Below are 72,089 nucleotides of genomic sequence, written 5' to 3' on the forward strand. Positions count from 1 at the left end.
CCCAAAACTTGGGCAACAACATAATATGGTGGGAGGAGTCAATTGGTGAGTTTTGAGTGAAATCCAATCGCTAGAAATATGGAATACACCAACCACTCCAATAAGGAACGAAATTCCGTTGAACTTGAATTGTCCAATTTCTCACACCTATTGATTTTGGATCGAGCCCCAAACTTGGGCAACATCATAATATGGTTGGAGGAATCATTTGGTGAGTTTTGAGTGAAATCCAATCGCAAGAAGTATGGAATACACCAACCACTCCAATTAGGAACGAACTTCCGTTGAACTTGAATTGTCCAATTTCTCACACCTATTGATTTTGGATCGAGCCCAAAACCTGGGCAACATCATAAAATGGTGGGAGGAGTCATTTGGAGAGTTTTGAGTGAAATCCAATCGCTAGAAGTATGGAATACACCAACCACTCCAATTAGGAACGAACTGCCGTTGAACTTGAATTGTCCAATTTCTCACACCTATTGATTTTGGATCGAGCCCCAAACTTGGGCAACATCATAATATGGTGGGAGGACTCATTTGGTGAGTTTTGGGTGAAATCCAATTGCTAGAAGTATGGAATACACCAACCACACCAATTAGGAACGAACTGCCGTTGAACTTGAATTGTGCAATTTGGAACACCTATTGATTTCGGATCGAGAACAAAACTTGGGCAACATCATAATATGGTGGGAGGAGTCATTTTGTGAGTTTTGCGTGAAATCCAATCGCTAGAAGTATGGAATACACCAACCACTCCAATAAGGAACGAAATTCCGTTGAACTTGAATTGTCCAATTTCTCACACCTATTGATTTTGGATCGAGCCCCAAACTTGGGCAACATCATAATATGGTGGGAGGACTCATTTGGTGAGTTTTGGGTGAAATTCAATTGCTAGAAGTATGGAATACACCAACCACACCAATTAGGAACGAACTGCCGTTGAACTTGAATTGTGCAATTTGGAACACCTATTGATTTCGGATCGAGAACAAAACTTGGGCAACATCATAATATGGTGGGAGGAGTCATTTGGTGAGTTTTGAGTGAAATCCAATCGCAAGAAGTATGGAATACACCAACCACTCCAATTAGGAACGAACTTCCGTTGAACTTGAATTGTCCAATTTCTCACACCTATTGATTTCGGATTGAGCCCAAAACTTGGGCAACATCATAATGTGGCGGGAGGAGTCATTTGGTAAGATTTGAGTGAAATCCAATCACTAGAAGTATGGAATACATCAACCACCCCAATTAGGAACGAACTGCCGTTGAACTTGAATCGTCCAATTTGGAACACCTATCGATTTCGTATCGAGCCCAAAACTTGGGCAACATCATAATATGGTGGGAGGAGTCATTTGGTGCGTTTTGAGTGAAATCCAATCGCTAGAAGTATGGAATACACCAACCACTCCAATTAGGAACGAACTGCCGTTGAACTTGAATTGTCCAATTTCTCACACCTATTGATTTCGGATCGAGCCCAAAACTTGGGCAACATCATAATAAGGTGGGAGGAGTCATTTGGTGAGTTTTGAGTGAAATCCAATCGCTAGAAGTATGGAATACACCAACCACCCCAACTAGGAACGAACTGCCGTTGAACTTGAATTGTCCAATTTGGAAGACCTATTGATTTCGGATCGAGCCCAAAACTTGGGCAACATCATAATATGGTGGGAGGAGTCATTTGGTGAGTTTTGAGTGAAATCCAATCGCTAGAAGTATGGAATACACCAACCACCCCAATTAGGAACGAACTGCCGTTGAACTTGAATTGTCCAATTTGGATCACCTATTGATTTCGGATCGAGCCCAAAACTTGGGCAACATCATAATATGGTGGGAGGAGTCATTTGGCGAGTTTTGAGTGAAATCCAATCGCTAGAAGTATGGAATACACCAACCACTCCAATTAGGAACGAACTGCCGTTGAACTTGAATTGTCCAATTTCTCACACCTATTGATTTCGGATCGAGCCCCAAACTTGGGCAACATCATAATATGGTTGGAGGAGTCATTTGGTGAGTTTTGAGTGAAATCCAATCGCAAGAAGTATGGAATACACCAACCACTCCAATTCGGAACGAACTTCCGTTGAACTTGAATTGTCCAATTTGGAACACCTATTGATTTCGGATCGAGCCCAAAACTTGGGCAACATCATAATATGGTGGGAGGAGTCATTTGGTGAGTTTTGAGTGAAATCCAATCGCTAGAAGTGTGGAATACACCAACCACTCCAATTAGGAACGAACTGCCGTTGAACTTGAATTGTCCAATTTGGAACACCTATTGATTTCGTATCGAGCCCAAAACTTGGGCAACATCATAATATGGTGGGAGGAGTCATTTGGTGAGTTTTGAGTGAAATCCAATCGCTAGAAGTATGGAATACACCAACCACTGCAATTAGGAACGAACTGCCGTTGAACTTGAATTGTCCAATTTCTCACACCTATTGATTTCGGATCGAGCCCCAAACTTGGGCAACATCATAATATGGTTGGAGGAGTCATTTGGTGAGTTTTGAGTGAAATCCAATCGCAAGAAGTATGGAATACACCAACCACTCCAATTAGGAACGAACTTCCGTTGAACTTGAATTGTCCAATTTCTCACACCTATTGACTTCGGATCGAGCCCAAAACTTGGGCAACATCATAATATGGTGGGAGGAGTCATTTTGTGAGTTTTGCGTGAAATCCAATCGCTAGAAGTATGGAATACACCAACCACTCCAATTAGGAACGAACTGCCGCTGAACTTGAATTGTCCAATTTCTCACACCTATTGATTTCGGATCGAGCCCAAAACTTGGGCAACATCATAATATGGTGGGAGGAGTCATTTGGTGAGTTTTGAGTGAAATCCAATCGCTAGAAGTGTGGAATACACCAACCACTCCAATTAGGAACGAACTGCAGTTGAACTTGAATTGTCCAATTTGGAACACCTATTGATTTCGGATCGAGCCCAAAACTTGGACAACATCATAATATGGTGGGAGGAGTCATTTGGTTAGTTTTGAGTGAAATCCAATCGCTAGAAGTATGGAATACACCAACCACCCCAATTAGGAACGAACTGCGTTGAACTTGAATTTTCCAATTTCTCACACCTATTGATTTCGTGTCGAGCCCAAAACTTGGGCAACATCATAATGTGGTGGGAGGAGTCATTTGGTGAGATTTGAGTGAAATCCAATCACTAGAAGTATGGAATACACCAACCACTCCAATTAGGAACGAACTGCCGTTGAACTTGAATTGTCCAATTTGGAACACCTATTGATTTCGTATCGAGCCCAAAACTTGGGCAACATCATAATATGGTGGGAGGAGTCATTTGGTGAGTTTTGAGTAAAATCCAATCGCTAGAAGTACGGAATACACCAACCACTCCAATTAGGAACGAACTGCCGTTGAACTTGAATTGTCCAACTTCTCACACCTATTGATTTCGGATCGAGCCCAAAACTTGGGCAACATCATAATATGGTGGGAGGAGTCATTTGGTGAGTTTTGAGTGAAATCCAATCGCTAGAAGTATGGAATACACCAACCATCCCAATTTGGAACGAACTGCCGTTGAACTTGAATTGTCCACTTTGGAACACCTATTGATTTCGGATCGAGCCCAAAACTTGGGCAACATCATAATATGGTGGGAGGAGTCATTTGGTGAGTTTTGAGTGAAATCCAATCGCTAGAAGTATGGAATACACCAACCACTCCAATTAGGAACGAACTGCCGTTGAACTTGAATTGTCCAATTTCTCACACCTATTGATTTCGGATCGAGCCAAAAACTTGGGCAACATCATAATATGGCGGGAGGAGTCATTTGGTTAGTTTTGAGTGAAATCCAATCGCTAGAAGTATGGAATACACCAACCACGCCAATTAGGAACGAACTGCCGTTGAACTTGAATTGTCCAATTTGGAACACCTATTGATTTCGTATCGAGCCCAAAACTTGGGCAACGTCATAATATGGTGGGAGGAGTCATTTGGTGAGTTTTGAGTGAAATCCAATCGCTAGAAGTATGGAATACACCAACCACACCAATTAGGAACGAACTGCCGTTGAACTTGAATTGTCCAATTTCTCACACCTATTGATTTCGGATCGAGCCCAAAACTTGGGCAACGTCATAATATGGTGGGAGGAGTCATGTGGTGAGTTTTGAGTGAAATCCAATCGCTAGAAGTCTGGAATACACCAACTACTCCAATTAGGAACGAACTGCCGTTGAACTTGAATTGTCCAATTTCTCACACCAATTGATTTCGGATCGAGCCCAAAACTTGGGCAACATCATAATATGGTGGGAGGAGTCATTTGGTGAGTTTTGAGTGAAATCCAATCGCTAGAAGTATGGAATACAGCAACCACTCCAATTAGGAACGAACTGCCGTTGAACTTGAATTGTCCAATTTCTCACACCTATTGATTTCGGATCGAGCCCAAAACTTGGGCAACATCATAATATGGCGGGAGGAGTCATTTGGTGAGTTTTGAGTGAAATCCAATCGCTAGAAGTATGGAATACAACAACCCCTCCAATTAGGAACGAACTGCCGTTGAACTCTAATTGTCAAATTTGGAAGACCTATTGATTTTGGATCGATACCAAAACTTGGGCAACATCATAATATGGTGGGAGGAGTCATTTGGAGCGTTTTGAGTGAAATCCAATCGCTAGAAGTATGGAATACACCAACCACTGCCATTAGGAACGAACTACCGTTGAACTTGAATTGTCCAATTTCTCAGACCTATTGATTTCGGATCGAGCCCAAAACCCAACAACATAATATGTTCGGAGGAGTCATTTGGTGAGTTTTGAGTGAAACCCAATCGCTAGAAGTATGGAATACACCAACCACTGCAATTAGGAACGAACTGCCGTTGAAATTGAATTGTCCAATTTCTCACACCTATTGATTTCGGATCAAGCCCAAAACTTGGGCAACATCATAATATGGTGGGAGGAGTCATTTGGTGAGTTTTGAGTGAAATCCAATCGCTAGAACTATGGAATACACCAACCACTCCAATTAGGAACGAACTGCCGTTGAACTTGAATTGTCCAATTTCTCACACATATTGATTTCGGATCGAGCCCCAAACTTGGGCAACATCATAATATGGTGGGAGGAGTCATTTGGTTAGTTTTGAGTGAAATCCAATCGCTAGAAGTATGGAATACACCAACCACTCCAATTAGGAACGAACTGCCGTTGAACTTGAATTGTCCAATTTCTCACACCTATTGATTTCGGATCGAGCCCAAAACTTGGGCAACAACATAATATGGTGGGAGGAGTCATTTGGTTAGTTTTGAGTGAAATCCAATCGCTTGAAGTATGGAATACACCAACCACTCCAATTAGGAACGAACTGCCGTTGAACTTGAATTGTCCAATTTCTCACACCTATTGATTTCGGATCAAGCCCAAAACTTGGGCAACATCAGAATATGGTGGGAGGAGTCATTTAGTAAGTTTTGAGTGAAATCCAATCGCTAGAACTATGGAATACACCAACCACTCCAATTAGGAACGAACTGCCGTTGAACTTGAATTGTCCAATTTCTCACACATATTGATTTCGGATCGAGCCCCAAACTTGGGCAACATCATAATATGGTGGGAGGAGTGATTTGGTTAGTTTTGAGTGAAATCCAATCGCTAGAAGTATGGAATACACCAACCACTCCAATTAGGAACGAACTGCCGTTGAACTTGAATTGTCCAATTTCTCACACCTATTGATTTCGGATCGAGCCCAAAACTTGGGCAACATCATAATATGGTGGGAGGAGTCATTTGGTGAGTTTTGAGTGAAATCCAATCGCTAGAAGTATGGAATACACTAACCACTGCCATTAGGAACGAACTGCCGTTGAACTTGAATTGTCCAATTTGGAACACCTATTGATTTCGGATCGAGCCCAAAACTTGGGCAACATCATAATATGGTGGGAGGAGTCATTTGGTGAGTTTTGAGTGAAATCCAATCGCTAGAAGTATGGAATACACCAACCACTCCAATTAGGAACGAACTACCGTTGAACTTGAATTGTCCAATTTGGAAGACCTGTTGATTTCGGATCGAGCCCCAAACTTGGGCAACATCGTAATATGGTGAGAGGAGTCATTTGGTGAGTTTTGAGTGAAATCCAATCGCTAGAAGTATGGAATACACCAACCACTCCAATTAGGAACGAACTTCCGTTGAACTTGAATTGTCCAATTTCTCACACCTATTGATTTCGTATGAAGCCCAAAACTTGGGCAACATCATAATATGGTGGGAGGAGTCATTTTGTGAGTTTTGAGTGAAATCCAATCGCTAGGAGTATGGAATACACCAACCACTCCGATTAGGAACGAACTGCCGTTGAACTTGAATTGTCCAATTTGGAACACCTATTGATTTCGGATATAGCCCAAAACTTTGGCAACATTGTAATATGGTGGGAGGAGTCATTTGGAGGGTTTTGTGTGAAATCCAATCGCTAGAAGTATGGAATACACCAACCACTCCAATTAGGAATGAACTGCCGTTGAACTTGAATTGTCCAATTTCTCACACCTATTGATTTCGGATCGAACCCCAAACTTGGGCAACATCATAATATGGTGGGAGGAGTCTGATAGGAGCGTATTTATGCGACTTTGCTATCTTATTTCTTTGCATTTACTTAGTTAATTCCCATTTGTTAGAGTGATTTAGCTTATTTTCGTACTATTGTAGGTCCAGATGGCAAGATTGGTAAGAAAGGGCATTTTGGGGCATTTTAGAGCAGTTTTGGACTTGGAATGGATAGCCTATGCATGGGGCAAGATGGATGGACGTGTTTGAAGTTCAAAGAGGCTAGGAATGTGCTAAAAAGATGGGGAAATTAATTCAAGAATCAGCTTCTTAGAAGAAAGCATTGGGGCCGCACCTTTCTCCTAAAAAGGTGGCGCCTGGGCCCTATCCTTGTTCCAGAAGAAATCTGCCAAACAAACCCTAATTTCTAGGGTTTCTGCTGGGCCCTTTTACCCTAGATCTACCACATATTTAAAGGAGGGGGTTGCCGCAGGAAAGAGGAGTTTTTTTGGGGCCGTAGCAAGAGAGGAAAAAGAGAGAAGAACTTGGAGACGCAACCTGCTGCATCCATTGGGGTTTTCAGAGTTCTTCTTCCCTATTTTAGTTAAATGTTTATTCTAGATTGCTTTTCAGTTATTATGAACATGTGTAACTAAATTTCTTCTTAGTTAGGGGTGAATTCGAAGCCATGGACATATGTTTAATATGAATTGATTACTTCCAGTTATGGTTTTATAAAGTATGAATGTGATTTACTTTTCTGTTTTATTGAGAACTTATTCTTGTATGCTTATTAAGGATGCATACTTAGTTTGTATGCAGGGATTTGATGCTAGAATATAAGGGAATTTCACCTAATCGTTATGAACTTATATTCACAAGTGGTAAAAGTCACTAGTCATGATTGAGTTAAGTAAGTTCTTGGCAGGAGTATCATGCTTTTCATAGTTACGAATGCTTTGTCAATGCTTATGATTTTCACAGAATTTAATGATCTTTGATACGTATCTTTATCATGCTGTTCATATAGGGAACTTGATGAGAATAATTTGATTGTGTCGCTGAGTCCAATTCAATGAACTTAGGAAAATCTGAGAGTTAATTAGTGCATTCACAATTAATTTGGGGCATTGTCATTCATACTTTATAGAAAGAGTAACTGGAGATCGATTTGTATGCATATGTTCCATGTGTGGAGAAGGATCCTCTAGCTATCCCTTAATCCATACTTCATTCACAACTTAGTTGTTTGCTGCTGTCATTATTACTTTAGTCTAAACCGTCCAAATTTCCCCCAATCATTGTTTTCCTTAACTTAGTTTTCAGTTTAATAAGTTAATTTGTGTTGATTAGCTTCCCTCCTAATCCACGGAATAGAACGATCCCTACTTACTCGTACTACGATTGCATAATTCATAGGGTTTAATTTGTGTGTTAGTTATTTCTCACGCCAGAGTCATTTGGTGAGTTTTGAGTGAAATCCAATCGCTAGAAGTATGGAATACACCAACCACTCCAATTAGGAACGAACTGCCGTTTAACTTGAATTGTCCAATTTCTCACACCTACTGATTTCAGATCGAGCCCAAAACTTGGGCAACATCATAATATGGTGGGAGGAGTCATTTGGTGAGTTTTGAGTGAAATCCAATCGCTAGAAGTATGGAATACAACAACCACTCCAATTAGGAACGAACTGCCGTTGAACTTGAATTGTCCAATTTCTCACACCTATTGATTTCGGATCGAGCCCAAAACTTGGGAAACATCATAATATGGTGGGAGGAGTCAATTGGTGAGTTTTGAGTGAAATTTAATCGCTAGAAGTATGGAATACACCAACCACTGCAATTAGGAACGAACTGCCGTTGAACTTGAATTGTCCAATTTGGAACACCTATTGATTTCGGATCGAGCCCAAAACTTGGGCAACATCATAATATGGTGGGAGGAGTCATTTGGGGAGTTTTGAGTGAAATCCAATCGCTAGAATTATGGAATACACCAACCACTCCAATTAGGAACGAACTGCCGTTGAACTTGAATTGTCCAATTTCTCACACCTATTGATTTCGGATCGAGCCCAAAACTTGGGCAACATCATAATATGGTGGGAGGAGTCAATTGGTGAGTTTTGAGTGAAATTTAATCGCTAGAAGTATGGAATACACCAACCACTGCAATTAGGAACGAACTGTCGTTGAACTTGAATTGTCCAATTTGGAACACCTATTGATTTCGGATCGAGCCCAAAACTTGGGCAACATCATAATATGGTGGGAGGAGTCATTTGGTGAGTTTTGAGTGAAATCCAATTGCTAGAAGTATGGAATACACCAACCACTGCAATTAGGAACGAACTGCCGTTGAACTTGAATTGTCCAATTTCTCACACCTATTGATTTCGGATCGAGCCCAAAACTTGGGCAACATCATAATTTGGTGAGAGGAGTCGTTTGGTGAGTTTTGAGTGAAATCCAATCGCTAGAAGTATGGAATACAACAACCACTCCAATTAGGAACGAACTGCCGTTGAACTTGAATTGTCCAATTTCTCACACCTATTGATTTCGGATCGAGCCCAAAACTTGGGCAACATCATAATATGGTTGGAGGAGTCATTTGGTTAGTATTGAGTGAAATCCAATTGCTAGAGGTATGGAATACACCAACCACTCCAATTAGGAACGACCTGCCGTTGAACTCTAATTGTCAAATTTGGAAGACCTATTGAATTCGGATCGAGCCCAAAACTTGGGCAACATCATAATATGGTGGGAGGAGTCATTTGGTGAGTTTTGAGTGAAATCTAATCACTAGAAGTATGGAATACACCAACCACTTAGGAACGAACTGCCGTTGAACTTGAATTGTCCAATTTATCACACCTATTGATTTCGGATCGAGCCCAAAACTTGGGCAACATTATAATAGGGTGGGAGGAGTCATTTGGTTAGTTTTGAGTGAAATCCAATCGCTTGAAGTATGGAATACACCAACCACTCCAATTAGGAACGAACTGCCGTTGAACTGAAGATATGTGATCAATCAGTGTGTACAAGTGGAAGCTATAGCTCAAAGGCACACGGTTTCAAAGCAAGCACACTCAAACCTTGAATAGAGAATATGCTTTGACTCTAATTCTCACAGAAAACACTCAATCACTCAGAACCTATGGTTTAATTCTCTCAAGAAAGCATAAGTGAGTGTAAGAAATAGAAGCACAAATTGGGTTAGATCTCATGAAAGGAATCAAATACTAAGAATAGAGATACACACATACTTACCATCACACATGAATACATCCTCAAAGATCAGCTAGGTCTTTCACAAGGTTGTAATGAAAGGCTAAGGTTTAGGGGAAATGGAAGAATTGGAAGGAAAAACAAGTAACTTAAGAACACACCAAGGTTGCATGCTTCATTAATCTGCAAGGTATCATTGATTTATAATGGCATGGCTGCAAACTTCATGGTACCACCTGGCATAGACCTTATATTTCACACTTAGATCAAATCGACACACTTTCTGTTTATCTTTCTTATTTGCTGATTTGATCTGCTACTTCTTTAACTTTATTGCACAGACTCACACCAATTTTCATTTAGGTACACGGCAGCAACTTCCTTGCTTTAAACTTTATCTTGGCACACCTTGGTATATTTCTAAGATATAGGGTATGGCTACAATAGGTCAAGTATCTCAGATTGAGATACAAAGGTAGGGAAATGATGAGGGTGATAGAAGAAAAAAAACTTTGAGTGTTTGGCTTCAAGAGGGCTAATGGAACACACATATGGGTAGGGTGAAAAGAAAGCACATAGAATGGTTATACACACATAGCCTAGCATCACTTCAATGAGTTCATTCATGAATGAGAGCAAGCATATGATATCTGCAAAAGAGAATCATCCTTAGTATTCAATCAAAATGAAATGATGAGATCAATTAGAGTGAATCGAAGAAAATAAGTATGGATGAGAAATAGAACACTTTAAACCCTCTCAAGAAAGCAATTAGGCTCGATATAGCTCACTAGGGTAGTCTCCACTATTTTCCTTCAAGAATTTGAGCATGGTACTTTAGCCACCAGAATTCTAAGAGCAAAAGCTTTGTGAAGTGCAAAATTCTGATATGAAAACTTCAAATAGCAGCTCCATAGTATTGATTGTATGACATTCTTAAAAAAAAAAAAATTAGTGACAAGAGAACGAAAATTGAAAACACAAATTTAAAATTAAAAACCTTCCCCCCAGACCTGAATTGAACATTGTCCTCAATGTTAAAGCATACAAAAGATGATTGAAAACAAGCAAATGATAAAGGGAAAAGTTAAGAAGAAGGTTTAGAGAAAAAAAAAAAAAAAAAAGAATATATAAGCAACTCACGGATGACCAGTTAAGGGCCTCAGAAAACACAGCCAGGGGATCCGGGAAGGTTGGAGGGGTCACAATGGTCCCGCTTAAAACCCAAACTTCTTAGACACCGAAGGTGTCGCCTAAAGAACTCCTAGACACTGTGTTGACGTAGGTGCTCACTGGGGTTACCAAGAGTTAGCTTATATGAAAAAAAATGAGTTAGCTTATATGAAAAAAAAAAAAAAAAAAAAAAAATAATCTTTTTTTTTTATATAAATTTATTTATTTATTTATAAAAAGAAACAGAAACTTAAAATGACTAAAATAAAAACAAAACAAGTAAAGAGAAAGGATTGAAATGCTCCCCCCCTGATGCGATTAGGTCGACCGCTAACAAACACCTTCTTCTTGAACACATGGGTTGCCTCCCAAGAAGCGCCTTAGTTAATGTCTTGGCAAGACATTATGCAATCAGATTATGATGAGTTGGGGGGTTTCGGATCAATCGTCTCAAGATAGTTCACCCAACTTCTTCTCCTCTTCCTTTTCCTTTTCTTTTTCTTCAAGTGTGCAAGGGGTGTAACTTTGAACATGCCATTGGATGGTTCCACTTTCGTAGAGCATGGATCAAGGGGCTCAAGTGGTAACCCAGAAATTGGTGGAAATGGATGGAACACTTCTAGGGCAGCTACCACTTCTTGGAACTTTGGTTCAACTTGTTCTTCCTCTGCTTGTGCAATGACAACTTCTATAGCATCAGTGGGCTGTTTCTGCAAACTCTTAGAAGAAACTTCATCATTCACAACATCAATTGAAAAACAAGTATCAAGAGAGATAGAAGGTTGAGATGGAGGATCAAACACTTTAAATTCAGCAGTTTCACCCAACACAGTCATGGAGAGGGTGCCATCTTTCGTATTGATAATTGTGTTTGTTGTGGCCATGAATGGTCGTCCTAAAAGAATGGGATCAACACGATCTCCATTTGGATTGTCCTCCATATCCATCACTACAAAATCAACAGGGAGAATTAGTGTATTAACTTGAACTAGAATATCTTCTACAATACCTTTTGGATATTTGATAGAATGATCAGCTAGTTCAAGACGAATTGAAGTCTTCTTCATCCCTTCTAAGCCAAGCTCTTGATAAACTGAATATGGCATTACATTGATGCCTGCTCCCAAGTCCAACATGGCTCTTCCAACCTTCTTGTCTCCAATGTTAATTGGAATGTCAAAGCTGCCAGGATCTTTTGATTTTGGTGGAAGCTTCCTTTGCAACACAGCACTTACATTCATGTCGAGCTTTACTTCTTCATTTGGAGCAAAATTGAGCTTGTGAGTCTTCAAGTTCTTGATGAACTTTCCATATGCAGGAATCTGTTCAATAAGATCAAGAAAAGGCAAATTGATATTAACTTTACTCAAAATATCATAAATCTCTTTAAAAGCCTTATCTTGCTTTGCTTTCTTAAGACGCCCTGGAAATGGAATAGATGGAACATATGGAGCGGGTGCCACGTGTCTATCTTTTTGAAGATGTGGTGGCACGAATTTGTCATCCCTTTTATGCAATTGGAATTGTTTGGATTCCCGAGAATCTGATTTGGCCTTAGGAGCAGATTGGGATGTTTTGGGCTGTTCTCCTTCCGAAGTTGTGATCTCCTCCTCTTCATCTTCATTTCCTACAACCACAACATCATTTGAAAGATTAGAATCAACTTGATTATCAATGATCTCACCTGATCTGAGCACATGAATGGCCTTGACTTCATGGTTCTTTGGGTTGATCTCAGTTTGGCTTGGCCATTTCCCAGGCTCTCTTTGAGTTATTTCAGCAGCTATTTGGCCTAATTGGACTTCCAATTTGGAGATGGCAGCTTGTGTGGTTTGCTGAAAATTGGATTGGTTGATTGCCATCTGCTTCAGTATATCCTCCAATGATGATGATGATTGTTGTGGCCTTTGGAATGAAGGGGGATTTGCTTGATTCTGGGTATTTCTCCATGAAAAGTTTGGATGATTCCTCCAACCTGGATTATAACTTTGAGAGTATGGATCATTTCTTGGACCTTGGTTGTAGGAATTTACCAACTTAGCTTGCTCTTGCACAAATTCTGGATATCCAGCCCCAAGTGGACAAGCTGTGGTAGCATGGTCATGAGTTTCACAAATGCTACACACTTCCTTCGGAGGGCTTCTTGAGTTTAATGCAAGAAGAGCATCTAGCTTTTGTTCCAGTTTTGAAATCTGCACATTAGAAGCATCATTAGAACCACTAATAACACGTTTACCTCTTGTATCCGTATGTTGGGTCTCCATTGCTATCTCCTCAAAGAGTTCGTACGTTTCTTCTGGAGTTTTGGTTTTAAAAGAACCACCTGCAAAATTGGTGACTATATTATGACTAGAAGGGGTTAGTCCTTTATAAAACATACGCATTTGAAGCTTCAATGGAATCCCATGATGAGGACATTGGTTGAGCAGCCCATTGAATCTCTCCCATGCTTCACAAAACGATTCATCATCTTGCTGTGCAAATAATAAGATCTTGTCCCTAAGCATGTCGGTCTTTTGTGTGGAGAAGTATTTCTCCAAGAACTTCTTTTGAATGGCAGCCCATGTAGTGAGTGAACCAGGCTTCAAAGAATTCAACCAATACTTCGCCTTATCCTTTAAAGTGTATGGAAACACTCTCATTCGAAGTTGATCTTCCGTCACACCTGTCAAGGGAAAAGAACTCACAACATTAAAATTATCCTTTATATGAGTTAATGGATCTTCATTAGGTAAACCATAAAAGGAAGGCAACATATTAAGATGAGAAGATTTAAGCTCATAATTTCGAGCTACAGTGGGCAGCAAAATGCTTGAAGGAGATGCTGGAATTGTTGGGATATCAAGTTCTCCCATGAACTCAATGGCAGCCATCATTTCTTCTTCTTCTTGGTCTGAACTTGCTTTCGAATTTGAAGGTGAAGAACCAGGAAGTTCAGTGTGGAGAGCAAGACTTGTAAATGTAGCAAGAGCTTGCTCTTTTGCAGTTGACAACTCCCTTTCTAGACGATTCTGAATTTCAGAGGTCACCCAATTGGGTTGCAATGATGGTCCAGCGTTTAAAGATCTCGAACGTTGGAATGAAGACTTCACTTGTTCAAGGAATGGCCTGTTAGACATAAACTACCCGAAACAAAAAATTAGATTGATTAGAAACACTAAAAAGAATAGGGTAACCTTGGGCACATAACCAGGGAAGAACTTTCGTTCAGTCCCCGGCAACGGCGCCAAAAACTTGTTGTTTAATTATGTTAAGTCGCAAGTGTACGTGCCAATCAGTAGTATAGCAAGACAAGTACGAGGTCGTACCCACGAGGACTGAGAAGTTAAAATTAGTTATGTACTTAGGTTACCAAATTCAAGAAGTTAGGAAGTTAAGTCTAAAACAGAATTTAAAGCAAGAGTGAGTTTGTTGGAATGAAAACTACTAAAAGGGAATGCAAAATAACAAGTTACCAAAGCTAAGAAGTTGACCTACGAAAATAAGCTAAAAATGCATTCCTGTAATTGACAATCAGAAAGTTGGTTTTCGCAAACTGTGAATGTAATTGCATGTTGTGTGTGCAATTCCCTAGTTTCTGTTGGCAAATTGAATGTTGTGAAATGTTCTCAAACACTAGGGGTTCAACTTCACCATGACAATCCAATTTCAAGCTACAAGTTAACAATCACCTAAGTTGATTACAATTTCTGGAGTTCGTTCTTTCTTATGTATGATTATCCATATGGTGTTTGGTTTTAATCAAGTACTCAGAAAACACAACTTAGCTAAGGTGTTTAGTCTAAGCTATGAATCTGAATCCATTAAGCTTAAGAAGAACACAAAGGAACCAAGTAAACATTTGAACATGGTGTTTGTCCTAAATGCATTACCCACTCATTCACTAATCGGTTCAAGAGTCATATGGTGTTTATGTAAACTTGAACTAGATAACCAACATGCATGTGTTCATAGTGGCCAGTTATTTAAACATGCATAAAGATTCAACTAAGAACAAGTGAATGAGACCAGAAAATTAAAAGTAATCAACAAAGGTTAATCATTAACTTAAAACATGAAATTATCTTGTCAGGTTACATTGAAACCCTAGCTATGGATTTAGTTACTCATGATGGAAAAGAGACTTGAACAGAAATGAGAAAACATAATGAATGCAATAAGAGTAGAAAAAACCCCTTTTCTGAAGTTCTTGTGGTGTCCAAGACTTCTCCAAGTGCTTCTCCACGTCTAATGCTTCTCCAAGAGATTTCTCACGTCTAGACGGAAGTATGAAGGATATGGAGGTGATTTGGGATGAGTTTGAGTGAGTGGTGATGGCTAAGAAAGATGAAATTCGTAGGAAAATGGAAGATAGGTTTGCTGGAGTTGTTTTGGTGAATTGAGTTTGGGAAAATGATGGAAGTGTTTGAGGATGGCTGGAGTGAATTGTGGGGTTGTGAATCCCAGGATTTGTTGTGTCTTGAATGTGGAATGGATGTGGTATTTATAGGGAGAGGGGAGTGATAAATCTGAATTCAATATGTCTAATGCATACAACACTTGCATTATAAAAGATGAATTGGCTGATGCACTTCACTAATGCATACAACACTTGCATTATAAAATCTGAATTGGTTGATGCACTTCACCAATAAATCCCACCAGCAGCCCTAGCTCATCTTCATGTCACCATGACCAAGCTTCCAACCAGCTACAATAGCTCATGCCTAGCTCACCATGACCAAGCTTCCAACCAGCTCATCCTCATGTCAGCATGACCAGCAACTTCTTGGGCTTACGAATTAGGCTAGGCTGAATCAAATGATGACTTTAAGATGTCTATTGTGAAGTTCAGAATGTGTTTGATCCAACCACACAAGTATTGGCCCAATCCAAGCTTGGATGAAGAAGTTAAGGCCAAAACAAATTGCTAACTCGTTTTGCTCGCTGACAAAATCCATCCTGAGCATGGTTCTGTGTTTGCTAGGTAACGGACTCCAGATTTATCCAATGGGGCTGAATTTTGGATATGTTATAGTACACACCCATTGGAACAACTTTCATGAAGAATTCTGCCTCATCCGAGCTGTGTAGGTTGCTGAAAAAAAGCTTGCAATATGACCTACGGAACTGGACTGGCAGGGGGCTGTAGCCAAAATGAGTTTGTCTTTAAGCTCTTCTTCCATTCATCCAAATCAGGCCTAAACATGCTTGAATTGCATGAATTATGCTCTCTTACTCTATTGGCCTACAAAACACACAAATAGAGGCAAATAACTCAGAATTATAGGAAACTAAGCAAAAGAAGTAAGTAAATTGGGTATGTATATGTATGAAATTATGAGCTTAACACACCCCCAAACCTAGATTTTGCTAGTCCTCGAGCAAAACAAAAGAAAAACAAAGGTAAAAACAAAACAAGAAGTTAACTAGACCACTTTCGTAGGTAACTCAATTGCATTGAGCGTATGCAACAAGCCTTTAAACCTCTAAGCATCCCTAGTAGGAGGAGTTGTGTCTCCTGAGGGTTTAACAGATACGATACCCACAAACGCTTTACTGAGTCTACAAAACAAAGTGGTTAGAAAAATAAACTTTGAAATCAACTAATGAAAATGAAAGAAAACTTTAGTCATACCTCCAACACCATAGAGTTGCCAAGATATGTGATCAATCAGTGTGTACAAGTGGAAGCTATAGCTCAAAGGCACACGGTTTCAAAGCAAGCACACTCAAACCTTGAATAGAGAATATGCTTTGACTCTAATTCTCACAGAAAACACTCAATCACTCAGAACCTATGGTTTAATTCTCTCAAGAAAGCATAAGTGAGTGTAAGAAATAGAAGCACAAATTGGGTTAGATCTCATGAAAGGAATCAAATACTAAGAATAGAGATACACACATACTTACCATCACACATGAATACATCCTCAAAGATCAGCTAGGTCTTTCACAAGGTTGTAATGAAAGGCTAAGGTTTAGGGGAAATGGAAGAATTGGAAGGAAAAACAAGTAACTTAAGAACACACCAAGGTTGCATGCTTCATTAATCTGCAAGGTATCATTGATTTATAATGGCATGGCTGCAAACTTCATGGTACCACCTGGCATAGACCTTATATTTCACACTTAGATCAAATCGACACACTTTCTGTTTATCTTTCTTATTTGCTGATTTGATCTGCTACTTCTTTAACTTTATTGCACAGACTCACACCAATTTTCATTTAGGTACACGGCAGCAACTTCCTTGCTTTAAACTTTATCTTGGCACACCTTGGTATATTTCTAAGATATAGGGTATGGCTACAATAGGCCAAGTATCTCAGATTGAGATACAAAGGTAGGGAAATGATGAGGGTGATAGAAGAAAAAAAACTTTGAGTGTTTGGCTTCAAGAGGGCTAATGGAACACACATATGGGTAGGGTGAAAAGAAAGCACATAGAATGGTTATACACACATAGCCTAGCATCACTTCAATGAGTTCATTCATGAATGAGAGCAAGCATATGATATCTGCAAAAGAGAATCATCCTTAGTATTCAATCAAAATGAAATGATGAGATCAATTAGAGTGAATCGAAGAAAATAAGTATGGATGAGAAATAGAACACTTTAAACCCTCTCAAGAAAGCAATTAGGCTCGATATAGCTCACTAGGGTAGTCTCCACTATTTTCCTTCAAGAATTTGAGCATGGTACTTTAGCCACCAGAATTCTAAGAGCAAAAGCTTTGTGAAGTGCAAAATTCTGATATGAAAACTTCAAGAGGGCTAATGGAATACACCAACCACTCCAATTAGGAACGAACTGCCGTTGAACTTGAATTTTCCAATTTGGAACACCTATTCATTTCGGATCGAGCCCAAAACTTGGGCAACATCATAATATGGTTGGAGGAGTCATTTGGTGAGTTTTGAGTGAAATCCAATCGCCAGAAGTATGGAATACACCAACCACTCCAATTTGGAACGAACTGCCGTTGAACTTGAATTGTCCAATTTCTCACACCTATTGATTTCGGATCGAGCCCAAAACTTGGGCAACATCATAATATGGTGGGAAGTCATTTGGTTAGTTTTGAGTGAAATCCAATAGCTAGAAGTATGGAATACACCAACCACTCCAATTAGGAACGAACGGCCGTTGAACTTGAATTGTCCAATTTCGAACACCTATTGATTTCGGATCGAGCCCAAAACTTGGGCAACATCATAATGTGGTGGGAGGAGTCATTTGGGGAGTTTTGAGTGAAACCAATCGCTGGAAGTATGCAATACACCAACCACTCCAATTAGGAACGAACTGCCGTTGAACTTGAATTGTCCAGTTTCTCACACCTATTGATTTCGGATCGAGCCCAAAACTTGGGCAACATCATAATATGGTGAGAGGAGTCATTTGGTGAGTTTTGAGTGAAATCCAATCGCCAGAAGTATGGAATACACCAACCACTGCAATTTGGAACGAACTGTCGTCGAAATTGAATTTACCAATTTCTCACACCTATTGATTTCGTATCGAGCCCAAAACTTGAGCAACATCATAATATGGTGGGAGGTGTCATTTGGGGAGTTTTGAGTGAAATCCAATCGCTAGAAGTATGGAATACACCAACCACTCCAATTAGGAACGAACTGCCGTTGAACTTGAATTGTCCACTTTCTCACACCTATTGATTTCGGATCGAGCCCAAAACTTGGGCAACATCATAATATGGTGGGAAGTCATTTGGTTAGTTTTGAGTGAAATCCAATAGCTAGAAGTATGGAATACACCAACCACTCCAATTAGGAACGAACGGCCGTTGAACTTGAATTGTCCAATTTCGAACACCTATTGATTTCGGATCGAGCCCAAAACTTGGGCAACATCATAATGTGGTGGGAGGTGTCATTTGGAGAGTTTTGAGTGAAATCCAATCGCTAGAAGTATGGAATACACCAACCACTCCAATTAGGAACGAACTGCCGTTGAACTTGAATTGTCCACTTTCTCACACCTATTGATTTCGGATCGAGCCCAAAACTTGGGCAACATCATAATATGGTGGGAAGTCATTTGGTTAGTTTTGAGTGAAATCCAATAGCTAGAAGTATGGAATACACCAACCACTCCAATTAGGAACGAACGGCCGTTGAACTTGAATTGTCCAATTTCGAACACCTATTGATTTCGGATCGATCCCCAAACTTGGGCAACATCATAATATGGTGGGAGGTGTCATTTGGGGAATTTTGAGTGAAATCCAATCGCTAGAAGTATGGAATACACCAAACACTCCAATTAGGAACGAACTGCCGTTGAACTCGAATTGTCCAATTTTGAACACCTATTGATTTCGGATCGAGCCCAAAACTTGGGCCACATCGTAATATGGTGGGAGGAGTCATTTGGTGAGTTTTGAGTGAAATCCAATCACTAGAAGCCAATACACCAACCACTCCAATTAGGAACGAACTGCCGTTGAACTCGAATTGTCCAATTTTGAACACCTATTGATTTCGGATCGAGCCCAAAACTTGGGCCACATCGTAATATGGTGGGAGGAGTCATTTGGTGAGTTTTGAGTGAAATCCAATCACTAGAAGCCAATACACCAACCACTCCAATTAGGAACGAACTGCCGTTGAACTTGAATTGTCCAATTTCGAACACCTTTTGTTTTCGGATTGAGCCCCAAACTTGGGCAACATCATAATATGGTGGGAGGAGTCATTTGGTGAGTTTTGAGTGAAATAAAATCGCTAGAAGTCTGGAATACACCAACCACTCCAATTAGGAACGAACTGCCGTTGAACTTGAATTGTCCAATTTCACAAACCTACCGATTTCGGATCGAGCCCAAAACTTGGGCAACATCATAATATGGTGGGAAGTCATTTGGTTAGTTTTGAGTGAAATCCAATCACTAGAAGTACGGAATACACCAACCACTCCAATTAGGAACGAACTGCCGTTGAACTTGAATTGTCCAATTTGGAACACCTACTGATTTTGGATCGAGCCCAAAACTTGGGCAACACCATAATATGGTGGGAGGAGTCATTTGGTGAGTTTTGAGTGAAATCCAATCGCTAGAAGTATGGAATACACCAACCACTCCAATTAGGAACGAACTGCCGTTGAACTTGAATTGTCCAATTTGGAACACCTATTGATTTCGGATCGAGCCCAAAACTTGGGCAACATCATAATATGGTGGGAGGAGTCATTTGGTGAGTTTTGAGTGAAATCCAATCCCTAGAAGTATGGAATACACCAACCACTCCAATTAGGAACGAACTGCCGTTGACATTGAATTGTCCAATTTCTCACACCTATTGATTTCGGATTGAGCCCAAAACTTGGGCAACATCATAATATGTTGCGAGGAGTCATTTGGGGAGTTTTGAGTGAAATCCAATCGGTAGAAGTATGGAATACACCAACCACTCCAATTACGAACGAACTGTCGTTGAATTGTCCAATTTCTCACACCTATTGATTTCGGATCGAGCCCCAAACTAGGGCAACATCATAATATGGTGGGAGGAGTCATTTGGTGAGTTTTGAGTGAAATCCAATCGCTAGAAGTATGGAATACACCAACCACTCCAATTAGGAACGAACTGCCGTTGAACTTGAATTGTCCAATTTGGAACACCTATTGATTTCGGATCGAGCCCCAAACTTGGGCATCATCATAATATGGTGGGAGGAGTCATTTGGTGAGTTTTGAGTGAAATCCAATCGCTAGAAGTATGGAATACACCAACCACACCAATTAGGAACGAACTGCCGTTGAACTTGAATGGTCCAATTTCTCACACCTATTGATTTCGGATCGAGCCCCGAACTAGGGCAACATCATAATATGGTGGGAGGAGTCATTTGGTGACTTTTGAGTGAAATCCAATCGCTAGAAGTATGGAATACACCAACCACTCCAATTAGGAACGAACTGCCGTTGAACTTGAATTGTCCAATTTCTCACACCTATTGATTTCGGATTGAGCCCAAAACTTGGGCAACATCATAATATGGTGGGAGGAGTCATTTGGTGAGTTTTGAGTGAAATCCAATCGCTAGAAGTATGGAATACACCAACCACTCCAATTCGGAACGACCTGCCGTTGAACTTGAATTGTCCAATTTCGAAAACCTATTGCTTTCGGATCCAGCCCAAAACTTTGGCAACATCATAATATGGTGGGAGGAGTCATTTGGTGAGTTTTGAGTGAAATCCAATCGCTAGAAGTATGGAATACACCAACCACTCCAATTAGGAACGAACTGCCGTTGAACTTGAATTGTCCACTTTCTCACACCTATTGATTTCGGATCGAGCCCAAAACTTGGGCAACATCATAACATGGTGGGAGGAGTCATTTGGTGAGTTTTGAGTGAAATCCAATCGCTAGAAGTATGGAATACACCAACCACTCCAATTAGGAACGAACTGCCGTTGACATTGAATTGTCCAATTTCTCACACCTATTGATTTCGGATTGAGCCCAAAACTTGGCCAACATCATAATATGTTGCGAGGAGTCATTTGGGGAGTTTTGAGTGAAATCCAATCGGTAGAAGTATGGAATACACCAACCACTCCAATTACGAACGAACTGTCGTTGAATTGTCCAATTTCTCACACCTATTTATTTCGGATCGAGCCCAAAACTTGGGCAAAATCATAATATGTTGGGAGGAGTCATTTGGGGAGTTTTTAGTGAAATCCTATCGCTAGAAGTAGGGAATACACCAACCACTCCAATTACGAACGAACTGTCGTTGAAATTGAATTGACCAATTTCTCACACCTATTGATTTCGGATCGATCCCAAAAGTTGGGCAACATCATAATATGGTGGGAGGAGTCATTCGGTGAGTTTTGAGTGAAATCCAATCGCTAGAAGTATGGAATACACCAACCACTCCAATTAGGAAAGAACTGTCGTTGAAATTAAATTGACCAATTTCTCACACCTATTGAATTCGGATCGAGCCCAAAACTTGGGCAACATCATAATATGGTGGGAGGAGTCATTTGGTGAGTTTTGAGTGAAATCCAATCGCTAGAAGTATGGAATACACCAACCACTCCAATTAGGAAAGAACCGTCGTTGAAATTGAATTGACCAATTTCTCACACCTATTGATTTCGGATCGAGCCCAAAACTTGGGCAACAACATAATACGGTGGGAGGAGTCATTCGGGGAGTTTTGAGTGAAATCCAATCGCTAGAAGTATGGAATACACCAACCACTCCAATTACGAACGAACTGTCGTTGAAATTGAAATGACCAATTTCTCACACCTATTGAATTCGGATCGAGCCCAAAACTTGGGCAACGTCATAATATGGTGGGAGGAGTCATTTGGTGAGTTTTGAGTGAAATCCAATTGGTAGAAGTATGGAATACACCCACCACTCCAATTAGGAAAGAACTGTCGTTGAAATTGAATTGACCAATTTCTCACACCTATTGAATTCGGATCGAGCCCAAAACTTGGGCAACATCATAATATGGTGGGAGGAGTCATTTGGTGAGTTTTGAGTGAAATCCAATCACTAGAAGTATGGAATTCACCAACCACTCCAATTTGGAACGAACTGCCATTGAACTTGAATTGTCAAATTTGGAACACCTATTGATTTCGGATCGAGCCCAAAACTTGGGAAACATCATATTATGGTGGGAGGAGTCATTTGGTGAGTTTTGAGTGAAATCCAATTGGTAGAAGTATGGAATACACCAACCACTCCAATTAGAAACGAACTGCCGTTGAACTTGAATTGTCCAATTTGTCACCCCTATTGATTTCGGATCGTGCCCAAAACTTGGGTAACATCCTAATATGGTGGGAGGAGTCATTTGGTGAGTTTTGAGTAAAATCCAATCGCTAGAAGTATGGAATACACCAACCACTCCAATTAGGAACGAACTGCCGTTGACATTGAATTGTCCAATTTCTCACACCTATTGATTTCGGATCGAGCCCAAAACTTGGGCAACATCATAATATGGTGGGAGGAGTCATTTGGTGAGTTTTGAGTGAAATCCAATCGCTAGAAGTATGGAATACACCAACCACTCCAATTAGGAAAGAACTGTCGTTGAAATTGAATTGACCAATTTCTCACACCTATTGAATTCAGATCGAGCCCAAAACTTGGGCAACGTCATAATATGGTGGGAGGAGTCATTTGGTGAGTTTTGAGTGAAATCCAATTGGTAGAAGTATGGAATATGTTGTTAATAATATGTTAACTCGCAATTGTACGGGGCAATTAGTAGTATAGCAAGACAAGTACGAGGTCGTACCCACGAAGACTGAGAAGTTCAAATTAGTTATGTACTTTAGATTACCAAATTCAAGAAGTTAGGAAGTTAAATCTAAAACAGAATTTAAAGCAAGAGTGAGTTTGAAAACAAATGCAGCAAGATTAAAATGAACTTTGAAGTGAGAATGCTTGTGATTATAGAAAGAAATGAACAAACTGAAATTGCAACGGAAAGCAAGTAAACAAAAGTAACAAAGGGTGGTTTTGAAAGTTAAAACACAGGTTTGGAGACTAGGGCATTCGATTCACCATAACAATTCAATTCTGGGTTATAAAGATTCAAGTAACAAGTCTAATTCAGATTCAAAGATTGATTCTAGCTAAAGTATGATTAGGCCATGGTGTTTGGTCCTAACCTTGTGTTCCTAATTCCCTAATTTGATCATTTGTTGTCTAACCTAAAATTAAGCATTAGGAACCCATTAAGCATAGAAGAACATTTTAAACAACCAAGTATGTATCTAATCCCTGTTGTCGAATGTCCATACATACTCTTCCTATTCATAGTTCAATTCGAATTAAAGCATGGTGTATACTCTTAATTCAAACCAAGATAGTTAACAAACAAGTTCTAATGGTGATCAATCATTCAAACAAGCATGTTAACTTATAAGCATAATGAATAAGAACATGAATCATGAATCAAACTTGAAACTCCAAACTTATAAACCCAGAATATTCATGTTAGGTTACATCGAAGCCCTAGTTATGGATTTAGCTACTCATAATGGAAAAGAGACTTGAACAGAAATGAGAAAACATAATGAATGCAATAAGAGTAGAAAAACCCTTTTTCTGAAGTTCTTGTGGTGTCCAAGGCTTCTCCAAGTGCTTCTCCACTTCTAATGCTTCTCCAAGAGCTTCCCCACTTCTAGAAAGATGTATGAAGGATATGGAGGTGATTTGGGATGAGTTTGAGTGAGTGGTGATGGCTAAGGAAGATGAAATTCGTAGGGAAATGGAATAGAAGTTTGCTGGAGTTGTTTTGGTGATTGTTGGAGTGTTTGGGATTGTGAGAGTGTTTGAGGATGGTTGGAGTGAATTGTGGGGGTTGTGAATCTCAGGATTTGTTGTGTCTTGAATGTGGAATGGATGTGGTATTTATAGGGAGAGGGGAGTGATAAATCTGAATTCAATATGGCTAATGCATACAACACTTGCATTATAAAAGATGAATTGGTTGATGCACTTCACTAATGCATACAACACTTGCATTATAAAATCTGAATTGGTTGATGCACTTCAGCAATAAATCCCACCAGCAGCCCTAGCTCATCTTCATGTCACCATGACCAAGCCTCCAACCAGCTACAATAGCTCATGCCTAGCTCACCATGACCAAGCTTCCAACCAGCTCATCCTGAGGTCAGCATGACCAGCAACTTCAAGGGCTTACAACTTGGGCTAGGCTGAATCAAATGAAGACTTTAAGATGTCCATTGTGAAGTTCAGAATGTGTATGATCCAACCACACAAGTATTGGCCCAATCCAAGCTCGGAGGAGGAAGTTAAGGCCGAAACAAATTGCTAACTCAGTTTGCTCGCTGACAAAATCCATCCTGAGCATGGTTCTGTGTTTGCTAGGTGACGGACTCCAGATTTATCCAATGGGGCTGAATTTTGGATATGTTATAGTACACACCCATTGGAACAACTTTCATGAAGACTGTTGCCTCATCCGAGCTATGTAGGTTGCTGAAACGAAGCTTGCAATATGACCTACGGAACTGGACTGGCAGGGGGCTGTAGCCAAAATGAGTTTGTCTTTAAGCTCTTCTTCTCTTCATCCAAATTAGGCCTTAACATGCATGAATTGCATGAATTATGCTCTCTTGCTCTTTTGGCCTACAAAACACACAAAGGGAGGCAAATAACTCAAAATTATAAGAAACTAAGCAAAAGAAGTAAGTAAATTGGGCATGTATATGTATGAAATTATGAGCTTAACACACCCCCAAACTTAGATTTTGCTAGTCCTCGAGCAAAACAAAAGAGAAACAAAGATAAAAACAAAACAAGAAGTTAACTAGACCACTTTCGTAGGTAACTCGATTGCATTGAGCGTATGCAACAAGCCTTTAAACCTCTAGGCATCCCTAGTAGGAGGAGTTGTGTCTCATGAGGGTTTAACAGATACGATACCCACAAACGTTTTTCTAACTCTACAAAACAAAATGGTTAGAAAAACAACTTTGAAATCAACTAATGAAAATGAAAGAAAGTTTTAGTCATACCTTCAACACCATAGAGTTGCCAAGATAGGTCATCTCTCAAGAAAGCATAAGTGAGTGTAAGAAATAGAAGCACAAATTGGGTTAGATCTCATGAAAGGAATTAAATACTAAGAATAGAGATACACACATACTTACCAGCACCCATGAATACATCCTCAAAGATCAGCTAGGTCTTTCACAATGTTGTAATGAAAGGCTAAGGTTTAGGGGAAATGGAAGAATTGGAAGGAAAAACAAATAACTTAAGAACATACCAAGGTTGCATGCTTCATTAATCTGCAAGGCATCATTGATTTAGATTGGCATGGCAGCAAACTTCATGGTATCACCTGGCATGGACTTTATTTTTCACACTTAGATCAAATCGAAACACTTTCATCTTCATTGATTTGATCTGCATCTTCATTAACTTCATTGCCCAGATTCACACCAAATTTCATTTAGGTACACGGCAGCAACTTCCTTGCATCAAACTTTATCTTGGCACACCTTGGTATATTTCTAAGTTATAGGGTATGGCTACAAGAGGTTAAGTATCTCAGATTGAGATACAAAGGTAGGGAAAATGATGAGGGTGATAAAAGAAAAGGCTTTGAGTGTTTGGCTTCAAGAGGGCTAATGGAACACACATATGGGTAGGGTGAAAAGAAAGCATAAAGAATGGTTATACACACATAGCCTAGCATCACTTCAATGAGTTTATTCATGAATGAGAGCAAGCATATGATATCTGCAAAAGAGAATCATCCTTAGTATTCGATCAAAATGAAATGATGAGATCAATTAGAGTGAATTGAAGAAAATAAGTATGGATGAGAAATAGAACACTTTAAACCCTCTCAAGAAAGCAATTAGGCTCGATATAGCTCACTAGGGTAGTCTCCACTATTTTCCTTCAAGAATTTGAGCATGGTACTTTAGCCACCAGAATTCTAAGAGCCAAAGCTTTGTGAAGTGCAAAATTCTGATATGAAAACCTCAATGGCAGCTCCATAGCATCGATTGTATGACATTTAGAAAAAAAAATTAGTGACAAATGAACGAAAATTGAAACACAAATGAATGAAATTTGAAAACCTTCCCCCCAGACCTGAATTAAACATTGTCCTCAATGTGAAAGCATACAAAAGATGATTGAGAACAAACAAATGATAAAGGGAAAAGTTTAGAAGAAGGTTTAGGAAAAATATAAAAAAAAAAAAAAAGAATATATAAGCAACTCATGGATGACCAGTTAAGGGCCTCAGAAAACACAGCCAGGGGATCCGGGAAGGTTGGAGGGGTCACAATGGTCCCGCTTAAAACCCAAACTTCTTAGACACCGAAGGTGTCGCCTAAAGAACTCCTAGACACTGTATTGACGGAGGTGCTCACTGGGGTTACCAAAAGTTAGCTTATATGAAATTTTTTTTTTTTAAATTTTTTTTTTAAATTTTTATATTTATTTATTTATAAAAAGGAACAGAAACTTAAAAATAAAAACAAAACAAGTAAAGAGAAAGGATTGAAATGCTTCCCCTTGATGCGATTAGGTCGATTGCTACCAAGCACCTTCTTCTTGAACACATGGGTTGCCTCCCAAGAAGCGCCTTAGTTACTGTCTTGGCAAGACATTGTGCAATCAGCTAAGTTGATGGTACGAAGGGAAGTTGATCTACCACATGGCCAGTTTGGATGCCAGCTGAAACTCCCTCATAGAATGGCTTTAAACGTTGTCCATTTACTTTGAAAGTCGAGCCATCTTTAGGGTTTTGAATCTCCACAGCTCCATAGGGAGAAACATTGACCACGGTGAATGGGCCTTGCCATCTAGACTTCAATTTTCCTGGAAAGAGACGCAAACGTGAGTTAAACAAAAGAACTGACATACCTTTGGAGAACTCTTTCCGTTGAATGTTTCTGTCATGGTAACTCTTGGTTCGTTCTTTGTAAAGCTTTGCATTCTCATAAGACTCATGTCTAATTTCTTCCAATTCATTGAGCTGAAACTTTCTTGCATGGCCTGCCTTGTCTAGATCAAAATTTAACTTCTTGATGGCCCAAAAAGCATTGTGTTCAAGCTCCATTGGCAGGTGACAAGCTTTCCCAAACACAAGACGATAAGGGCTCATTCCAATGGGAGTCTTATATGCAGTCCTATAAGCCCATAATGAATCATTGAGCTTAGCTGCCCAATCTTTCCTTGTATTGTTCACCACCTTCTCCAGGATGTGCTTAATTTCTCTATTGCTTATTTCCACTTGACCAGAAGTTTGCGGATGATATGGTGTAGAGACTCGATGGGTGATGTTGTACTTCTTCATGAGTGCTTCGAATGGCTTGTTACAGAAGTGGCTGCCTCCATCACTAATGACAGCCCTTGGAGTACCAAACCTTGTGAAAATATTATCCTTCAAGAACTTCAGCACCACCTTATAATCATTGGTTTTGGTGGCTATGGCTTCCACCCATTTAGACACATAATCAACAGCAACAAGTATGTAAGTATAACCAAAGGAAGATGGGAATGGTCCCATGAAATCAATACCCCACACATCGAAGAGCTCCACAACAAGTATGTTATTCAATGGCATTTCATTCCTGCGACTTATGTTCCCCATCCTTTGGCACCTATCACACTTAACACAAAAATTAAATGCATCTTTAAATAGAGTGGGCCAAAAGAAACCAGATTGCAGAATTTTAAGTGCTGTTTTCTTAGCTCCAAAGTGACCTCCACAGGCCAATTCGTGGCTATGCCTAAGTATGCTTTCTTGCTCTTCTTCTGGAACACATCTTCTGATGAGTTGATCCGGGCAATGCTTGAATAAGAAAGGTTCATCCCATACATAATGTTTCACCATGGAAAAGAACTTCTTCTTATCCTGAGAAGTTAGATCATTTCTAAGAACACCACAAGCAAGATAATTAACAAAATCAGCATACCATGGCTCTTTGACTTGGGCAGCATATAGTTGTTCATCAGGGAAAGTCTCATTCAAGGGTAGCACAGCTCCTCCTTTTTCTTCAACCACAATTCTGCTCAAATGATCAGCTACCACATTCTCACATCCCTTCTTATCTCGAATCTCCAAATCGAATTCTTGCAGCAAGAGAATCCATCTAATCAAGCGTGGTTTGGCATCCTTCTTAGTGAGCAAGTATCTAAGGGCTGCATGGTCAGAATAAACAATTACTTTAGAACCAACAAGGTAAGAACGAAATTTTTCTAAAGCAAAAACCACAGCAAGCAACTCCTTCTCTGTTGTGGAGTAGTTGATTTGAGCATCATTCAAGGTCCGGCTAGCATAATGAATCACATGGGGCAGCTTGTTCTTCTTTTGACCTAAAACTGCACCAATAGCAAAGTCAGAGGCATCACACATTATTTCAAATGGTAAAGACCAATCCGGAGCTATGATAATAGGGGCTGAAGTTAGCTCCCTCTTCAAGGTAGAAAAAGCTTCCATGCAAGCTTCATTAAACTCAAAAACAGCATCCTTAGCAAGGAGATTACACAATGGCCTTGTAATGCTTGAGAAATTTTTGATGAACCTTCTATAGAATCCAGCATGACCTAGAAAGCTTCTAATTCCTTTAACAGAGGTAGGGGGTGGAAGATTTGAGATGAGATCGATCTTGGCTTTATCCACTTCGATTCCCTTGCTTGAAATCACATGGCCTAGCACAATGCCTTGTCTCACCATGAAGTGACACTTCTCCCAATTCAAAATCAGATTTGTTTCCTGGCATCTTTTAAGCACTAGAGACAAGTGGTGAAGACAATTATCAAAAGAGGAACCAAAAACTGAAAAATCATCCATAAATACCTCAATGAATCGTTCCACCATATCTGAAAAGATTGACATCATGCATCTTTGGAAAGTTGCTGGGGCATTGCACAAACCGAATGGCATCCTTCTATAAGCAAACGTACCAAATGGGCATGTGAATGTGGTTTTCTCTTGGTCTTCCGGAGCAATGGGAATTTGATTATAACCTGAAAAACCATCAAGAAAACAATAGTAAGCATGGCCAGATAAACGTTCAAGCATTTGATCAATAAAAGGTAAGGGGAAATGATCTTTTCTAGTGGATGTGTTCAACTTCCTGTAATCAATGCAAACTCTCCAACCAGTGACAGTTCGTGTAGGAACTAGCTCATTCTTCTCATTCTTCACAACGGTGATTCCGGACTTCTTTGGAACAACTTGCACAGGGCTCACCCACTTAGAATCTGAAATTGGGTAGATGATTCCTACATCGAGTAGCTTTAAAACTTCAGCTCTAACCACCTCTTTCATGTTGGGATTTAGCCTCCTTTGGGCATCACGAGATGGTTTGCTGTCTTCTTCCATTAAAATCCGGTGCATGCACATGCTTGGACTAATTCCTTTGATGTCTGCTATGGTCCACCCAATGGCTGTTTTATGCTCTTTTAGAACTTTAATTAAGCTCTCTTCTTCATGTGAGGAGAGACCTGCAGCAATTATAACAGGGAGAGTTTCGTTAGCACCCAAATATGTATATTTAAGATTATTGGGAAGAGGTTTAAGTTCTAGCTTTGGTGGGATGACAATGGATGGCTCCAATTTCGTGGATGATGGTCCAAGAGGCTCGATTGGTGGCCTAAAGGATGGTGGGTATGGCGGAAACACTTCTAAGGCAGCCACCACTTCTTGGAACTCCGGTTCACAAAGATCTTCCTCTTCTTGTGTTAAGACAGCTTCTAGAGCATCATTAGACTTTCTCTGCAAAATTTTGGAAGAAACCTCATGATCCACAACATCAATTGAAAAGCAAGAATCAAGAGAGATAGAAGGTTGAGATAGAGCATTAAGCATTTTAAATTCAACAGTTTCACCCAAAACAGTCATGGAGAGGGTGCTATCTTTCACTTTGATGATTGTGTCTGCAGTGGCCATGAATGGTCTGCCTAGGAGAATGGGATCAACACGATCTCCATTTGGATTGTCTTCCATGTCCATCACTACAAAATCAGCAGGGAGAATTAGTGTATTAACTTGAACTAGAATATCTTCTACAATACCTTTTGGATATTTTATAGAATGATCAGCTAGTTCAAGTCGCATTGAAGTCTTCTTCATCCCTTCTAAGCCAAGCTCTTGATAAACTGAATATGGCAAAACATTGATGCTTGCTCCCAAGTCCAACATGGCTCTTCCAACCTTCTTGCCTCCAATGTTAATGGGAATGTCAAAGCTGCCAGGATCATCTAGTTTTGGTGGAAGCTTCCTTTGCAATACAGCACTTACATTCTGGTCGAGCTTTACTCCTTCATTTGGAGCGAAATTGAGCTTGTGAGTTTTCAAGTCCTTGATGAATTTTCCATATGCAGGAATCTGTTCAATAAGATCAAGCAAAGGCAAATTGATATTAACTTTACTCAAAATATCATAAATCTCTTTAAAAGCCTTATCTTGCTTTGCTTTCTTAAGACGGCCTGGAAATGGAATCTGTGGAACATATGGAGCGGGTGGCACGTATCTATCTTCTTGAAGATGTGGTGGCACAAATTTGTCATCCCTTTTATGCAATTGGAATTGATCGGATTTCTGAGAATCTGATTTGGCCTTAGGAGCAGATTGAGAAGTTTTGAGTTGTTCTCCTTCCGTAGCCATGGTCTCCTCGTCTTTATCTTCTACAATCACAACATCATTTGAAAGATTAGAATCATCTTTATTATCAATGATCTTACCTGATCTGAGCACATGAATGGCCTTGGCTTCTGGGTTCTTTGGATTGATCTCAGTTTGGCTTGGCCATTTCCCAGGCACTCTTTGAGTTATTTCAGCAGCTATTTGGCCTAATTGGACTTCCAATTTGGAGATGGCAGCTTGTGTAGTTTGCTGAAAATTGGATTGGTTGATTGCCATCTGCTTCACTATATCTTCCAATGATGATGATGATTGTTGTGGCCTTTGGAATGAAGGGGGATTTGCTTGATTCTGGGTATTTCTCCATGAAAAGTTTGGATGATTCCTCCAACCTGGATTATAACTTTGAGAGTATGGATCATTTATTGGACCTTGGTTGTAGGAATTTACCAACTTAGCTTGCTCTTGCACAAATTCTGGATATCCAGCCCCAAGTGGACAAGCTGTGGTAGCATGGTCATGAGATTCACAAATGCTACACACTTCCTTCGGAGGGCTTCTTGAGTTTAATGCAAGAAGAGCATCTAGCTTTTGTTCCAGTTTTGAAATCTGCACACTAGAAGCATCATTAGAACCACTAATAACACGTTTACCTCTTGTATCCGTATGTTGGGTCTCCATTGCTATCTCCTCAAAGAGTTCGTACGTTTCTTCTGGAGTTTTGGTTTTAAAAGAACCACCTGCAAAATTGGTGACTATATTATGACTAGAAGGGGTTAGTCCTTTATAAAACATACGCATTTGAAGCTTCAATGGAATCCCATGATGAGGACATTGGTTGAGCAACCCATTGAATTTCTCCCATGCTTCACAAAACGATTCATCATCTTGCTGTGCAAATAACAAGATCTTGTCCCTAAGCATGTCGGTCTTTTGTGTGGAGAAGTATTTTTCCAGGAACTTCTTTTGAATGGCAGACCATGTAGTGAGTGAACCAGGCTTCAAAGAATTCAACCAATACTTCGCCTTATCCTTTAAAGTGTATGGAAACACTCTCATTCGAAGTTGATCTTCTGTCACACCTGTCAAGGGAAAAGAACTCACAACATTAAAAATATCCTTTATATGAGTCAATGGATCTTCATTAGGTAAACCATAAAAGGAAGGCAGCATATTAAGATGAGAAGATTTAAGCTCATAATTTCGAGCTACAGTGGGCAGCAAAATGCTTGAAGGAGATGCTGGAATTGTTGGGATATCAAGTTCTCCCATGAACTCAATGGCAGCCATCATTTCTTCTTCTTCTTGGTCTGAACTTGTTTCCGAATTTGAAAGTGAAGAACCGGGAAGTTCAGTGTGGAGAGCAAGACTTGTAAATGTAGCAAGAGCTTGCTCTTTTGCAGTTGACAACTCCCTTTCTAGACGATTCTGAATTTCAGAGGTCACTCGTCTGGGTTGCAATGATGGTCCTGCGTTCAAAGATCTAGAACGTTGGAACGAAGACCTCACTTGTTCAAGTAATGGATTTTTAGACATAAACTACCTGAAACAAAAAATTAGATTAATTAGAAACACTAAAAAGAATAGGGTAACCTTGGGCACATAACCAGGGAAGAACTTTCGTTCAGTCCCCGGCAACGGCGCCAAAATTTGTTGTTAATAATATGTTAACTCGCAATTGTACGGGGCAATTAGTAGTATAGCAAGACAAGTACGAGGTCGTACCCACGAAGACTGAGAAGTTCAAATTAGTTATGTACTTTAGATTACCAAATTCAAGAAGTTAGGAAGTTAAATCTAAAACAGAATTTAAAGCAAGAGTGAGTTTGAAAACAAATGCAGCAAGATTAAAATGAACTTTGAAGTGAGAATGCTTGTGATTATAGAAAGAAATGAACAAACTGAAATTGCAACGGAAAGCAAGTAAACAAAAGTAACAAAGGGTGGTTTTGAAAGTTAAAACACAGGTTTGGAGACTAGGGCATTCGATTCACCATAACAATTCAATTCTGGGTTATAAAGATTCAAGTAACAAGTCTAATTCAGATTCAAAGATTGATTCTAGCTAAAGTATGATTAGGCCATGGTGTTTGGTCCTAACCTTGTGTTCCTAATTCCCTAATTTGATCATTTGTTGTCTAACCTAAAATTAAGCATTAGGAACCCATTAAGCATAGAAGAACATTTTAAACAACCAAGTATGTATCTAATCCCTGTTGTCGAATGTCCATACATACTCTTCCTATTCATAGTTCAATTCGAATTAAAGCATGGTGTATACTCTTAATTCAAACCAAGATAGTTAACAAACAAGTTCTAATGGTGATCAATCATTCAAACAAGCATGTTAACTTATAAGCATAATGAATAAGAACATGAATCATGAATCAAACTTGAAACTCCAAACTTATAAACCCAGAATATTCATGTTAGGTTACATCGAAGCCCTAGTTATGGATTTAGCTACTCATAATGGAAAAGAGACTTGAACAGAAATGAGAAAACATAATGAATGCAATAAGAGTAGAAAAACCCTTTTTCTGAAGTTCTTGTGGTGTCCAAGGCTTCTCCAAGTGCTTCTCCACTTCTAATGCTTCTCCAAGAGCTTCCCCACTTCTAGAAAGATGTATGAAGGATATGGAGGTGATTTGGGATGAGTTTGAGTGAGTGGTGATGGCTAAGGAAGATGAAATTCGTAGGGAAATGGAATAGAAGTTTGCTGGAGTTGTTTTGGTGATTGTTGGAGTGTTTGGGATTGTGAGAGTGTTTGAGGATGGTTGGAGTGAATTGTGGGGGTTGTGAATCTCAGGATTTGTTGTGTCTTGAATGTGGAATGGATGTGGTATTTATAGGGAGAGGGGAGTGATAAATCTGAATTCAATATGGCTAATGCATACAACACTTGCATTATAAAAGATGAATTGGTTGATGCACTTCACTAATGCATACAACACTTGCATTATAAAATCTGAATTGGTTGATGCACTTCAGCAATAAATCCCACCAGCAGCCCTAGCTCATCTTCATGTCACCATGACCAAGCCTCCAACCAGCTACAATAGCTCATGCCTAGCTCACCATGACCAAGCTTCCAACCAGCTCATCCTGAGGTCAGCATGACCAGCAACTTCAAGGGCTTACAACTTGGGCTAGGCTGAATCAAATGAAGACTTTAAGATGTCCATTGTGAAGTTCAGAATGTGTATGATCCAACCACACAAGTATTGGCCCAATCCAAGCTCGGAGGAGGAAGTTAAGGCCGAAACAAATTGCTAACTCAGTTTGCTCGCTGACAAAATCCATCCTGAGCATGGTTCTGTGTTTGCTAGGTGACGGACTCCAGATTTATCCAATGGGGCTGAATTTTGGATATGTTATAGTACACACCCATTGGAACAACTTTCATGAAGACTGTTGCCTCATCCGAGCTATGTAGGTTGCTGAAACGAAGCTTGCAATATGACCTACGGAACTGGACTGGCAGGGGGCTGTAGCCAAAATGAGTTTGTCTTTAAGCTCTTCTTCTCTTCATCCAAATTAGGCCTTAACATGCATGAATTGCATGAATTATGCTCTCTTGCTCTTTTGGCCTACAAAACACACAAAGGGAGGCAAATAACTCAAAATTATAAGAAACTAAGCAAAAGAAGTAAGTAAATTGGGCATGTATATGTATGAAATTATGAGCTTAACAGAATACACCAACCACTCCAATTAGAAACGAACTGCCGTTGCACTTGAATTATCAAATTTCTCACACCTATTGATTTCGGATTGAGCCCCAAACTTGGGCAACATCCTATTATGGTGGGAGGAGTCATTTTGTGAGTTTTAAGTGAAATCCAATCGCTAGAAGTATGGAATACACCAACCACTCCAATTAGGAACGAACTGCCGTTGAACTTGAATTGTCCAATTTCTCACACCTATTGATTTCGGATCAAACCCAAAACTTGGGCAACATCATAATATGGTGGGAGTCATTTGGTGAGTTTTGACTGAAATCCAATCGCTAGAAGTATGGAATACACCAACCACTCCAATTAGGAACGAACTGCCGTTGAACTTGAATTGTCCAATTTGTCACACCTATTGATTTCTGATCGTGCCCAAAACTTGGGTAACATCCTAATATGGTGGGAGGAGTCATTTGGTAAGTTTTGAGTAAAATCCAATCGCTAGAAGTATGGAATACACCAACCACTCCAATTAGGAACGAACTGCCGTTGAACTTGAATTGTCCAATTTGGAACACCTATTGATTTCGGATCGAGCCCAAAACCTGGGCAACATCATATTGTGGTGGGAGGAGTCATTTGGTGAGTTTTGAGAGAAATCCAATCGCTGGAAGTATGGAATACACCAACCACTCCAATTAGGAAAGAACTGCCGTTGAACTTGAATTCTCCAATTTCTCACTCCTATTGATTTCGGATCGAGCCCCAAACTTGGGCAACATCATATTATGGTGGGAGGAGTCATTTGGTGAGTTTTGAGTGAAATCCAATCGCTAGAAGTATGGAATACACCAACCACTCCAATTAGGAACGAACTGCCGTTGAACTTGAATTCTCCAATTTCTCACACCTATTGATTTCGGATCGAGCCCAAAACTTGGGCAACATCATAATATGGTGGGAGGAGTCATTTGGTGAGTTTTGAGTGAAATCCAATCGCTAGAAGGATGGAATACACCAACCACTCCAATTAGGAACGAAATGCCGTTGAAATTGAATTGACCAATTTCTCACACCTATTGATTTTGGATCGAGCCCAAAACTTGGGCAACATCATAATATGGTGGGAGGAGTCATTTGGTGAGTTTTGAGTGAAATCCAATCGCTAGAAGTATGGAATACACCAACCACTCCAATTAGGAACGAACTGCCGTTGAACTTGAATTGTCCAACTTGGAAATACTATTGATTTCGGATCGAGCCCAAAACTTGGGCAACATCATAATATGGTGGGAGGAGTCATTTGGTGAGTTTTGAGTGAAATCCAATCGCTAGAAGTATGGAATACACCAATCACTCCAGTTAGGAACGAACTGCCGTTGAACTTGAATTGTCCAATTTGGAACACCTATTGATTTCGGATCGAGCCCAAAACTTGGACAACATCATAATATGGGGGGAGGAGTCATTTGGTGAGTTTTGAGTGAAATCCAATCACTAGAAGTATGGACTACACCAACCACTCCAGTTAGGAACGAACTGCCGTTGAACTTGAATTGTCCAATTTCTCACACCTATTGATTTCGGATCGAGCCCAAAACTTGGGCAACATCATAATATGGTGGGAGGAGTCATTTGGTGAGTTTTGTGTGAAATCCAATCGCTAGAAGTATGGAATACACCAACCACTCCATTTAGGAACGAACTGCCGTTATACTTGAATTTTCCAATTTATAACACCTATTGATTTCGGATCGAGCCCAAAACTTGGGCAACAGCATAATGTGGTGGGAGTCATTTGGTGAGTTTTGAGTGAAATCCAATCGCTAGAAGTATGGAATACACCAACCACTCCAATTAGGAACGAACTGCCGTTGAACTTGAATTGTCCAATTTCTCACACCTATTGATTTCGGATCGAGCCCAAAACTTGGGCAACATCATAATATGGTGGGAGGAGTCTTTTGGTGAGTTTTGAGTGAAATCCAATCGCTAGAAGTATGGAATACACCAACCCCTCCAATTAGGAACGAACTGCCGTTGACATTGAATTGTCCAATTTCTCACGCCTATTGATTTCGGATCGAGCCCAAAACTTGGGTAACATCATAATATGGTGGGAGGAGTCATTTGGTGAGTTTTGAGTGAAATCCAATCGCTAGAAGTATGGAATACACCAACCACTCCAATTAGGAACGAACTGTCGTTGAAATTGAATTGACCAATTTTTCACACCTATTGAATTCTGATCGAGCCCAAAACTTGGGCAACATCATAATATGGTGGGAGGAGTCATTTGGTGAATTTTAAGTGAAATCCAATCGCTAGAAGTATGGACTACACCAACTACTCCAATTAGGAACGAACTGCCGTTGAACTTGAGTTGTCCAATTTGGAACACCTACTGATTTCGGATCGAGCCCAAAACTTAGGCAAGATCATAATATGGTAGGAGGAGTAATTTGGTGTGTTTTGAGTGAAATCCAATCGCTAGAAGTATGGAATACACCAACCACTCCAATTAGGAACGAACTGCCGTTGAACTTGAATTGTCCAATTTGGAACACCTATTGATTTCGGATCGAGCCCAAAACCTGGGCAACATCATATTGTGGTGGGAGGAGTCATTTGGTGAGATTTGAGTGAAATCCAATCGCTGGAAGTATGGAATACACCAACCACTCCAATTAGGAAAGAACTGCCGTTGAACTTGAATTCTCCAATTTCTCACACCTATTGATTTCGGATCGAGCCCCAAACTTGGGCAACATCATATTATGGTGGGAGGAGTCATTTGGTGAGTTTTGAGTGAAATCCAATCGCTAGAAGTATGGAATACACCAACCACTCCAATTAGGAACGAACTGCCGTTGAACTTGAATTGTCCAATTTCTCACACCTATTGATTTCGGATCGAGCCCAAAACTTGGGCAACATCATAATATGGTGGGAGGAGTCATTTGGTGAGTTTTGAGTGAAATCCAATCGCTAGAAGTATGGAATACACCAACCCCTCTAATTAGGAACGAATTGCCGTTGACATTGAATTGTCCAATTTCTCACACCTATTGATTTCGGATCGAGCCCAAAACTTGGGCAACATCATAATATGGTGGGAGGAGTCATTTGGTGAGTTTTGAGTGAAATCCAATCGCTAGAAGTATGGAATACACCAATCACTCCAATTACGAACGAACTGTCGTTGAAATTGAATTGACCAATTTCTCACACCTATTGATTTCGGATCGATCCCAAAAGTTGGGCAACATCATAATATGGTGGGAGGAGTCATTTGGTGAGTTTTGAGTGAAATCCAATCGCTAGAAGTATGGAATACACCAACCACTCCAATTAGGAAAGAACTGTCGTTGAAATTGAATTGACCAATTTCTCAAACCTATTGAATTCGGATCGAGCCCAAAACTTGGGCAACATCATAATATGGTGGGAGGAGTCATTTGGTGAGTTTTGAGTGAAATCCAATCGCTAGAAGTATGGAATACACCAACCACTCCAATTAGGAAAAAACTGTCGTTGAAATTGAATTGACCAATTTCTCACACCTATTGATTTTGGATCGAGCCCAAGACTTGGGCAACATCATAATATGGTGGGAGGAGTCATTTGGTGAGTTTTGAGTGAAATCCAATCGCTAGAAGTATGGAATACACCAACCACTCCAATTAGGAACGAACTGCCGTTGAACTTGAATTGTCCAATTTGGAACACCTATTGATTTCGGATCGAGCCCAAAACTTGGGCAACATCATAATATGGTGGGAGGAGTCATTTGGTGAGTTTTGAGGGAAATCCAATCGCTAGAAGTATGGAATACACCAACCACTCCAATCAGGAACGAACTGCCGTTGAACTTGAATTGTCCAATTTCTCACACCTATTGATTTCGGATCGAGCCCAAAACTTGGGCAACATCATAATATGGTGGGAGGAATCATTTGGTGAGTTTTGAGTGAAATCCATTCGCTAGAAGTATGGAATACACCCACCACTCCAATTAGGAAAGAACTGTCGTTGAAATTGAATTGACCAATTTCTCATACCTATTGAATTCGGATCGAGCCCAAAACTTGGGCAACAACATAATATGGTGGGAGGAGTCATTTGGTGAGTTTTGAATGAAATCCAATCGATAGAACTATGGAATACACCAACCACTCCAATTAGGAACGAACTGCCGTTGAACTGGAATTGTCCAATTTCTCACACCTATTGATTTCAGATCTAGCCCAAAACGTTGGCAACAGCATAATATGGTGGGAATTATTTGGTGAGTTTTGAGTGAAATCCAATCGCTAGAAGTATGGAATACACAACCACTCCAATTAGGAACGAACTGCCGTTGAACTTGAATTGTCCAATTTCTCACACCTATTGATTTCGGATCGAGCCCCAAACTTGGGCAACATCATATTATGGTGGGAGGAGTCATTTGGTGAATTTTAAGTGAAATCCAATCGCTAGAAGTATGGACTACACCAACTACTCCAATTAGGAACGAACTGCCGTTGAACTTGAGTTGTCCAATTTGGAACACCTACTGATTTCGGATCGAGCCCAAAACTTAGGCAAGATCATAATATGGTGGGAGGAGTAATTTGGTTAGTTTTGAGTGAAATCCAATCGCTAGAAGTATGGAATACACCAAGCACTCCAATTAGGAACGAACTGCCGTTGAACTCTAATTGTCCAATTTGGAACACCTATTGATTTCGGATCGAGCCCAAAACTTGGGCAACATCATAATGTGGTGGGAGGAGTCATTTGGTGATTTTTCAGTGAAATCCAATCGCTAGAAGTATGGAATACACCAACCACTGCAATTAGGGACGAACTGCCGTTGAACTTCAATTGTCCAATTTGGAACACCTATTGATTTCGGATCGAGCCCAAAACTTGGGCAACATCATAATACGGTGGGAGAAGTCATTTGGTGAGTTTTTGAGTGAAATCCAATCGCTAGAAGTATGGAATACACCAACCATTCCAATTAGGAACGAACTGCCGTTGAACTTGAATTGTCCAATTTGGAACACCTATTGATTTCGGATCGAGCCCCAAACTTGGGCAACAACATAATATGGTGGGAGGAGTCATGTGGTGAGTTTTGAGTGAAATCGAAGCGCTGGAAGTATGGAATACACCAACCACTCCAATTAGGAACGAACTGCCGTTGAACTTGAATTGTCCAATTTCTTACACCTATTGATTTCGGATCGAGCCCAAAACTTGGGCAACATCATAATATGGTGGGAGGAGTCATTTGGTGAGTTTTGAGTGAAATCAAATCGCTAGAAGTGTGGAATACACCAACCACTCCAATTAGGAACGAACTGCCGTTGAACTTGAATTGTCCAATTTCTCACACCTATTGATTTCGGATCGAGCCCAAAACTTGGGCAACATCATAATATGGTGGGAGGAGTCATTTGGTTAGTTTTGAGTGAAATCCAATCGCTAGAAGTATGGAATACACCAACCACTCCAATTAGGAACGAACTGCCGTTGAACTTGAATTGTCCAATTTCTCAGACATATTGATTTCGGATCGAGCCCCAAACTTTGGCAACATCATAATATGGTGGGAGGTGTCATTTGGTGAGTTTTGAGTGAAATCCAATCGCTAGAAGTCTGGAATACACCAACCACTCCAATTAGGAACGAACTGCCATTGAACTTGAATTGTCCAATTTGGAATACGTATTGATTTCGGATCGAGCCCAAAACTTGGGCAATATCATAATATGGTGGGAGTAGTCATTTGGTGAGTTTTGAGTGAAATCCAATCGCTAGAAATATGGAACACACCAACCACTCCAATCAAGAACGAACTGTGGTTGAAATCGAATTGACCAATTTCCCACACCTATTAATTTCGGATCGAGCCCAACACTTCGGCAACATCATAATATGGTGGGAGGAGTCATTTGGTGAGTTTTGAGTGAAATCCAATTGCTAGAAGTATGGAATACACCAACCACTCCAATTAGGAACGAACTGCCGTTGAACTTGAATTGTCCAATTTCTCACACCTATTGATTTCGGATCGAGCCCAAAACTTGGACACATCATAATATGGTGGAAGGAGTCATTTGGTGAGTTTTGAGTGAAATCCAATCGCTAGAAGAGTGGAATACAGCAACCACTCCAATTAGGAACGAACTGCCGTTGAACTTGAATTGCCCAATTTCTCACACCTATTGATTTCGGATCGAGCCCAAAACTTGGGCAACATCATAATATGGTGGGAGGAGTCATTTGGTGAATTTTGAGTGAAATCCAATCGCTAGAAGTATGGAATACACCAACCACTCCAGTTAGGAACGAACTGCCGTTGAACTTGAATTGTCCAATTTGGAACACCTATTGCTTTCGGATCGAGCCCAAAACTTGGGCAACATCATAAGATGGTGGGAGGAGTCATTTGGTGAGTTTTGAGTGAAATCCAATCGCTAGAAGTATGGAATACACCAACCACTCCAATTAGGAACGAACTGCCGTTGAACTTGAATTGTCCAATTTGGAACACCTATTGATTTCGGATCGAGCCCAAAACTTGGGCAACATCAAAATATGGTGGGAGGAGTCATTTGGTGTGTTTTGAGTGAAATCCAATCGCTAGAAGTATGGAATACACCAACCACTCCAATTAGGAACGAACTGCCGTTGAACTTGAATTGTCCAATTTGGAACACCTATTCATTTCGGATCGAGCCCCAAACTTGGGCAACATCATAATATGGTGGGAGGAGTCATTTGGTGAGTTTTGAGTGAAATCCAATCGCTAGAAGTATGGAATACACCAACCACTCCAATTAGGAACGAACTGCCGTTGAACTTGAATTGTCCAATTTCTCACACCTATTGATTTCGGATCGAGCCCAAAACTTGGGCAACATCATAATATGGTGGGAGGAGTCATTTGGTGAGTTTTGAGTGAAATCCAATCGCTAGAAGTATGGAATACACCAACCACTCCAATTAGGAACGAACTGCCGTTGAACTTGAATTGTCCAATTTGGAACACCTATTGATTTCGGATCGAGCCCAAAACTTGGGCAACATCATAATATGGTGGGAGGAGTCATTTGGTGGGTTTTGAGTGAAATCCAATCGCTACAAGTATGGGATACACCAACCACTACAATTAGGAACGAACTGCCGTTGAACTTGAATTGCCCAATTTCTCACACCTATTGATTTCGGATCGAGCCCAAAACTTGGGCAACATCATAATATGGTGGGAGGAGTCATTTGGTGAGTTTTGAGTGAAATCCAATCGCTAGAAGTATGGAATACTCCAACCGCTCCAGTTAGGAACGAACTGCCGTTGAACTTGAATTGTCCAATTTGGAACACCTATTGCTTTCGGATCGAGCCCAAAACTTGGGCAACCTCATAATATGGTGGGAGGAGTCATTTGGTGAGTTTTGAGTGAAATCCAATCGCTAGAAGTATGGAATACACCAACCACTCCAATTAGGAACGAACTGCCGTTGAACTTGAATTGTCCAATTTGGAACACCTATTGATTTCGGATCGAGCCCAAAACTTGGGTGATCAGTTCATAATTGTATATCATTTTGTACCCCTCTAGCTTATGATTTGGTTATGTTGTTGAGTTAAACTTGTGCTTTTAATCCCTTTTCTGTTTATCATTCAGTTCATTGGGCCTTAGATAGCAATGGTGGCTTTGGATAGGAAAAGATGCAAAATGGTGCAAAAACGAGCAGACTGAGTTAGCAATTTTCTTCGGCCTGAACTTCCTCCTCCCAACATGTATTGGCCCAATTAATATGTGGTTGGAAAGAAGAGATTCTGAACTGCAAGATGGACTGCTAAAACGTATCAATGGATGAAGTCAAGCCCAATCCATGGGCCCATCAAAATGCACACCATACATTCCAGTCTATTTTCGGCAGTCAACTTGCAAGGCCCAAAACGTACACTTATACTGCTCAGATGGGAATGCATTCTTCATCAAAGTTGTTCCAATGGGTGTCTATTATGACATATCCAAATTTGAGCCATATTGCATACATATTGAAATCTCAGGCCTTCATACACCAAGCCTGGTTCAGCAGCATGTTTTATTTCCAGCAACCAAAAGAAAACCCACATGGGTTGGCAGCAAAAGGCAGCCACAATTGAACACCCATGTGAAGAAAGCTTGAGGTGCAGCAAAAGAAGTATGGGATGGGATTGATTCCAACCACACTAACATAGACAAGATGAAGTGGGAGTTATGGGTTGTATTAAATGAGGAATGGTGGTGTTGGATTTCATCATGATGTTCCTCCCTCTTAGCCCTATAAATAGAGGAGTCTTCAAGCTACAAACTCACTTCAGCCATCCTCCACACTTCCATCATTCCATCAACACATCCAGAAATCATCCTCATACATTTCCACAACCCCAAACACTCAAGCAATCAACCCAATACTCTAAACTGCCCCAAAATCACCAAAACAGCTCCAGAAAACCTCCCTTCCATTTCCCTACGAATTTCCTCTTTCTCAGCCATCACCACTCACTCAAACTCATCCCAAATCACCTCCATATCCTTCATACATCCTTCTAGACGTGGAGAAGCTCTTGGAGAAGCATTGGACACCACAAGAACTTCAGAAAAGGGTTTTTCTACTCTTATGGCATTCATTATGTTTTCCCATTTCTGTTTTAGTTTCTTTTCCATTATGAGTAGCTAAATCCATAACTAGGGATTCGATGTAACCTAACATGAATATTCTGGGTTTATAAGTTTGAAGTTTGGAGTTTCAAGTTTGATTCATGATTCATGTTCTTATTCATTATGCTTATAAGTTAACATGCTTGTTTGAATGATTGATCACCATTAGAACTTGTTTGTTAACTATCTTGGTTTGAATTAAGAGTAGACACCATGCTTTAATTCGAATTGAACTATGAATAGGAAGAGTATGTATGGACATTCGACAACAGGGATTAGATACATGCTTGGTTGTTTAAATTGTTCTTCTATGCTTAATGGGTTCCTAATGCTTAATTTTAGGTTAGACAACAAATGATCAAATTAGGGAATTAGGACCACAAGGTTAGGACCAAACACCATGGCCTAATCATACTTTAGCTAGAATCAATCTTTGAATCTGAATTAGACTTGTTACTTGACTCCTTATAACCCAGAATTGAATTGTTATGGTGATACGAATGCCCTAGTCTCCAAATCTGTTTTCCATCTCTTACAACCACTCTTTGTTACATTTGTTTACTTGTTTTTGTTTGCAATTTCATTTTGCTTATTTTGTTCAACAATCACAACCACTCTTGCTTTAAATTCTGTTTTAGACATAACCTCCTACTTTCTTGAATTTGGTAAGCTAAGTACATCACTAGTTTTAACTTCTCAGTCTTCGTGGGTATGACCTCGTACTTGTCTTGCTATACTACTAATTGCCCCGTACAATTGCGAGTTAACATAATAATTAACAACATTGGGCAACATTATAATATGGTGGGAGAAGTCATTTGGTGAGTTTTGAATGAAATCCATTCGCTAGAAGTATGGAAGACACCAACTACTCCAATTAGGAACGAACTGCCGTTGAACTTGAATTGTCAAATTTCTCACACCTATTGATTTCGGATCGAGCCCCAAACCTGGGCAACATCATAATATGGTGGGAGGAGTCATTTGGTGAGTTTTCAGTGAAATCCAATCGCTAGAAGTATGGAATACACCAACCACTCCAATTAGGAACGAACTGCCAATGCACTTGAATTGTCCAATTTCTCACACCTATTGATTTCGGATCGAACCCAAAACTTGGGCAACATCATAATATGGTGGGAGGAGTCATTTGGTGAGTTTTGAGTGAAATCCAATCGCTAGAAGTATGGAATACACCAACCACTCCAATTAGGAACAAACTGCCGTTGAACTTGAATTGTCCAATTTCGAACACCAATTGATTTCGGATCGAGCCCAAAACTTGGGCAACATCATAATATGGTGGGAGGAGTCATTTGGTGAGTTTTGAGAGAAATCCAATCGCTAGAAGTATGGAATACACCAACCACTCCCATTAGGAACGAACTGACGTTGAACTTGAATTGTCCAATTTCTTACACCTATTGATTTTGGATCGAACCCCAAACTTGTGCAACATCATAATATGGTGGGAGGAGTCATTTGGTGAGTTTTGAGTGAAATCCAATCGCTAGAAGTATGGAATACACCAACCACTCCCATTAGGAACGAACCGACGTTGAACTTGAATTGTCCAATTTCTCACACCTATTGATTTCGGATCGAGCCCAAAACTTGGGCAACATCATAATATGGTGGGAGGAGTCATTTGGTGAGTTTTGAGTGAAATCCAATCGCTAGAAGTATGGAATACACCAACCACTCCCATTTGGAACGAACAGCCGTTGAACTTGAATTGGCCAATATGGAACACCTATTGATTTCGGATCGAGCCCAAAATTTGGGCAACATCATAATATGGTGGGAGGAGTCAGTTGGTGAATTTTGAGTGAAATCCAATCGCTAGAAGTATGGAATACACCAACCACTCCAATTAGGAACGAACTGCCGTTGAACTTGAATTGTCCAATTTCTCACGCCTATTGATTTCGGATCGAGCCCAAAACTTGGGCAACATCATAATATGGTGGGAGGAGTCATTTGTTGAGTTTTCAGGGAAATCAAATCGCTAGAAGTATGGAATACACCAACCACTCCAATTAGGAACGAACAGCCGTTGAACTTGAATTGGCCAATATGGAACACCTATTGATTTCGGATCGAGCCCAAAATTTGGGCAACATCATAATATGGTGGGAGGAGTCAGTTGGTGAGTTTTGAGTGAAATCCAATCGCTAGAAGTATGGAATACACCAACCACTCCAATTAGGAACGAACTGCCGTTGAACTTGAATTGTCCAATTTCTCACGCCTATTGATTTCGGATCGAGCCCAAAACTTGGGCAACATCATAATATGGTGGGAGGAGTCATTTGTTGAGTTTTCAGGGAAATCAAATCGCTAGAAGTATGGAATACACCAACCACTCCAATTAGGAACGAACTGCCGTTGAACTTGAATTGTCCAATTTCTCACACCTATTGATTTCGAATCGGGCCCAAAACTAGGGCAACATTATAAAATGGTCGGAGGAGTCATTTGGTGAGTTTTGAGTGAAATCCAATCGCTAGACGTATGGAATACACCAACCACTCCAATTAGGAACGAACTGTCGTTGAAATTGAATTTATCAATTTCTCACACCTATTGATTTCGGATCGAGCCCAAAACATGGGCAACATCATAATATGGTGGGAGGAGTCATTTGGTGAGTTTTGAGTGAAATCTAATCGCTGGACGTATGGAATACACCAACCACTCCAATTAGGAACGAAGTGTCGTTAAATTTGAATTGACCAATTTCTCACACCTATTGATTTCGGATCGAGCCCAAAACTTGGGCAACATCATAATATGGTGGGAGGAGTCATTTGGTGAGTTTTGAGTGAAATAAAATCGCTAGAAGTATGGAATACACCAACCACTCCAATTAGGAACGAACTGCCGTTGAACTTGAATTGTCCAATTTGGAACTCCTATTGATTTCGGATCGAGCCCAAAACTTGGGCAACATCATAATATGGTGGGAGGAGTCATTTGGTGAGTTTTGAGTGAAATGCAATCGCTAGAAGTGTGGAATACACCAACCACTACAATTAGGAACGAACTGCCGTTGAACTTGAATTGCCCAATTTCTCACACCTATTGATTTCGGATTGAGCCCAAAACTTGGGCAACATCATAATACGGTGGGAGGAGTCATTTGGTGAGTTTTGAGTGAAATCAAATTGCTACAAGTATGGAATACACCAACCACTCCAATTAGGAACGAACTGCCGCTGAACTTGAATTGTCCAATTTCTCACACCTTTTGATTTCAGATCGAGCCCAAAACGTGGGCAACATCATAAAATGGTGGGAGGAGTCATTTGGTGAGTTTTGAGTGAAATCTAATCGCTGGACGTATGGAATACACCAACCACTCCAATTAGGAACGAACTGTCGTTGAAATTGAATTGACCAATTTCTCACACCTATTGATTTCGGAGCGAGCCCAAAATTTGGGCAACATCATAATATGGTGGGAGGAGTCATTTGGTGAGTTTTGAGTGAAATCCAATCGCTAGAAGTATGGAATACACCAACCACTCCTATTAGGAACGAACTGCCAATGCACTTGAATTGTCCAATTTCTCACACCTATTGATTTCGGATCGACCCCAAAACTTGGGCAACATCATAATATGGTGGGAGGAGTCATTTGGTTAGTTTTGAGTGAAATCCAATCGCTAGAAGTGTGGAATACACCAACCACTCCAATTAGGAACGAACTGCCGTTGAACTTGAATTGTCCAATTTGGAACACCAATTGATTTCGGATCGAGCCCAAAACTTGGGCAACATCATAATATGGTGGGAGGAGTCATTTGGGGAGTTTTGAGTGAATTCCAATCGCTAGAAGTATGGAATACACCAACCACTCCAATTAGGAACGAACTGCCGTTGAAATTGAATTGTCCAATTTCTCACACCTATTGATTTCGGATCGAGCCCAAAACTTGGGCAGCAGCATAATATGGTGGGAGGAGTCATTTGGTAAGTTTTGAGTCAAATCCAATCGCTGGAAGTATGGAATACACCAACTACTCCAATTAGGAACGAACTGCCGTTGAACTTGAATTGTCCAATTTCTCACACCTATTGATTTCGGATCGAGCCCCAAACGTGGGCAACATCATAATATGGTGGGAGGAGTCATATGGTGAGTTTTGAGTGAAATCCAATCGCTAGAAGTATGGAATACACCAACCACTCCAATTAGGAACGAAGTGCCGTTGAAATTGAATCGTCCAATTTCTCATACCTATTGATTTCGGATTGAGCCCAAAACTTGGGCAGCAGCATAATATGGTGGGAGGAGTCATTTGGTGAGTTTTGAGTCAAATCCAATCGCTAGAAGTATGGAATACACCAACCACTCCAATTAGCAACGAACTGCCGTTGAACTTGAATTGTCCAATTTGGAACACCTATTGATTTCGGATCGAGCCCAAAACTTGGGCAACATCATAATATGGTGGGACGAGTCATTTGGTGAGTTTTGAGTGAAATCCAATCGCTAGAAGTATGGAATACACCAACCACTCCAATTAGGAACGAACTGCCGTTGAACTTGTATTGTCCAATTTCTCACACCTATTGATTTCGGATCGAGCTCAAAACTTGGGCAACATCATAATATGGTGGGGGGAGTCATTTGGTGAGTTTTGAGTGAAATCCAATCGCTAGAAGTGTGGAATACACCATCCACTCCCATTAGGAACGAACTGCCGTTGAACTTGAATTGTCCAATTTGGAACACCTATTGATTTCGGATCGAGCCCAAAACTTGGGCAACATCATAATATGGTGGGAGGAGTCATTTGGTGAGTTTGGAGTGAAATCCAATCGCTAGAAGTATGGAAGACACCAACCACTCCAATTAGGAACGAACTGCCGTTGAACTTGAATTGTCCAATTTCTCACACCTATTGATTTCGGATTGAGCCCAAAACTTGGGCAACATCATAATATGGTGGGAGGAGTCATTTGGTGAGTTTTGAGTGAAATCCAATCGCTAGAAGTGTGGAATACACCAACCACTCCAATTAGGAACGAACTTCCGTTGAACTTGAATTGTCCAATTTCTGACACCTATTGATTTCGGATCGAGCCCAAAACTTGGGCAACATCATAATATGGTGGGAGGAGTCATTTGGTGAATTTTGAGTGAAATCCAATCGCTAGAAGTATGGAATACACCAACCACTCCAATTAGGAACGAACTGCCGTTGAACTTGAATTGTCCAATTTGGAACACCTATTGATTTCGGATCGAGCCCAAAACTTGGGCAACATCATAATATGGTGGGACGAGTCATTTGGTGAGTTTTGAGTGAAATCCAATCGCTAGAAGTATGGAATACACCAACCACTCCAATTAGGAACGAACTGCCGTTGAACTTGTATTGTCCAATTTCTCACACCTATTGATTTCGGATCGAGCTCAAAACTTGGGCAACATCATAATATGGTGGGACGAGTCATTTGGTGAGTTTTGAGTGAAATCCAATCGCTAGAAGTGTGGAATACACCATCCACTCCCATTAGGAACGAACTGCCGTTGAACTTGAATTGTCCAATTTGGAACACCTATTGATTTCGGATCGAGCCCAAAACTTGGGCAACATCATAATATGGTGGGAGGAGTCATTTGGTGAGTTTGGAGTGAAATCCAATCGCTAGAAGTATGGAAGACACCAACCACTCCAATTAGGAACGAACTGCCGTTGAACTTGAATTGTCCAATTTCTCACACCTATTGATTTCGGATTGAGCCCAAAACTTGGGCAACATCATAATATGGTGGGAGGAGTCATTTGGTGAGTTTTGAGTGAAATCCAATCGCTAGAAGTGTGGAATACACCAACCACTCCAATTAGGAACGAACTGCCGTTGAACTTGAATTGTCCAATTTCTCACACCTATTGATTTCGGATCGAGCCCCAAACGTGGGCAATATCATAATATGGTGGGAGGAGTCATTTGGTGAGTTTTGAGTGAAATCCAATCGCTAGAAGTATGGAATACTGTTAAGCTCATAATTTCATACATATACATGCCCAAATTTACTTACTTCTTTTGCTTAGTTTCCTAGATTTCTATGTTATTTGCCTCTCTTTGTGTGTTTTGTAGGCAAAAAGAGCAAGAGAGCATAATTCATGCAATTCAAGCATGTTAAGGCCTAATTTGGATGAATCGATGAAGAGCTTAAAGACAAACTCATTTTGGCTACAGCCCCCTGCCAGTCCAGTTTCGTAAGCGAAGCCCAATTTGTAAGCCCTTGAAGTTGCTGGTCATACTGACCTCAGGATGAGCTATTGTTTCTGGTTGGAAGCTTGGTCATGGTGACATGAAGATGAGCTAGGGCTGCTGGCGGGATTTATTGGTGAAGTGCATCAACCAATTCTGATTTTCTAATACAAGTGCATCAACCAATTCAAATTTTCTAATACAATTGCATCAACCAATTCAAGATTTTATAATACAAGTGTTGTTTGCAATAGCCATATTGAATTCAGATTTTCACTTCCCCTAGTCCTATAAATAGGGATGTTCTCTAAGCTTGTAAACACACCCCAAGGGGGGAGCTCTCAAACACTTCTCTAGAGCTCCCTTCCCTTCTCTTCCTCAAATTCTCTTAATTTTGCTTTCTAGTTCTCAATTCTAGCTTTCCTTTTGCTTCTTAGTTGTAATTTATTTTTCTTTGTAATGTAAATTCTTTTCTTAAGTTTTCAAGTTTAATTAGTTTCCAAGTTTCATTATGCTTATAAGTTAATATGCTAGTTTGAATGATTGATCACCATTTAGGCTTGCATGTTAGCTATCTTGGTTTGAATTAAGAGTATACACCACGCTTTAATTCAAATTGAACTATGAATAGAAAGAGTATGTATGGACATTCGACAACAGGGATTAGATACATACTTGGTTGTTTAAATTGTTCTTCTACGCTTAATGGGTTCCTAATGCTTAATTTTAGGTTAGACAACAAATGATCAAATTAGGGAATTAGGAACACAAGGTTATGACCACACACCATGGCTTAATCATACTTTAGCTAGAATCAATCCATTAATCTAATTGAACTTGGGAACTTATCTGCTTGAGTTAGTTATTTTCTTTCTTTCTTGTTGTATTTATTTCCTTTCTTTTTCATTTCTGTTTTGTGTAGGAAAACTGAATTGGATCATTCAATCACCAATCCTCGTGGGATCGACCTCGCACTTACATATGCTATACTACCAAACGGCTCGTGCACTTGCGAGTATCACAAGTTGAGGATGCAGCTTAATCCATTTTGGTGCAGCTGAAATCTACACAACAAATACACCAACCACTCCAATTAGGAACGAACTTCCGTTGAACTTGAATTATCCAATTTCTCACACCTATAGATTTCGGATCGAGAACAAAACTTGGGCAACATCATAATATCGTGGGAGGAGTCATTTGGTTAGTTTTGAGTGAAATCCAATCGCTAGAAGTATGGAATACACCAACCACTCCAATTAGGAACGAACTGCCGTTGAACTTGAATTGTCAAATTTCTCACACCTATTGATTTCGGATCGAGCCCAAAACTTGGGCAACATCATAATATGGTGGGAGGAGTCAATTGGTGAGTTTTGAGTGATGTCCAATCGCTAGAAGTATGGAATACACCAACCACTCCAATTAGGAACGAACTGCCGTTGAACTTGAATTGTCCAATTTCTCACACCTATTGATTTCGGATCGAGCCCAAAACTTGGGCAACATCAAAATATGGTGGGAGGAGTCATTTGGTTAGTTTTGAGTGAAATCCAATCGTTAGAAGTATGGAATACACCAACCACTCCAATTAGGAACGAACTGCCATTGAACTCTAATTGTCAAATTTGGAAGACCTATTGATTTCGGATCGAGCCCAAAACTTGGGCAACATCATAATATGGTGGGAGGAGTCATTTGTTGAGTTTTGAGTGAAATCCAATCGCTAGAAGTATGGAATACACCTACCACTCCAATTAGGAACGAACTGCCGTTGAACTTGAATTGTCCAATTTGGAACACCTATTGATTTCGGATCGAGCCCAAAACTTGGGCAACATCATAATATGGTGGGAGGAGTCATTTGGTGAGTTTTGAGTGAAATCCAATCGCTAGAAGTATGGAATACACCAACCACTCCAATTAGGAACGAACTGCCGTTGAACTTGAATTGTCCAATTTGGAACACCTATTGATTTCGGATCGAGCCCCAAACTTGGGCAACATCATAATATGGTGGGAGGAGTCATTTGGTGAGTTTTGAGTGAAATCCAATCGCTAGAAGTATGGAATACACCAACCACTCCAATTAGGAACGAACTGCCGTTGAACTTGAATTGTCCAATTTGGAACACCTATTGATTTCGGATCGAGTCCAAAACTTGGGCAACATCATAACATGGTGGGAGGAGTCATTTGGTGGGTTTTGAGTGAAATCCAATAGCTAGAAGTATGGAATACACCAACCACTCCAATTAGGAACGAACTGCCGTTGAAATCTAATTGTCAAATTTGGAAGACGTATTGATTTCGGATCGTGTCCAAAACTTGGGCAACATCATAATATGGTGGGAGGAGTCATTTGGTGAGTTTTGAGTGAAATCCAATCGCTAGAAGTATGGAATACACCAACCACTCCAATTAGGAACGAACTGCCGTTGAACTTGAATTGTCCAATTTCTCACACCTATTGATTTCGGATCGAGCCCAAAACTTGGGCAACATCATAATATGGTGGGAGGAGTCATTTGGTGACTTTTGAGTGAAATCCAATCGCTAGAAGTATGGAATACACCAACCACTCCAATTAGGAACGAACTGCCGTTGAACTTGAATTGTCCAATTTCTCACTCCTATTGATTTCTGATCGAGCCCAAAACTTGGGCAACATCATAATATGGTGGGAGGAGTCATTTGGTGAGTTTTGAGAGAAATCCAATCGCTAGAAGTATGGAATACACCAACCAGTCCAATTAGGAACGAACTGCCGTTGAACTTGAATTGTCCAATTTCTCACACCTATTGATTTCGGATCGAGCCCCAAACTTGGGCAACATCATAATATGGTGGGAGGAGTCATTTGGGGAGTTTTGAGTGAAATCCAATCGCTAGAAGTAAGGAATACACCAAGCACTCCAATTAGGAACGAACTGCCGTTGAACTTGAATTGTCCAATTTCTCACACCTATTGATTTCTGATCGAGCCCAAAACTTGGGCAACATCATAATATGGTGGGAGGAGTCATTTGGGGAGTTTTGAGTGAAATCCAATCGCTAGAAGTATGGAATACACCAACCAGTCCAATTAGGAACGAACTGCCGTTGAACTTGAATTGTCCAATTTCTCACACCTATTGATTTCGGATCAAGCCCCAAACTTGGGCAACATCATAATATGGTGGGAGGAGTCATTTGGTGAGTTTTGAGAGAAATCCAATCGTTAGAAGTATGGAATACACCAACCACACCAATTAGGAATGAACTTCCGTTGAACTTGAATTGTCCAATTTCTCACACCTATTGATTTCGGATCGAGCCCAAAACTTGGGCAACATCATAATATGGTGGGAGGAGTCATTTGGTGAGTTTTGAGTAAAATCCAATCGCTAGAAGTATGGAATACACCAACCACTCCAATTAGGAACGAACTGCCGTTGAACTTGAATTGTCCAATTTCTCACACCTATTGATTTCGGATCGAGACCAAAACTTGGGCAACATCATAATATGGTGGGAGGAGTTATTTGGGGAGTTTTGAGTGAAATCCAATCGCTAGAAGTATGGAATACACCAACCACTCCAATTAGGAACGAACTGCCGTTGAACCTGTATTGTCCAATTTCTCACACCTATTGATTTCGGATCGAGCCCCAAACTTGGGCAACGTCATAATATGGTGGGAAAAGTCATTTGGTGAGTTTTGAGTGAAATCCAATAGCTAGAAGTATGGAATACACCAACCACTCCAATTAGGAACGAACTGCCGTTGAACTTGAATTGTCCAATTTCTCACACCTATTGATTTCGGATCGATCCCAAAACTTGGGCAATATCATAATATGGTGGGAGGAGTCATTTGGTGAGTTTTGTGCGAAATCTAATCACTAGAAGTATGGAATACACCAACCACTCCCATTAGGAACGAACTGCCGTTGAACTTGAATTGTCCAATTTCTCACACCTATTGATTTCGGATCGAACCCCAAACTTGTGCAACATCATAATATGGTGGGAGGAGTCATTTGGTGAGTTTTGAGTGAAATCCAATCGCTCGAAGCATGGAATACACCAACCACTCCAATTAGGAACGAAATGCCGTTGAACTTGAATTGTCCAATTTGGAACACCTATGGATTTCGGATCGAGCCCAAAACTTGGGCAACATCATAATATGGTGGGAGGAGTCATTTGGTGAGTTTTGAGTAAAATCCAATCGCTAGAAGTATGGAATACACCAACCACTCCAATTAGGAACGAACTGCCGTTGAACTTGAATTGTCCAATTTCTCACACCTATTGATTTCGGATCGAGACCAAAACTTGGGCAACATCATAATATGGTGGGAGGAGTTATTTGGGGAGTTTTGAGTGAAATCCAATCGCTAGAAGTATGGAATACACCAACCACTCCAATTAGGAACGAACTGCCGTTGAACCTGTATTGTCCAATTTCTCACACCTATTGATTTCGGATCGAGCCCCAAACTTGGGCAACATCATAATATGGTGGGAAAAGTCATTTGGTGAGTTTTGAGTGAAATCCAATAGCTAGAAGTATGGAATACACCAACCACTCCAATTAGGAACGAACTGCCGTTGAACTTGAATTGTCCAATTTCTCACACCTATTGATTTCGGATCGATCCCAAAACTTGGGCAATATCATAATATGGTGGGAGGAGTCATTTGGTGAGTTTTGTGCGAAATCTAATCACTAGAAGTATGGAATACACCAACCACTCCCATTAGGAACGAACTGCCGTTGAACTTGAATTGTCCAATTTCTCACACCTATTGATTTCGGATCGGACCCCAAACTTGTGCAACATCATAATATGGTGGGAGGAGTCATTTGGTGAGTTTTGAGTGAAATCCAATCGCTCGAAGCATGGAATACACCAACCACTCCAATTAGGAACGAAATGCCGTTGAACTTGAATTGTCCAATTTGGAACACCTATGGATTTCGGATCGAGCCCAAAACTTGGGCAACATCATAATATGGTGGGAGGAGTCATTTGGTGAGTTTTGAGTGAAATCCAATCGCTAGAAGTATGGAATAAACCAACCACTCCAATTAGGAACGAACTGCCGTTGAACTTAAATTGTCCAATTTGGAACACCTATTGACTTCGGATCGAGCCCAAAACTTGGGCAACATCATAATATGGTGGGAGGAGTCATTTGGTGAGTTTTGAGTGAATTCCAATCGCTAGAAGTATGGAATACACCAACCACTCCAATTAGGAACGAACTGCCGTTGAAATTGAATTGACCAATTTCTCACACCTATTGATTTCGGATCGAGCCCCAAACTTGGGCAACATCATAATATGGTGGGAGGAGTCATTTGGTGAGTTTTGAGTGAAATCCAATCGCTACAAGTATGGAATACACCAACCACTCCAATTAGGAACGAACTGCCGTTGAACTTGAATTGTCCAATTTCTCACACGTATTGATTTCGGATCAAGCCCAAAACTTGGGCAACCTCATAATATGGTGGGAGGAGTCATTTGGTTAGTTTTGAGTGAAATCCAATCGCTAGAAGTATGGAATACACCAACCACTCCAATTAGGAACGAACTGCCGTTGAACATGAATTGTCCAATTTGGAACACCTTTTGATTTCGGATCGAGCCCAAAACTTGGGCAACATCATAATATGGTGGGAGGAGTCATTTGGTGAGTTTTGAGTGAAATCCAATCGCTACAAGTATGGAATACACCAACCACTCCAATTAGGAACGAACTGCCGTTGAACTTGAATTGTCCAATTTCTCACACCTATTCATTTCGGATCGAACCCCAAACTTGTGCCACATCATAATATGGTGGGAGGAGTCATTTGGTGAGTTTTGAGTGAAATCCAATCGCTAGAAGTATGGAATACACCAACCACCCCAATTAGGAACGAACTGCCGTTGAACATGAATTGTCCAATTTGGAACACCTATTGATTTAGGATCGAGCCCAAAACTTGGGCAACATCATAATATGGTGGGAGGAGTCATTTGGTGAGTTTTGAGTGAATTCCAATCGCTAGAAGTATGGAATACACCAACCACTCCAATTAGGAACGAACTGCCGTTGAACTTGAATTGTCCAATTTCTCACACCTATTGATTTCGGATCGAGACCAAAACTTGGGCAACATCATAATATGGTGGGAGGAGTCATTTGGTGAGTTTTAGTGAAATCCAATCGCTAGAAGTATGGAATACAACAACTACACCGATTAGGAACGAACTGTCGTTGAAATTGAATTGACCAATTTCTCACACCTATTGATTTCGGATCGAGCCCCAAACTTGGGCAACATCATAATATGGTGGGAGGAGTCATTTGGTGAGTTTTGAGTGAAATCCAATCGCTACAAGTATGGAATACACCAACCACTCCAATTAGGAACGAACTGCCGTTGAACTTGAATTGTCCAATTTCTCACACGTATTGATTTCGGATCAAGCCCAAAACTTGGGCAACCTCATAATATGGTGGGAGGAGTCATTTGGTTAGTTTTGAGTGAAATCCAATCGCTAGAAGTATGGAATACACCAACCACTCCAATTAGGAACGAACTGCCGTTGAACATGAATTGTCCAATTTGGAACACCTTTTGATTTCGGATCGAGCCCAAAACTTGGGCAACATCATAATATGGTGGGAGGAGTCATTTGGTGAGTTTTGAGTGAAATCCAATCGCTACAAGTATGGAATACACCAACCACTCCAATTAGGAACGAACTGCCGTTGAACTTGAATTGTCCAATTTCTCGCACCTATTCATTTCGGATCGAACCCCAAACTTGTGCCACATCATAATATGGTGGGAGGAGTCATTTGGTGAGTTTTGAGTGAAATCCAATCGCTAGAAGTATGGAATACACCAACCACCCCAATTAGGAACGAACTGCCGTTGAACATGAATTGTCCAATTTGGAACACCTATTGATTTAGGATCGAGCCCAAAACTTGGGCAACATCATGATATGGTGGGAGGAGTCATTTGGTGAGTTTTGAGTGAAATCCAATTGCTAGAAGTATGGAATAAACCAACCACTCCAATTAGGAACGAACTGCCGTTGAACTTAAATTGTCCAATTTGGAACACCTATTGACTTCGGATCGAGCCCAAAACTTGGGCAACATCATAATATGGTGGGAGGAGTCATTTGGTGAGTTTTGAGTGAAATCCAATCGCTACAAGTATGGAATACACCAACCACTCCAATTAGGAACGAAATGCCGTTGAACTTGAATTGTCCAATTTCTCACACCTATTGATTTCGGATCGAGCCCAAAACTTGGGCAACATCGTAATCTGGTGGGAGGAGTCATTTGGTTAGTTTTGAGTGAAATCCAATCGCTACAAGTATGGAATACACCAACCACTCCAATTAGGAACGAAATGCCGTTGAACATGAATTGTCCAATTTGGAACACCTTTTGATTTCGGATCGAGCCCAAAACTTGGGCAACATCATAATAGGGTGGGAGGAGTCATTTGGTGGGTTTTGAGTGAAATCCAATCGCTACAAGTATGGAATACCCCAACCACTCCAATTAGGAACGAACTGCCGTTGAATTTGAATTGTCCAATTTCTCACACCTATTGATTTCGGATCGTGTCCAAAACTTGGGCAACATCATAATATGGTGGGAGGGGTCATTTGGTGAGTTTTGAGTGAAATCCAATCGCTAGAAGTATGGAATACACCAACCACTCCAATTAGGAACGAACTGCCGTTGAACTTGAATTGTCCAATTTCTCACACCTATTGATTTCGGATCGAGCCCAAAACTTGGGCAACATCATAATATGGGGGGAGGAGTCATTTGGTTAGTTTTGAGTGAAATCCAATCGCTAGAAGTATGGAATACACCAACCACTCCAATTGGGAACTAACTGCCGTTGAACTTGAATTGTCCAATTTCTCACACCTATTGATTTCGGATCGAACCCCAAACTTGTGCAACATCATAATATGGTGGGAGGAGTCATTTGGTGAGTTTTGAGTGAAATCCAATCGCTAGAAGTATGGAATACACCAACCACTCCAATTAGGAACGAACTGTCGTTGAACTTGAATTGTCCAATTTCTCACACCTACTGATTTCGGATCGAGCCCAAAACTTGGGCAATATCATAATATGGTGGGAGGAGTCATTTGGTGAGTTTTAGTGAAATCCAATCGCTAGAAGTATGGAATACACCAACCACTCCAATTAGGAACGAACTGCCGTTGAACTTAAATTCTCCAATTTGGAACTCCTTTTGATTTCGGATCGAGCCCAAAACTTGGGCAACAGCATAATATGGTGGGAGGAGTCATTTGGTGAGTTTTGAGTGAAATCCAATCGCTAGAAGTATGGAATACACCAACCAGTCCAATTCGGAACGAACTGCCGTTGAACTTGAATTGTCCAATTTCTCACACCTATTGATTTCAGATCGAGCCCCAAACTTGGGCAACATCATAATATGGTGGAAGGAGTCATTTGGTGAGTTTTGAGAGAAATCCAATCGCTAGAAGTATGGAATACACCAACCACTCCAATTGGGAACAACCTGCCGTTGAACTTGAATTGTCCAATTTCTCACACCTATTGATTTCGGATCGAGCCCAAAAGTTGGGCAACATCATAATATGGTGGGAGGAGTCATTTGGTGAGTTTTGAGTGAAATCCAATCGCTAGAAGTGTGGAATACACCAACCATTCCAATTAGGAACGAACTGCCGTTGAACTTGAATTCTCCAATTTCTCACACCTATTGATTTCGAATCGAGCCCAAAACTTGGGCAACATCATAATATGGTGGGAGGAGTCATTTGGTGAGTTTTGAGTGAAATCCAATCGCTAGAAGTATGGAATGCACCAACCACTCCAATTTGGAACGAACTGCCGTTGAACTTGAATTGTCCAATTTGGAACACCTATTGATTTCGGTTCGAGCCCAAAACTTTGGCAACATCATAATATGGTGGGAGGAGCCATTTGGTGAGTTTTGATTAAAGTCCAATCGCTAGAAGTATGGAAGACAACCACTACTCCGATTAGGAACGAACTTCCGTTCAACTTGAATTGTCCAATTTCTCACACCTATTGATTTCGCATGGAGCCCAAAACTTGGGCAACATCATAATATGGTGGGAGGAGTCATTTGGTGAGTTTTGAATGAAATCCAATCGCTAGAAGTATGGAATACACCAACCCCTCCAATTTGGAACGAACTGCCGTTGAACTTGAGTTGTCCAATTTGGAACACCTATTGATTTCGGATCGAGCCCCAAACTTGGGTAATATCATAATATGGTGGGAGGAGTCATTTGGGGAGTTTTGAGAGAAATCCAATCGCTAGAAGTATGGAATACACCAACCACTCCAATTAGGAACGAACTGCCGTTGAACTTGATTCTCAATCCTATTGATTTCGGATCGATCCCAAAACTTGGGCAACATCATAATATGGTGGGAGGAGTCATTTGGTGGGTTTTGAGTGAAATCCAATCGCTAGAATTATGGAATACACCAACCACTCCAATTAGGAACGAACTGCCGTTGAACTTGAATTGTCCAATTTCTCACACCTTTTGATTTCGGATCGAGCCCAAAACTTGGGCAACATCATAATATGGTGGGAGGAGTCATATGGTGAGTTTTGAGTGAAATCCAATCGCTAGAAGTACGGAATACACCAACCAGTCCAATTAGGAACGAACTGCCGTTGAACTTGAATTGTCCAATTTCTCACACCAATTGATTTCTGATCGAGCCCAAAACTTGGGCAACATCATAATATGGTGGGAGGAGTCATTTGGGGAGTTTTGAGAGAAATCCAATCGCTAGAAGTATGGAATACACCAACCAGTCCAATTAGGAACGAACTGCCGTTGAACTTGAATTGTCCAATTTCTCACACCAATTGATTTCGGATCGAGCCCCAAACTTGGGCAACATCATAATATGGTGGGAGGAGTCATTTGGTGAGTTTTGAGTGAAATCCAATCCCTAGAAGTATGGAATACACCAACCACTCCAATTTGGAACGAACTGCCGTTGAACTTGAATTGTCCAATTTCTCACACCTATTGATTTCGGATTGAGCCCAAAACCTGGGCAACATCATAATATGGTGGGAGGAGTCATTTGGTGAGTTTTGAGTGAAATCCAATCGCTAGAAGTATGGAATACACCAACCACTCCAATTAGGAATGAACTGCCGTTGAACTTGAATTGTATAATTTCTCACACCTATTGATTTCGGATCGAGCCCCAAATTTGGGCAACATCATAATATGGTGGGAGGAGTCATTTGGAGAGTTTTGAGTGAAATCCAATCGCTAGAAGTACGGAATACACCAACCACTCCAATTAGGAACGAACTGCCGTTGAACTTGAATTGTCCAATTTCTCAATCCTATTGATTTCGGATCGATCCCAAAACTTGGGCAATATCATAATATGGTGGGAGGAGTCATTTGGAGAGTTTTGAGCGAAATCCATTTGCTAGAAGTATGGAATACACCAACCACTCCAGTTAGGAACGAACTCCCGTTGAACTTGAATTGTCCAATTTGGAACACCTATTGATTTCGGATCGAGCCCAAAACTTGGGCAACATCATAATATGGTGGGAGGAGTCATTTGGTGAGTTTGAGTGAAATCCATTTGCTAGAAGTATGGAATACACCAACCACTCCAATTAGGAACGAACTCCCGTTGAACTTGAATTGTCCAATTTGGAACACCTATTGATTTCGGATCGACCCCAAAATTTGGGCAACATCATAATATGGTGGGAGGAGGGGAGTTTTGAGTGAAATCCCATAGTTAGAAGTATGGAATACACCAACCGCTCCAATTTGGAACGAACTGCCGTTGAACATGAATTGTCCAATTTGGAACACCTTTTGATTTCGGATCGAGCCCAAAACTTGGGCAACATCATAATATGGTGGGAGGAGTCGTTTGGTGAGTTTTGAGTGAAATCCAATCTCTACAAGTATGGAATACACCAACCACTCCAATTAGGAACGAACTGCCGTTGAACTTGAATTGTCCAATTTCTCACACCTATTGATTTCGGATCGAGCCCCAAACTTGGGCAACATCATAATATGGTGGGAGGAGTCATTTGGTGAGTTTTGGGAGAAATCCAATCGCTAGAAGTATGGAATACACCAACCAGTCCAATTAGGAACGAACTGCCGTTGAACTTGAATTGTCCAATTTCTCACACCTATTGATTTCGGATCGATCCCCAAACTTGGGCAACATCGTAATATTGTGGGAGGAGTCATTTGGTGAGTTTTGAGTGAAATCCAATCGCTAGAAGTATGGAATACACCAACCACTCCAATTAGGAACGAACTGCCGTTGAAATCTAATTGTCAAATTTGGAAGACCTATTGATTTCGGATCGTGCCCAAAACTTGTGCAACATCATAATATGGTGGGAGGAGTCATTTGGGGAGTTTTGAGTGAAATCCAATTGCTAGAAGTGTGGAATACACCAACAACTCCAATTAGGAACGAACTGCCGTTGAACTTGAATTCTCCAATTTCTCACACCGATTGATTTCGGATCGAGCCCAAAACTTGGGCAACTTCATAATATGGTGGGATTAGTCATTTGGTGGGAGGAGTCATTTGGTGAGTTTTGAGTGAAATCCAATCGCTAGAAGTATGAAATACACCAACCACTCCAATTAGGAACGAACTGCCGTTGAACTTGAATTGTCCAATTTGGAACACCTATTGATTTCCGATGGAGCCCAAAACTTGGGCAATATCAAAATATGGTGGGAAGAGTGATTTGGTGAGTTTTGAGTGAAATCCAATTGCTAGAAGTATGGAATACACCAACAACTCCAATTAGGAACGAACTGCCGTTGAACTTGAATTGTCCAATTTGGAACACCTATTGATTTCGGATCGAGCCCAAAACTTGGGCAACATCATAATATGGTGGGAGGAGTCATTTGGTGGGTTTTGAGTGAAATCCAATCGCTAGAAGTATGGAATACACCAACCACTCCAATTAGGAACGAATTGCCGTTGAACTTGAATTGTCCAATTTCTCACACCTATTGATTTCGGATCGAGCCCAAAACTTGGGCAACATCATAATATGGTGGGAGGAGTCATTTGGTGAGTTTGGAGTGAAATCCAATCCCTAGAAGTATGGAATACACCAACCACTCCAATTTGGAACGAACTGCCGTTGAACTTGAATTGTCCAATTTCTCACACCTATTGATTTCGAATCGAGCCCAAAACTTGGGCAACATCATAATATGGTGGGAGGAGTCATTTGGTGACTTTTGAGTGAAATCCAATCGCTAGAAGTATGGAATACACCAACCACTCCAATTACGAACGAACTGCCGTTGAACTTGAATTGTCCAATTTCTCACACCTATTGATTTCGGATCTAGCCCCAAACTTGGGCAACATCATAATATGGTGGGAGGAGTCATTTGGTGAGTTTTGAGTGAAATCCAATCCCTAGAAGTATGGAATACACCAACCACTCCAATTTGGAACGAACTGCCGTTGAACATGAATTGTCCAATTTGGAACACCTTTTGATTTCGGATCGAGCCTAAAACTTGGGCAACATCATAATATGGTGGGAGGAGTCATTTGGTGAGTTTTGAGTGAAATCGAATCGCTACAAGTATGGAATACACCAACCACTCCAATTAGGAACGAACTGCCGTTGAACTTGAATTGTCCAATTTCTCACATCTATTGATTTCGGATCGAGCCCAAAACTTGGGCAACATCGTAATATGGTGGGAGGAGACATTTGGTGAGTTTTGAGTGAAATCCAATCGCAAGAAGTATGGAATACAACAACTACTCCGATTAGGAACGAACTGTCATTGAAATTGAATTGACCAATTTCTCAAACCTATTGATTTCGGATCGAGCCCAAAACCTGGGCAACATCATAATATGGTGGGAGGAGTCATTTGGTGTGTTTTGAGTGAAATCCAATTGCTAGAACTATGGAATACACCAACCACTCCAATTAGGAACGAACTGTCGCTGAACTTGAATTGTCCAATTTCTCACACCTACTGATTTCAGATCGAGCCCCAAACAATTTCTCACACCAATTGATTTTGTATCGAGCCCCAAACTTGGGCAACATCATAATATGGTGGGAGGAGTCATTTGGTGAGTTTTGAGTGAAATCCAATCGCTAGAAGTATGGAATACACCAACCACTCCAATTGGAAACGAACTGCCGTTGAACTTGAATTGTCCAATTTCTCACCCCTATTGATTTCTGATCGAGCCCAAAACTTGGGCAACATCATAATATGGTGGGAGGAGTCATTTGGTGAGTTTTGAGAGAAATCCAATCGCGAGAAGTATGGAATACACCAACCACTCCAATTAGGAACGAATTGCCGTTGAACTTGAATTGTCCAATTTCTCACACCTATTGATTTCGGATCGAGCCCCAAACTTGGGCAACATCATAATATGGTGGGAGGAGTCATTTGGTGAGTTTTCAAAGAAATCCAATCGCTAGATGTATGGAATACACCAACCACTTCAATTAGGAACGAACTGCCGTTGAACTTGAATTGTCCAATTTGGAACACTTATTGATTTCGGATCGACCCCAAAACTTGGGCAACATCATAATATGGTGGGAGGAGTCATTTGGTGTGTTTTGAGTGAAATCCAATTGCTAGAAGTATGGAATACACCAACCACTCCAATTAGGAACGAACTGCCGCTGAACTTGAATTGTCCAATTTCTCACACCTATTGATTTCGGATCGAGCCCCAAACTTGGGCAACATCATAATATGGTGGAAGGAGTCATTTGGTGAGTTTTGAGTGAAATCCAATCGCTTGAAGTATGGAATACACCAACCACTCCAATTGGAAACGAACTGCCGTTGAACTTGAATTGTCCAATTTCTCACACCTATTGATTTCGGATCGAGCCCCAAACTTGGGCAACATCATAATATGGTGGGCGGAGTCATTTGGTGAGTTTTGAGTGAAATCCAATCCCTAGAAGTATGGAATACACCAACCACTCCAATTTGGAACGAACTGCCGTTGAACTTGAATTGTCCAATTTCTCACACCTATTGATTTCGAATCGAACCCAAAACTTGGGCAACATCATAATATGGTGGGAGGAGTCATTTGGTGAGTTTTGAGTGAAATCCAATCGCTAGAAGTATGGAATACACCAACCACTCCAATTAGGAACAAACTGCCGTTGAACTTGAATTGTCCAATTTGGAACACCTACTGATTTTGGATCGAGCCCAAAACTTGGGCAACATCATAATATGGTGGGAGGAGTCATTTGGTGGGTTTTGAGTGAAATCCAATCGCTAGAAGTATGGAATACACCAACCACTCCAATTAGGAACGAACTGCCGTTGAACTTGAATTGTCCAATTTCTCACAGCTATTGATTTCGGATCGAGCCCCAAACTTGGGCAACATCATAATATGGTAGGAGGAGTCATTTGGTGAGTTTTGAGTGAAATTCAATCGCTAGAAGTATGGAATACACCAACCACTCCAATTAGGAACGAACTGCCGTTGAACTTGAATTGTCCAATTTCGAACACCTATTGATTTCGGATCGAGCCCAAAACTTGGGAAACATCATAATATGGTGGGAGGAGTCATTTGGTGAGTTTTGAGTGAAATCCAATCGCTGGAAGTATGGAATACACCAACCACTCGAATTAGGAACGAACTGCCGTTGAACTTGAATTGTCCAATTTGGAACACCTATTGATTTTGGATCGCGCCCAAATCTTGGGCAACATCATAATATGGTGGGAGGAGTCATTTGGTGAGTTTTGAGTGAAATCCAATCCCTAGAAGTATGGAATACACCAACCACTCCAATTAGGAACGAACTGCCGTTGAACTTGAATTGTCCAGTTTGGAACACCTATTGATTTCCGATCGAGCCCAAAACTTGGGCAACATCATAATATGGTGGGAGGAGTCTGATCGGTTCATAATTGTATATCATTTTGTACCATTCTAGCTTATGATTTGGTTATGTTATTGAGTAAAACTTGTGCTTTTAATCCATTTTCTGTTTTGATAAGTCCATAATTTGATACACTTGCATGCCTTCTTTACGTATTGATTTTGCTTAGTTTCTCTTTATTTTGAGTCACTTACCTCTGTTTGTGTGTTTTGTAGGTTAAGATAGCAAGAGATCACATTTGATGCAATCCATGCATGTTAAGGGCTGATTGGCAAAGAGCAAGAGCTTAAAGACAAAACCAAAGTTGGGCCACACTCCTTGTCAGTCCAGTTTCGTAAGTCACCTTGCAGGTCTCATTTCAGCAATCTGCACAACTCGGATGAGGAGACATTCTTCATGGAAGTTGTTCAATTGGGTGTCTAGTATAATATATCCAAAATTCAGCCCAATTGAATATATGTGGATTCCTTAGCCCGTCCAACACTGAACCATACTCAGGAGGATTTGCAGCTGCCAGCTTTGAGCCTTGTCTCTTCCTTTGAGCCATGTGCCTCACCCATGCTGCAACTGACTTTGGATCCAACATAATGAGTGAAGTGGGGAGACATTCCAGCTATGAAATTCTAAAGGAGCAAGTTGGTACATGCTGGAGTTATTATAGAGAAAGCATGTGCATGCATGTGAAGCAAAGAGAAAGGAGAGAGAGAAGAATGAGGAATGATAAGAGGCATTTTGCTTCAGCCTTTGAACATGGGAATTGAATTGGCAGATCACTTTGGAGCTGGAGATCAGGTTTTAATTGAAAGAGAAAGCATGTGCATGCATGTGAAGCAAAAAGAAAGCAAAGAAATGAAATGAAGTCAATTCCAGTCTCTGTTCGGCAGCCAACTTGCAAGGCCCAAAACGCACACTTCTACTGCTCCGATGGGAATACTTTCTTCATAGACGTTGTTCCAATGGGTGTCTAGTATAACATATCCAAATTGGAGCCCCATTGGATACGTTTTGAAACCTCTGGCCTTCCAACACCAAGACTGGTTCAGAAAACTCGTTTTTCAGCAACCAAAAGGCAACCACATGGGTTGGCAGCAAAAGGCAATCACATGGGTTGGCAGCAAAGGGCAGCCACATCTGACCACCTTTGAACCCATGTGATGAAAGCTTGAGGTGCAGCAAAAGATGAAGGATGGTGTGGGAGTTCATCATGATGTTCCTCCCTCTTAGCCCTATAAATAGAGAAGCCTTCAAGCTTCAAATCACACCCCAAGGGGGGGAGCTCTCAAACACTTCTCTAGAGCTCCCTTCCCTTCTCTCCCTCAAATTCACTTAGTTTCCTTTCAAGTTGTCAATTGTTGTAACAAAATGAGTTTACTAAATTTTCCTTCAAGTTTTCTTAGTTCCACTTTACTTTTCATTGTTATGTAAATTCTTTCTTTAGTTTCAAGTTTAATTAGTTTCCAAGTTTCAATTATGGTTTTTTGTTCTTATTCATTATGCTTATAAGTTAATATGCTAGTTTGAATGATTGATCACCATTTAGGCTTGCATGTTAACTATCTTGGTTTGAATTAAGAGTAGACACCATGCTTTAATTCGAATTGAACTATGGATAGGAAGAGTATGTATGGACATTCAACAACAGGGATTAGATACATACTTGGTTGTATAAATTGTTCTTCGATGCTTAATGGGCTCCTAATGCTTAGTTTTAGGTTAGACAACAAATGATCAAATTAGGGAATTAGGAACACAAGGTTTTGACCAAACACCATGGCTTAATCATACTTTAGCTACAATCAATCCGTTAATCTAATTGAACTTGGGAACTTATTTGCTTGAGTTATTTCTTTTTTTCTTGTTTTATTTATTTCCTTTTTCATTTCTATTTTGTGTAGGGGAAACATATTGGATCATTCAATCACCAATCCTCGTGGGATCGACCTCGCACTTACATATGCTATACTACCGAACGGCTCGTGCACTTGCGAGTATCACAAGTTGAAGATGCAGCTGAATCCATTTTGGTGCAGCTGAATCGACGCAACAGAGTCATTTGGTGAGTTTTGAGTGAAATCCAATCGCTAGAAGTATGGAATACACCAACCACTCCAATTAGGAACGAAATGCCGTTGAAATTGAATTGACCAATTTCTAACACCTATTGATTTCGGATCAAGCCCAAAACTTCGGCAACAACATAATATGGTGGGAGGAGTCATTTGGTGAGTTTTGAGTGAAATCCAATCGCTAGAAGTATGGAATACACCAACCACTCCAATTAGGAACGAACTGCCGTTGAACTTGAATTGTCCAATTTCTCACACCTATTGACTTCGAATGGAGCCCAAAACTTGGGCAACATCATAATATGGTGGGAGGAGTCCTTTGGTGAGTTTTGAGTGAAATCCAATCGCTAGAAGTATGGAATACACCAACCACTCCAATTAGGAACGAACTGCCATTGAACTTGAATTGTCCAATTTCTCACACCTATTGATTTCGGATCGAGCCCAAAACTTGGGCAACATCATAATATGGTGGGAGGAGTCATTTGGTTAGTTTTGAGTGAAATCCAATCGCTAGAAGTATGGAATACACCAACCACTCCAATTAGGAACGAACTGCCGTTGAACTTGAATTGTCCAATTTGGAACAGCTATTGATTTCGGATCGGGCCCAAATCTTGGGCAACATCATAATATGGTGGGAGGAGTCATTTGGTGAGTTTTCAGTGAAATCTAATCGCTAGAAGTATGGAATACACCAACCACTCCAATTAGGAACGAACTGCCGTTGAACTTGAATTGTCCAATTTCTCACACCTGTTGATTTTGGATCGAGTCCAAAACTTGGGCAACATCATAATATGGTGGGAGGAGTCAATTGGTGAGTTTTGAGTGAAATCCAATCGCTAGAAGTATGGAATACACCAACCACTCCAATTTGGAACGAACTGCCGTTGAACTTGAATTGTCCACTTTGGAACACCTATTGATTTCGGATCGAGCCCAAAACTTGGGCAACATTATAATATGGTGGGATGAGTCATTTGGTAAGTTTTGAGTGAAATCCAATCCCTAGAAGTATGGAATACACCAACCACTCCAATTAGGAATGAACTGCCGTAGAACTTGAATTGTCCAATTTCTCACACCTATTGATTTCGGATCGAGCCCCAAACTTGGGCAACATGATAATATGGTGGGAGGAGTCATTTGGTGAGTTTTGAGTGAAATCCAATCGCTAGAAGTATGGAATACACCAACCACTCCAATTAGGAACGAACTGCCGTTGAACTTGAATTGTCCAATTTCTCACACCTATTGATTTCGGATCGAGACCAAAACTTGGGCAAAATCATAATATGGTGGGAGGATTCATTCGGTGAGTTTTGAGTGAAATCCAATCGCTAGAAGTATGGAATACACCAAACACTCCAATTAGGAACGAACTGCCGTTGAACTTGAATTGTCCAATTTCTCACACCAATTGATTTCGGATCGAGCCCAAAACTTGGGCAACATCATAATATGGTGGGAGGAGTCATTTGGTGAGTTTTGAGTGAAATCCAATCGCTAGAAGTATGGAATACAACAACCACTCCAATTAGGAACGAACTGCCATTGAACATGAATTGTCCAATTTGGAACACCTGTTGATTTCGGATCGAGCCCAAAACTTGGGCAACATCATAATATGGTGGGAGGAGTCATTTGGTGAGTTTGGAGTGAAATCCAATCCCTAGAAGTATGGAATACACCAACCACTCCAATTTGGAACGAACTGCCGTTGAACTTGAATTGTCCAATTTCTCACACCTATTGATTTCGAATCGAGCCCAAAACTTGGGCAACATCATAATATGGTGGGAGGAGTCATTTGGTGACTTTTGAGTGAAATCCAATCGCTAGAAGTATGGAATACACCAACCACTCCAATTACGAACGAACTGCCGTTGAACTTGAATTGTCCAATTTCTCACACCTATTGATTTCGGATCTAGCCCCAAACTTGGGCAACATCATAATATGGTGGGAGGAGTCATTTGGTGAGTTTTGAGTGAAATCCAATCCCTAGAAGTATGGAATACACCAACCACTCCAATTTGGAACGAACTGCCGTTGAACATGAATTGTCCAATTTGGAACACCTTTTGATTTCGGATCGAGCCTAAAACTTGGGCAACATCATAATATGGTGGGAGGAGTCATTTGGTGAGTTTTGAGTGAAATCGAATCGCTACAAGTATGGAATACACCAACCACTCCAATTAGGAACGAACTGCCGTTGAACTTGAATTGTCCAATTTCTCACATCTATTGATTTCGGATCGAGCCCAAAACTTGGGCAACATCGTAATATGGTGGGAGGAGACATTTGGTGAGTTTTGAGTGAAATCCAATCGCAAGAAGTATGGAATACAACAACTACTCCGATTAGGAACGAACTGTCATTGAAATTGAATTGACCAATTTCTCAAACCTATTGATTTCGGATCGAGCCCAAAACCTGGGCAACATCATAATATGGTGGGAGGAGTCATTTGGTGTGTTTTGAGTGAAATCCAATTGCTAGAACTATGGAATACACCAACCACTCCAATTAGGAACGAACTGTCGCTGAACTTGAATTGTCCAATTTCTCACACCTACTGATTTCAGATCGAGCCCCAAACAATTTCTCACACCAATTGATTTTGTATCGAGCCCCAAACTTGGGCAACATCATAATATGGTGGGAGGAGTCATTTGGTGAGTTTTGAGTGAAATCCAATCGCTAGAAGTATGGAATACACCAACCACTCCAATTGGAAACGAACTGCCGTTGAACTTGAATTGTCCAATTTCTCACCCCTATTGATTTCTGATCGAGCCCAAAACTTGGGCAACATCATAATATGGTGGGAGGAGTCATTTGGTGAGTTTTGAGAGAAATCCAATCGCGAGAAGTATGGAATACACCAACCACTCCAATTAGGAACGAATTGCCGTTGAACTTGAATTGTCCAATTTCTCACACCTATTGATTTCGGATCGAGCCCCAAACTTGGGCAACATCATAATATGGTGGGAGGAGTCATTTGGTGAGTTTTCAAAGAAATCCAATCGCTAGATGTATGGAATACACCAACCACTTCAATTAGGAACGAACTGCCGTTGAACTTGAATTGTCCAATTTGGAACACTTATTGATTTCGGATCGACCCCAAAACTTGGGCAACATCATAATATGGTGGGAGGAGTCATTTGGTGTGTTTTGAGTGAAATCCAATTGCTAGAAGTATGGAATACACCAACCACTCCAATTAGGAACGAACTGCCGCTGAACTTGAATTGTCCAATTTCTCACACCTATTGATTTCGGATCGAGCCCCAAACTTGGGCAACATCATAATATGGTGGAAGGAGTCATTTGGTGAGTTTTGAGTGAAATCCAATCGCTTGAAGTATGGAATACACCAACCACTCCAATTGGAAACGAACTGCCGTTGAACTTGAATTGTCCAATTTCTCACACCTATTGATTTCGGATCGAGCCCCAAACTTGGGCAACATCATAATATGGTGGGCGGAGTCATTTGGTGAGTTTTGAGTGAAATCCAATCCCTAGAAGTATGGAATACACCAACCACTCCAATTTGGAACGAACTGCCGTTGAACTTGAATTGTCCAATTTCTCACACCTATTGATTTCGAATCGAACCCAAAACTTGGGCAACATCATAATATGGTGGGAGGAGTCATTTGGTGAGTTTTGAGTGAAATCCAATCGCTAGAAGTATGGAATACACCAACCACTCCAATTAGGAACAAACTGCCGTTGAACTTGAATTGTCCAATTTGGAACACCTACTGATTTTGGATCGAGCCCAAAACTTGGGCAACATCATAATATGGTGGGAGGAGTCATTTGGTGGGTTTTGAGTGAAATCCAATCGCTAGAAGTATGGAATACACCAACCACTCCAATTAGGAACGAACTGCCGTTGAACTTGAATTGTCCAATTTCTCACAGCTATTGATTTCGGATCGAGCCCCAAACTTGGGCAACATCATAATATGGTAGGAGGAGTCATTTGGTGAGTTTTGAGTGAAATTCAATCGCTAGAAGTATGGAATACACCAACCACTCCAATTAGGAACGAACTGCCGTTGAACTTGAATTGTCCAATTTCGAACACCTATTGATTTCGGATCGAGCCCAAAACTTGGGAAACATCATAATATGGTGGGAGGAGTCATTTGGTGAGTTTTGAGTGAAATCCAATCGCTGGAAGTATGGAATACACCAACCACTCGAATTAGGAACGAACTGCCGTTGAACTTGAATTGTCCAATTTGGAACACCTATTGATTTTGGATCGCGCCCAAATCTTGGGCAACATCATAATATGGTGGGAGGAGTCATTTGGTGAGTTTTGAGTGAAATCCAATCCCTAGAAGTATGGAATACACCAACCACTCCAATTAGGAACGAACTGCCGTTGAACTTGAATTGTCCAGTTTGGAACACCTATTGATTTCCGATCGAGCCCAAAACTTGGGCAACATCATAATATGGTGGGAGGAGTCTGATCGGTTCATAATTGTATATCATTTTGTACCATTCTAGCTTATGATTTGGTTATGTTATTGAGTAAAACTTGTGCTTTTAATCCATTTTCTGTTTTGATAAGTCCATAATTTGATACACTTGCATGCCTTCTTTACGTATTGATTTTGCTTAGTTTCTCTTTATTTTGAGTCACTTACCTCTGTTTGTGTGTTTTGTAGGTTAAGATAGCAAGAGATCACATTTGATGCAATCCATGCATGTTAAGGGCTGATTGGCAAAGAGCAAGAGCTTAAAGACAAAACCAAAGTTGGGCCACACTCCTTGTCAGTCCAGTTTCGTAAGTCACCTTGCAGGTCTCATTTCAGCAATCTGCACAACTCGGATGAGGAGACATTCTTCATGGAAGTTGTTCAATAGGGTGTCTAGTATAATATATCCAAAATTCAGCCCAATTGAATATATGTGGAGTCCTTAGCCCGTCCAACACTGAACCATACTCAGGAGGATTTGCAGCTGCCAGCTTTGAGCCTTGTCTCTTCCTTTGAGCCATGTGCCTCACCCATGCTGCAACTGACTTTGGATCCAACATAATGAGTGAAGTGGGGAGACATTCCAGCTATGAAATTCTAAAGGAGCAAGTTGGTACATGCTGGAGTTATTATAGAGAAAGCATGTGCATGCATGTGAAATCTAATCGCTAGAAGTATGGAATACACCAACCACTCCAATTAGGAACGAACTGC

At 40.5% G+C, this 72,089-nt stretch overlaps 1 protein-coding gene and 2 non-coding genes across 3 annotated transcripts; 2 read left to right on the top strand and 1 right to left on the bottom strand.

The window, feature by feature from the left end:
* Nucleotides 1-11,450: 11,450 nt before the first annotated feature.
* On the bottom strand, nt 11,451-12,896 carry LOC148296563 (uncharacterized). The gene has a single exon (XM_088248565.1). It carries the CDS (start codon nt 12,894-12,896, stop codon nt 11,451-11,453), a length of 1,446 nt encoding a protein of 481 aa, XP_088104691.1.
* Nucleotides 12,897-13,434: 538 nt separating this feature from the next.
* Nucleotides 13,435-13,541, top strand: LOC148296564 (small nucleolar RNA R71). The gene has a single exon (XR_015834276.1). It is a non-coding gene; the product is annotated as a small nucleolar RNA R71 (small nucleolar RNA).
* Nucleotides 13,542-31,995: 18,454 nt separating this feature from the next.
* On the top strand, nt 31,996-32,102 carry LOC148296565 (small nucleolar RNA R71). The gene has a single exon (XR_015834165.1). It is a non-coding gene; the product is annotated as a small nucleolar RNA R71 (small nucleolar RNA).
* Nucleotides 32,103-72,089: the final 39,987 nt, after the last annotated feature.

Source organism: Prunus avium, chromosome 2, assembly GCF_965620075.1.
Source record: "Prunus avium chromosome 2, drPruAviu1.hap1.1, whole genome shotgun sequence".
Lineage (NCBI taxonomy): Eukaryota > Viridiplantae > Streptophyta > Magnoliopsida > Rosales > Rosaceae > Prunus > Prunus avium.

Excerpts from the sequence above, each read along its gene's own strand:
- LOC148296563 (XM_088248565.1), bottom strand. The coding sequence starts at position 12,896 with ATGGCAATCAACCAATCCAATTTTCAGCAAACCACACAAGCTGCCATC.